The 72,089-nt window shown below is 30.1% G+C and overlaps 5 protein-coding genes across 17 annotated transcripts; 3 read left to right on the top strand and 2 right to left on the bottom strand.

The window, feature by feature from the left end:
* The first annotated feature begins 18,490 nt into the window (after positions 1-18,490).
* On the top strand, positions 18,491-23,624 carry LOC113868756 (probable transcription factor KAN2). 2 transcript variants are annotated; one of them, XM_027504626.1, is made up of 6 exons: positions 18,491-19,467; positions 19,731-19,807; positions 20,802-20,847; positions 20,983-21,142; positions 22,226-22,286; positions 23,061-23,624. In XM_027504626.1, the coding sequence occupies exons 1-6, from the start codon at positions 18,816-18,818 to the stop codon at positions 23,196-23,198; spliced, it is 1,134 nt and encodes a 377-aa protein (XP_027360427.1). In that variant the 5' UTR covers positions 18,491-18,815; the 3' UTR covers positions 23,199-23,624. The 2 variants fall into 2 exon arrangements, with proteins under 2 accessions (XP_027360427.1, XP_027360426.1); XM_027504625.1 differs by having other exon boundaries at positions 18,493-19,467; positions 23,058-23,624.
* A 16,253-nt stretch (positions 23,625-39,877) lies between these two features.
* LOC113869216 (probable inactive shikimate kinase like 2, chloroplastic) lies at positions 39,878-43,456 on the top strand. 2 transcript variants are annotated; one of them, XM_027505437.1, is made up of 8 exons: positions 39,878-40,137; positions 40,380-40,570; positions 40,830-41,024; positions 41,336-41,397; positions 41,921-41,987; positions 42,075-42,193; positions 42,709-42,885; positions 43,264-43,456. In XM_027505437.1, the coding sequence occupies exons 1-8, from the start codon at positions 39,943-39,945 to the stop codon at positions 43,371-43,373; spliced, it is 1,116 nt and encodes a 371-aa protein (XP_027361238.1). In that variant the 5' UTR covers positions 39,878-39,942; the 3' UTR covers positions 43,374-43,456. The 2 variants fall into 2 exon arrangements, with proteins under 2 accessions (XP_027361238.1, XP_027361239.1); XM_027505438.1 differs by lacking the exon at positions 43,264-43,456 and adding an exon at positions 43,027-43,143.
* A 2,889-nt stretch (positions 43,457-46,345) lies between these two features.
* On the bottom strand, positions 46,346-62,565 carry LOC113869887 (probable inactive poly [ADP-ribose] polymerase SRO1). Of its 11 annotated transcripts, XM_027506397.1 has the most exons (10): positions 62,326-62,542; positions 61,858-61,914; positions 60,849-60,927; positions 60,640-60,775; positions 57,518-58,785; positions 56,620-56,861; positions 56,205-56,308; positions 55,245-55,394; positions 55,066-55,161; positions 54,611-54,855 (listed from the first exon to the last, which is right to left on the bottom strand). In XM_027506397.1, exons 5-10 carry the CDS (start codon positions 58,636-58,638, stop codon positions 54,808-54,810), a joined length of 1,761 nt encoding a protein of 586 aa, XP_027362198.1. In that variant the 5' UTR covers positions 58,639-58,785; positions 60,640-60,775; positions 60,849-60,927; positions 61,858-61,914; positions 62,326-62,542; the 3' UTR covers positions 54,611-54,807. The 11 variants fall into 11 exon arrangements, 10 of the variants coding, with proteins under 10 accessions (XP_027362194.1, XP_027362195.1, XP_027362203.1 ...); XM_027506393.1 differs by lacking the exons at positions 60,640-60,775; positions 60,849-60,927 and adding an exon at positions 46,346-46,909 and having other exon boundaries at positions 54,821-54,855; positions 62,326-62,565; XM_027506403.1 differs by lacking the exons at positions 54,611-54,855; positions 55,066-55,161; positions 55,245-55,394; ... (5 more) ...; positions 61,858-61,914; positions 62,326-62,542 and adding exons at positions 46,579-46,905; positions 47,081-47,176; positions 47,257-47,400; ... (4 more) ...; positions 51,672-51,747; positions 52,140-52,372.
* A 1,668-nt stretch (positions 62,566-64,233) lies between these two features.
* Positions 64,234-67,455, top strand: LOC113868770 (plastoglobulin-1, chloroplastic). Its single transcript, XM_027504648.1, has 3 exons — positions 64,234-64,891; positions 65,483-65,678; positions 66,699-67,455. Exons 1-3 carry the CDS (start codon positions 64,353-64,355, stop codon positions 67,008-67,010), a joined length of 1,047 nt encoding a protein of 348 aa, XP_027360449.1. The 5' UTR covers positions 64,234-64,352; the 3' UTR covers positions 67,011-67,455.
* Positions 67,456-68,411: 956 nt separating this feature from the next.
* Positions 68,412-69,947, bottom strand: LOC113869758. Its single transcript, XM_027506222.1, has 2 exons — positions 69,676-69,947; positions 68,412-69,255 (listed from the first exon to the last, which is right to left on the bottom strand). Exons 1-2 carry the CDS (start codon positions 69,804-69,806, stop codon positions 68,799-68,801), a joined length of 588 nt encoding a protein of 195 aa, XP_027362023.1. The 5' UTR covers positions 69,807-69,947; the 3' UTR covers positions 68,412-68,798.
* Between the last annotated feature and the right edge of the window lie 2,142 nt (positions 69,948-72,089).

Below are 72,089 nucleotides of genomic sequence, written 5' to 3'. Positions count from 1 at the left end.
TTGATTGTATACTATACTCACAATCTTTTATTACGGTATTAATCATGTAGAATTTATTAAATTAAATTTTACGGATTGATAATATTTACTTTGCTTTACGCATTAGAAATAAATTATTTTTATTTGATTGAGCAAATTTAAAAATAAATCAAAGTATTAATACATCAAAGTTATTAAAAATTATAAATAAAATTAATTAGAGTGTAAAAATCATTGAATAATAAATATTAAAATAAAAGAAACTGTCAAATCTTCCCCTATAGCTTTTCGATCTTAACATAAATTTTGCTATCTTTCTTTTAAGTTAACGTTTGTTTAAAAGTTGAGTTTAAATAATTAATAATAATAATAATAATAATACAATTTTATTGAAAAATATTTAATCCACGTTTATATCTCAAATTTAATAATTTTTTAATAAAAATTAATTGCTTTTAAATATTTAAACTTAGTCATACGAATTAGATTAATAAATTTGTTGTGACAAGTATATTATATTATTAATTGCTTTAAAAATAATATATAAATATTCATTAAATTTTTATTTATGTATTTAGATTATAAAGTGAATATTTGTCTGCATATGTTATAAAAATTGCACAACGCTAAATGTTTACGTTGTTTTGTCTCATCTTTACGTGCATCACGTAACATAAATCCTCATGCACTCAACACCAAATAGCAATAACAAGCAAATTAAAGTTGACTTAGTTTAGTTTGTGTATCCCTCACTATAATACATCAGAGTCATCCTTCCATTTTATAAATGGCGGTTTTGATTGGGTCAACTCATGACTAACTTCTGATTGGCGGTTTTTATAAAATAAAAATAATAATTTTTTAATAAAATAAGTCAATTTTAATAATTTTTGAAATCTAACAAATTAATTAATTTTATTTAAATTTCCATTTGAAGATATTTGAATTTTATATTTCACTTTTTTATTTATAGTTTGATATATATTATTTTAAAATATCATGTAAAAAAACTACATTTCATATTTTGTTGTCTACTATACCAACTCCGACTTGATATATGACCAAAAAAGTTTAATTCTGTATTGGGTTTTGTTTTTGGGCTATGAATTTGGCATTTGTTTAATGTCAATTTTTTAGGGTCCACGAACTAGATGTGTTTCTGCTCAGCAACATGCAATTTGTTTGGGTCAGACCAAAAACAACCCAAAGAACTTCTTTGCTTTTTAATAAAAACAAACTGGGCTCTTCCTGAACAGGCTGTTAATTCCCATGGTATGTCTTAATATGAATATCGGCCCAAAACGAAATGACTCGTTAAAAACACTAACATTGTTTTTTGTTCAGTTGCTCCCCCTTTCTACTTTCTCTCTTTTACTGGGCGATTCAAATTGTTATTGTAAAGATTTTTGCATTTCTTCACTCATTTAATAAATTATAATCAGATTGAATGCTGTAACCAGCCAGGAAGCACATATTCATCACTAATGTTTATCAATTGAAAAAATATGACATTTATGTATTGTGTTTTGTTCGTATTATAAATTATTTTCATTTACGAATTGTTTTCAGAAAGTTGAAATTCTTAGTTGCTAATAATTTAACTAATTTACATAAAAAGTTGAGCCATTCAAATACTTTACTCCACTATTAGCTAGAACTAGAACCAAACTGAAGTTATTTGTGCAGTATGTATTAACATGAAAAAAGCGTAGCTGAAGATAATGTTCTTCTTTAGCATTTTCCTAAACACATTAATTAAAAGGGGAAGATATTGTAATGGAGAATCCTATGATCTTAATATATATATATACTCAATAAATTATCATCAGCTTATAATGCTCCTTGCTCTGTTTTGCTTTGAATATTCTGACTAGCACACGCCTATGGCATCTTATTGTAATGGATGCCACTAGCCATGTACATGTTTTAAATCAGATCGATTAATTGAATCATTGAAGGAAGAGGGTCAAAGATTTGAGATTCAATGTAGGTCAAACCAGCATTTTAGATATACATTATTTTTTACTTGAATGTAACGTATGCTTGAAATTTATATATATATATATATAAAAGAGCGTAACTTGTTAAATATCTCAAACACTGTGGAGTAGCTGTATATTTCCACAGCTTCAAAAATTAAATAAAAAGGAAAACAGTGCCATTTTTATTATAAAACTCTGCTGTAATCTTTGACATGAAATAAAATTGTGATATTGGGCCTTATAATAGTACGATTTATAAAATTCTTAGAAAAATTAGATCTACAGCTACCCACATAGGAAGACAGTTCCTGCATGGCAACTTACAAATTTCATACTTTAAATGGACACCAAAAAACAAAAACAGAAATATAAGGGCTGTTTAATTCTATTCTAATTTTTTATTTTTTTAAATTATATTTTAAAATAATTTTAAAATGCTAATTTGAAAAAACAAAAGTAAAACTTATGCTAACAAACCAATTTTATTTTATTTTACTTTAAAAAATTGTTTTAAAAACAGAAAACAAAAATTTTCTTTTTTAATTTCTTATATTTGTTATGTTTTGAAATTCAGGAATTCCAGCTTATTTTAAAAATATAAAGAAATATAATTTATTGGTTAAAATTTATTAAAAATTATAAAAATATAAAAAAGAAATATTAATTTAAGAAAGAAGGAAACTCACATAATTCTTAGTAATAATTAAAAGTGTGTTAAAACACACAAGAAAATGAAATTCATATGCATTTAGATATATGCATAATAATCATATCAGATCTGGTCTTCTACGTCCTGCGTTGATTAATTAGGTTTTGAGTGAAACTTCCAAATTGTGGACTATTAGACGATAAGGATGTTTAAGAATCAATTTAAACCATTCTAAATTATTAAACTGATAATAGAAAAAGTTAAATAAACTGTTAGTCGAAAAAATAAAACACTCAATAATCTTTGTTTTTACATGGTTTCGTTTGATTATTAGTTTTAGTATTCGTTACATATTTGATTTTGTTTTCATGTCTCTTATATATTTTAAGTTTTTATTTGTTAAGCGTTCTCTTTTAAATAAAAAATTAGTCACTCAAATATTTCATGTGCTAACTCGAGACTTTATTCATATTCTAATAAACAAATTAATTAATAAAAAATTAAAGATGTGTCAGCTTAATAAAAAAAAAAAAACTTAGATTGATTTGGAAAGAAATTGCAATAATGATAATAAAAAAACACTTGCCTTTATTCTTCCTTTGCTATGAAAGGGATGAAAAACTAAAAAAGAGAGAAGAAAAAGTAACTGTAAATCCACATAAAAACTAATCTCACGTCAGGCACCAAGAAAAAATAAGAGAAGTTTAAATTATTTTTCAATTTCATCAATTCACATTTAAAAAAATATATTTAACAAAATTAAAAAGTCTTATATCATAAAATTTATATTCTTTATCAAGAATATAAGTGCTTTCTTAAAGAAGTAGAGATGACAATAAGTAAGATATTAGTAGAGTACTATAGTACCCATCTTTATACCTACGTTTTAAAAAAATATTCGTACCTAGCCCATACCTGCATGAATATGAATATTAATCCCTGTATCCGTACCCTCTAGATATCCGCATACCCATCTTATACTCATTACTCGCGTTTATTTGAGAAAAAAATATTTATAAAGAAAAATATGTTTATATAACTTCACATAAGTAGCATAATAATACAAAAATTTAATATGTAGTTGCCGAACAAGGTACAAACATAGATAAAAAAACAAATATTCAAATATCATAAGTGCTAAATGTATCTTAATTTAATATTTTTCTAAATTCAAATTCATAGAAACAATAACCCTAAACTAAACACTATTTGTCAATGATAACTCTACTTTCGTGTGGATTATTTGGTGACTTCTTGTGATGGCATTGACAACTAACTCTAATGAATAACGTTTTATAGTTATTAGATTTTAATGAAACAGACATTGAGAATGAGAATAAAGTTAGAGTAGAGAAATTCAATACTAACAACAAAAAGTTGATACATAAAATATTTTTTTTAACTTTTAAATTTGAAATTGTAAGAAAAATAATAAATTTAATTAAAATAATATATATATATATATATATATATATATTAATACTAGTATTTTTAACTCATATACTATACGAAAGTATTTTATCAAAAATATAAATTTAAAAAAAAATTATTTTAATGAATTAAATATTTATAATGTATATAATTTTTTAAAAAATTTGAATAAAAGATAAATGGTCACAATAAAATTTTATAATAAAAAAATATATGTGTATATTAAAAAAATTATACTTTTCTATCTGAAGAAAAAATTAACAAATAAAAATTAACAATAATTTTTTATATTTTATATCTTTTTAAAAACTTCTTTGAACGTAAATAAATAGTAAGAATAATATTATTTAGATTCAATAGATTATAGTTGTGCTTGTAATACATATGTTGTATAGAAAATTATTATTTTAAATTAAAATATAAAAAATAAAATTTAAATATTATCAATAAATAATAAGTTTATGATAATAATAGATGATTGTAAAATTTATAAAGTATTTACAATATATTTATTATTTATCATTCACTTTGTCATTTAAATATCAATATGATTTTATTAACAAAAATATTTGTGTGAAAAATATTTTATGTGTCATATATAAATAATATTTTAAAAAAAAACCAATCTCATATTAACTATATAATAATTAAATTGTATTAGCATAATTAAATGATATAAAATAGTAAATAAATTTTTCTATTAAAAATATAAACTAAAATAAATTTTTTGATTTACTTTATTATTAAATATATTTTTATGTTAATCTTATATAATTTCACATAAGTAATATAATAATACAAAAATTTAATGTATAATTGTAAAACAAAGTTCAAGCATATATATATATATATATATATATATATATGCAGGTATGAGGCGGGATGAGTACTTAGATACCCATACCCGCATCCATTCCCATTAAAATTTGTGAATTTTTTTTCAAACTTAAACCCATACTTATATAGCGGGTAAATACCCTATCCATTGTGGATAAATTTTACGGGTGTGCATTAAGTACTTTACTCATTGTCATCCCTATAAAGAAGTTTTTATTTTCTTTTCTTTTACTTTCTTCCATATTTCTTTTATATTAATTTTCCTAAAAAATTTATTTTCTTCTTCCTATTCAAATTATTTCCCTCTTTGTTCTTTCTTTTTATTTTTTCTCAATCAAACAAAATGTAGTCATATATTTTATTGGATGTCATTGAAATTACTCAACTAATTCTGCTTCTGATCAACAATCATGCGTGTTTTTTTTTTCTCAGTAAAGTTTACTTCCTATTCCTAAACAAGCAATGGGCAACATATTTAAAGGATTTTTTTTAAAAATACAAATCATCTTCAATAATTTGTTGGTTACCTCTTTATCTGAATTATAGTTTCTTATTCGCTTTCCACATTACTCTGATAATCTGGTAATTTTATTCTGGACTTGGAATTCTCATTAAAAAAAAAAATCTTGACTTCGATCATACGAGTTGTCCAACCATTATTCGCAAACCAAATTCTTCATTTAAGATGGTGGCAAAATAGAAAATTTACTCCAAAATTTTTCTAGGTTTCTTTATCTAGCTTTAGTTTATCTTTCTTACAAGCAATGTTGTGAAGGACTTATTTCTTACAAATGGAACATATATAACAAGAAATGATTTCATCATTTTATTCTGGACCTGTTTTAGCTTGATCCATCTCAATCACACTTTCAGTTTGATTCATTTACACAATTCACCTTATATGAAAAAGGTGTCTCCCAACTCTCTTTATTCGTTTTCCCTCTTTATCCATTAACAACAAATGGTTTGTTCTATTCTTTCACTCCATTTTTGGGTTCCTCTTGTAATACAACAAAAAGAGTGAAAAATAAAAAAGACAATTTAATTATAATATACTGCTAATATAAAAAAAATGTATACTATCAATTAATTATGAATTATTATGTTATTAAACTTGTTTATTTTTATTATATTTACTTGAAAAATCATATTTTTGATGATGTATTGGAATTGGTTGATAATATTAAAAAATTTATATGTCAAAAATAAATTTGAAGTATAAAGGGTAAACTAATTGATTTGAGCTAATGTGTTTTTAGTGTATGGCATAATAGGAATTTTCAATTCAAATATGCGAAGCTTGGGAGTTCTAGGTATCTGACCTCCCCAAGTTACTAACTCAACATTAGCAGTATATATTATTGAGTCCATCAAAGCAAAAATATTTAGTCCAATCAAGACAGAACCTTCATGCTTGTGTTACTTGACTTCCATGACAAAGCCACCAATTTCCAGTTTGATTGAATACCTAAAATAACTATGTGGGGCCATCCATCTCGCTCCCACAATTATGTATACCTTTTCTTAAAGAGAATATATGTGAATTTATAGAAAGTGAAGCAAGAAAAATGTAAGATTGAGACAGGGAACAAAGCCAAAATTTATGTTAATGGGTTCTTGTCAAAATCTCGCATATTATCTTTCAGTCTGTAGTCTAACTAGATATGTGGGGAACCTTATCATCCATTGCTCCTCTTTGTCAGAAAACATGTATTCAAAATGTTCCATCTTTACTTTGTTAATTTTTCTTGTGGAGTATTAGGAAAGAAACGGGGATATATCCTATATGCCTACGTGCTTATAGCTAGGACTCAAATGGAAAAAGAACCATTTACTTCTTTTGATGTCTTCAATGTGTGGGGTACAACTGAAGAAAATTCTAATTGATGGGTTGTGGTATGTTTTCAAAGGCATATATCTATTTTTCATATTATGAAAAAGCCACACCCAAAATGATTTCATTACACTTGGGAAAGAATATTATTAGGTCATCCATTAGATGTATAATACAATATTATATCCTTTCAATTTATATAAAAGAAAAGGATATATATGATTCAGATTTTATCCCAAGTGTCTGAAAAGGTTGCCCGATTAGTATTCTCATATGCTACTTAAAAGAAATCCTCTAGCTGTGTTTGCTGCGTGGATAAAACACTTGAGCAATCTGAATGGTTGGTTGCAATATATTCTCAACAATATATACTACCTGCATGTAAAACCTTTTCTTTTCATACCCACCAATCACTAAATAACATGCATCTCCACTAATTAGTTGATAAGTAGGAAAATTCATAATTTCTATAATGAATGGTTGTCTTAATTTGTGACAAGTAATCCACTAATTGAGTGCAAGAATGAAAATAAAGAGGAAAAGTAGGCAAGTACTAGTAAAGGAGAGATATGGGTGAGACAATTTTTCTACCTCTGATATCCTAACTCTATAGCTTAAAGATTCCTTTATCACCTAAGTGAGAATCACAACTGTTACAATCGTGTCGACTAAAGAACGAGACATAAACCGCGTAGGGTCATCCTTCAACAAATCATTTCTTATCATTATATTCCTTTTGATTTCTATAATTTCACCCTTTAAGGCTTTAACACAACAAAAAGAAATTTTCATGATGCTCATTAATTAGGTGGTAGACAGGGAAAAGGAAAACCAAAGAAAAACAAACCTGCTTTAAGCAAGGGACGTTGTATCTTAACTCAAAAGCACTTTCCAAGTTTTCAATCCATCTAAAGCTTACTTTGTTGCATGCATCCAGATCAATGCTTTGGTTATTAGGGAAATTACGTGTGATCATACTCCAAAACCACCCCTTCAAATTAGCCACTGTTCATTTTCGTCCACAGAGAAATTACCATTTTTCCATTCAATTATAAAGTCAATATAGTGGAGAAAATAAAATAAAATTAACTTACGTAAAATTTTACTTTCCTCCCACCAGAAGAAACTGAGAGAAAAAGAGAAAATTATTTAAAAATAAATTTAACCACTTGCTTACTTATTATGATATTTAATAAGGTATACATATAATTGAATTTAAATGTATTTTTCTTCTTATTTTTAATCAAGCAAAAACAACAAATATTTCTATTTTTCTTCTATTTTATTATTTCTTTCTTTCTTTTTTCGTTTTTTGTTGTTTCATTTTCTTCTCACATCCAAGTAACTCACAAGACTGTATGGGCAGGGAGATTTGGAGTAAAATAATCACAGACTGCGCCCATGCCAATGTTATATTGATTGACATTGACATCGTCTCTTCAGTTTGTATGTTGCGAACTTTTGTGTGGTTCAAAGATTGCTACGCAACGGGTTTGACTTTTAAGACCTAATTTGTATTTATCAATGCAAAAAAGTTTCTCGTTTTTATAAAAATATCATATAACAAGTTTTTCTTTTTATTTATATAATATTTTTTTTATCTCATTTCAAAATTTCTTTTCACTATACTTATTATTCATTTTTATAGTATTGTAAAAATACAAATTATGATATATTTTTTACCATAAATAAAATAAAAAAAATTTAATTTTTTTGTATTTTATTGAATTTAAATATATTATTATTATTATTATTTTCTTTTCCCTCAGTTAACCAGACGATATATGTATTAAATATGATATAATAATAGTTTTCCATTTATAAAACATATAATTTCTGGTGTCGGTAAGAACAATATTGAAAACTCAAGGACCTCTAAATAATCAAACCACGTGCCCCAAATTTCAGTGTTTTGCCGTCATATTAGTAGATTTTCAGATTCTTCAGACTTGGTGAATCTTCAACAGTAATCGGAGAGGTGAATTCAATTATTACACGAAAGTTTCGTCGCAAGAAATTTTACATGACATACTTTTATTTTATTTTATTTATTTTCGAAGAACAATTATTGTAAGGTCTTTTATGAATTATATTCAAATCATGCAACTAATTCTGTATCTTTTTTTAAGCAAAGAAAATCAATTAGAAGCAACTTGACTGACCTCACAAACCAGATCACCCGTTTTTCTAAAGATTGGGTCAGCCCTTATTATAACCACGTTTTTGTTTTTCCTCTTAATTATGAGTGGATATAGACAAGTTTAATTAATAATTAAGTATATTATGTAAGAAAAGAAAGTGCTTTTACTAACTGCAGTTTTTGATTCATTTTACAAAGCCTCCACTTTTCTCAAACCTTGCACAAACACCGACATATTTTCTAAATATATTACAAATATTTTTTTTATTTTGATAAAAAAATTAAGTTATCAAATTCGCAGGCTAAAAATATTTAAAATAGCATTAGAGTAATAAAGAATAAAACAACACATTAAATAAGTTATAGATTTTCATTTACTTTTAAGATAAAAAAAAGTACTTTAAAGTCATTTTAATAAAAAAATTAACAAAAACCTAATAATATGAACTATTGTTACATTCCAATTAAGATGGACCAAAACTAATTGATTATGTTCAATTTTTTTATAATCCAATAATAAAAATAAGCTTTATAATTTCTCAATAATTAACTAAATAAACAATATTCTCTCTCTCTCTCTCTCTATCTATCTATCTATCTATCTATCTATATATATATATATATATATATATATATATATATAATCATAAATAAAAATAAAGAAACTAAGATAATAGACTAATCAAGAGCCAACATTAAATTTTGCCTTAGTTTTTTTTCTTTCCTTTTACTCGGAATGTTGTTTGCACGATCATGGTAACTTTGTGGAAATATTCATTTTTCTTTTAAGCAAACATCTAATATGGTTCCCCGACCAATTAGACCTTTATCAACGTTTATTTCCCACATGGGATAAGTGAGGTTATGGGGGTGTTAATTATGAGATTTTCATCGTCGAACAAAACGTGTTCCCATTATGTGGGAATACAACTTTCCAATCTCTTTCTCGTTAAAATTGAAACTGTCTCAATGAGAGAATAAAATTTCCTAAAAATAAAAATTATGAAAAAAAAATTATTTTACAACCTCCTACTAAATATGAAAATAGATTACAAATAAGTTTTCTTAAATCATAACGTGAAACAAATGCTTCTTTTAAGCCTAACTTTTGTTTTATTGTTATTTTTTCGTTGGGAGAGATATAATAATTATATCGACAAGAAGACACACATATAAAAGAGATATTAAGTTTAAGTATCACCTTAATTAGCTAGTACAATGTATTTGTCTACTGGTTATTCCTTTTAATTTTCTATACAAGTGTCATACATGTATGCATTGGTTATAGTTAGATATATGATCTTTAATTCATGGATTGGCTCATAAACATAAACTTAAATAAGTGACACATTGTAAGTTTACTTGGATTAACATGGGAATAATTTGTCAGTTGAATTTACGAGTTTACATGTCAACCCGCTAACCAAAAAATTATATTAAAAATTAATAAAAACATTTTATTTCATAAGTGTTTTTCATGGAAAATTTATATGTATGTGTTGTCATTGATAAAAGAAAATCCTCAAAATTAAAACAAAAAATCCATGCGAGTTGGCTTGCAAACATGTGTACTTACATGGACCTGTAAGTACTTACATTCTCAAAATTATATATTTTTTTAAAATTTAAAAAAATATATAATTGTTTTAGTTTTAAAAGATCTCTTCTTTTCCCTAATAAAAGTAATCACAAACAATCTCGAAGTGTTCACAATTAACAATTATCATGACAAACAAAATATAAGATTCCACCTAGAGCACGGGGAATTTCAAGAAATTAGTTTTTTGATGTAAAATATACACTTGAAAAGAGACAAAGTTTAGATGGTTCTAAGGCACACATCTCTAGCAGTTATAGTTAATGCATACTTTCAAGACATTTATGTTCCAAACTCAAGATTTGAAAAATAAATAAATAATCGTTACTATACAAAATATTTAATTTAACCAAATCTTCACTAACTCCAACAGTATTTTAATTTTCAAGGAATATAGTTGACATTGATATGATTAATGGGATATAATAATCCCATGTCCTTAATGAAACAGCAAATTTAATTGAAAACTTTAGAAAACCGAATAATGTCAGGGCTGTATTCCCGGACCATGCCCGTCGCCGTTACCATATCTGTATTACATGGCAATTTGAATTCAGACATCACCAGCTACAAATAATTATTACCATGTACATGTTACAGACCTTCCAATGCTGTCGGGAACCCTAGGGAGGACACAATAATTTTATCATATAATAATCACTACTAACTCGTCCATCACACTTATTTAATATCATTAATTATTTTAATATATTATATATTAAATATTTATTTTTATAGATGACAAGATGAGTACTTTGTTAGTATAAATTTTATAATAAATAAATATAAAGAATAGCTTAATAATTAATGTATGTAAAAAAAGTCTTTATTTTTATATTTAAGATAAAAAATATTAATAGTTACTTTTATAATTAAAATTTACTATTAATATATTTTGATTACAATTTGTAATATTTTTTGAAAAAATTATTTATTTATTTATTATTATTTATGGTCTAAACCAAATATATGGAAAACTGTGAGATTTTGGACTCACTTTGTTTGACTTGAAAAATTAAAGAATTGTACCCACAAAGGATTTCATAATTAGCACTGTCATTTGGTCCATTTTATCTTTGTTTGAAGAAAATATTTTATATGTCATTTTCGCACGGGGATTACTTTTGTTGGTCTCAATGTAGGATTGTTTAAGGGTTTTGGTGAAAATAATGAGGTGGGTATTTAAGTACTTGTCCTCCATGTTTAACGGGTCTTTAATGCTGTCCAAACTTACCAATAATTTAACATCAGAAACAGGGTGAAGTGAAGACTAGTCATGGTGTGTTTTCAGACTTTTTGGGACCTTATATTTGTTTGTATATAGTTCATTTTTATTTATCAGTTTTTTAAACATGTATATTACTTTTAATTATCTTATTTTTTATTGAAGCATTCGAATTTTTTATTATATTCATTTTAGAATTTATTTATACAATAAATAAATAGAAAGAAGATAAAAGAATGAGTTTTGAGATAATAATTATTTTAAAGATAAAATTGAAAAAAAATACTACTCTAAAATTGTAAAATTACTATTATTTTAAAAAAATAAAATTGACTAAAGAGATTATTTTTCATAAATGGAGAGTAATTTTTAAAATTACAATATTTAATGTTGTAAATATATTAAATCTTATGATATCATATAAATTTTAATTAAACGATTATTGTTTATCCTAAATATAGGTTAATTTTTTTATTTTTTTAAAAGTATAGAATAAAATATTTTTTCATAACTATGCTATAAAATTTCAATATATAAGGTATTGTTTTATAGGTATTGTTAAAAACCAGTGTTCTAACAAAGGTAATGAAAGGGCGCACTGATCAACATAGCGTCTGCTTTTTTGTTTTTCTCTATCTTTTTTTTTAAATACAAATTAGTATCTCAAAATACTTATATTAAAATCAACCTAAAAATTTATGTTGATATTTTTCTGACGTCCGAAAAATAATTTGTATTTTAAATATTTTGACGTTGCTGAAGAGATTAAATTATTTTAATGATTATTTCTTTTCAAGCACAAAACTAAAATTCGAAACCATAGAGTTAAGAGAAACTAATTTTTTTGTCACTTTTATTACGAAGCATTGACTGAATCAATTAATTATTGATTCATACCTTTTGTTATCTAGTTAATCAATTTTTTTATAAAAAATATCAACCAAATAATAAATGTCAATTAATAATTAAAATTGATCATTCATCAAGCGTAGATCAGATAAAAAAAATTGTGTACAAGTAAATAACAGAACCCTTAAAAGAAACAAGTACACTTTTTTGTGTAAATGATAACAACGGAATAAAAACAAAAATAAAGAACAAATAAAAAATTGACTTAAAGTGAAATATGCAGATGCTTCAGCGGCTTCACGTGTGGAGAAGTAGAAGGTTTTCTTCTTTATTTTTACCGTAATGCGTGTTAAATATGCACCTTCAAAAAACGTTTATAGCCCTACAAATGTAGCCCATGTCCCCGTTTGGGCTTGAACGGGGCTAGAAGATGCTTTTGACTGTAAATTTTATTATTGAAAATTGAAGCTAAGAACCTAACAAAAAATTATAGAAACATTATTTATTACTATGATACTTGCACAGAAAAACATATAAAAAAGAGGATGTTACAGGATAGACACAGACAAATTTTAAATTTGTTCATCGAGAGGAGGAAAAATAAAGAACTCCCAAATTATCGAATACATAAACATTTCCAACATAATATCAGGTTAAATTATTTACTTTTTTGAATGAATTCATAAACTAGGTTTTTTGGCTTTGCTTAATGACTATAATTTTTTTTATTAAAATAAAAAGGAACTCCTGATTTGATCCTCAAATGACCTTTTCTTTTTTTGGCTTAGCCTGAAAATTACTCTCGACTAACCAAATGCAACAATCAAATATCATTTTTAAAGAATAAATTAAGAAATAAATACACGCGCACACACATGTATTGTGTATTAATATGCGGATAAAAATAATATTTCTAACAATATATACGATTTACCCATAAGTATTGATGCTCAAAGAATAAACTATTAATAGTTGTATTTTCATATGGGGTTTGTAACCTCTGCATGCATTGTCATGTGAAGTTTAGTAAAATTCACATTTTTTTTTATAAAATGATCAAAATTTTATCAAAGTCTTCTCTATAAAAATAACTTAATTTTAAGTATATTTAATAGTTTAAGATTCTTTTATCAGCTTTGGTAATTTAAGATTATCAAATAATAAAGAAAGACAGTATACACAGACATGATATTTAGGCATATAAAACATATTAGGTAAAAGAGTTAGTATTAATTATATAATTATACATAAATGTTTAAAATTATTTTTATTCAAATATAATCTTAAGTTTTAATTTATTTATGGTTTGTATGGTAACACTGTTCCTATCATGTGATATATCACAAATGTTCCACTTAATCTTTTAGATATAGAACATCAATTTAGTTTACAAATTAATACTTATCATTATTTGAAAAATTAAATTAATTATTCAATGCACATATATTGCATATAGTAATTTAGAATTTATGAAATAAAAAACTTTAAAAAATGTAAAAGGTGGAAGGGGGGGGGGGGGGGGGGGGACCGATCAAGGCTTTATCCAAAAAAGAAGGTCGTGCATAGATATTAGTTGGGTGATGAGCAATGACTCAAGGAAGGGACATCAAAAGCAAAGTTACGTAACAAAGGGTAACGCATACCAATGCTCGTCGTCGTAGGCAGGGTTTAAAGGCATTATTAAAGCTTTTGCATCATCTTTCTATTTGCCCAACACAGTCGTAGTGATTCTACTTTTTTCATGAAAAGGGGATAGGAAAGAAGAAAAATGAACTTTGTTTTCTCACAAGCTATATATATATAACTAATACTACATCTTTGTCACCCTTTCATCACTTTTGTCCAAGGATGACTCTTGTGATTTGTAAGATAAATTCTTAAGAATAAATACCCTTCTCCTCGCATTGAAAAAAATAAAGAAAAGAAAAGAAACCTTGTGCAACTCTATCTCTACCTATTTCTCATGATTTTGTGGTTGTTGTGTTTACCAGATACTCTATGGTTTTCTTCAATTGAACTGTCTTTGAGCCTCATAGAGGATATGCTTTCGTTACCATGACCAAATCTCAGAAGGATATATAGGCTTAACTTGAACTTGAATCTTACCTTTTATGATGTAACTAAATTTGGAGGCTCATTACTCAAATGAAAATGATTTGCAAGGCACATAACCGATTAATTATATAATAAGTGTTATTTGTATTAAATTTAGGGTCAAAAAGTGAGTTTAACTTTAACTTAATTTGGAAAGCATGTTGGTCATTCAAGCATTAGGACAGAATGGTAGCAGACCAGAACATCATTTACCAATTATTTACCCAACAAAAAGTAGTCAAGCCTATATATAGTAGGAACTGCTATAGGTTCGCCCCTCGATCAAAATCAAATGATCAAACAACCAAAGTTATGTTAATTAATTGAAATTATTTCGCTATTGACCAACGATTGCATTGCTTCTCATGAAAGATCCAACATAACAATTGTTAGATCCAAAGTTGAGGAATCCACTTTCCACAAAATTTAAATTAACGATTCCTTTCCTTGCTCAATTAGCTCGTTAATTTCTTTAATGTCAATGAAAATCCCTCCAGACCAAAAATTTGAACGATTTAATGAAGTGATTGAAGTCGCACATAATTTATAATCAATTAGGAAACAGGAGTATGATATTTTAATATTAGTATAAGTTTAAAAAATCTTATACTTAATTTAAATTTTTTATTTAATTTATATTTAATAGTTAATGAAATAATAAACTATAATTCCTTAAATGTAAATTAAATAAAAAGTTCAGATTAAGTATAAAATTTTTTAAACTTACATTAATGTGAGAAAATTTTATCTTTTAATAAATATATTAATTGTATCATTTTGCTTAATTGTTTTGCATTTTAATGAAAGTGTTTTCTGTTGTAAGATATAATTGTTAACTAATACAAATGTAAAATTTTAGATATGATCTTTTTAAAATGGCACAACTATCATATCTCTATATTTAACTAATTTAAAAGGCAGAAAGAAATTTTTAGAGAGTAAAGTGGATTGAATTACTCATTATTGAAAAATAACTGTTCATACTACATGATGACAATGATATACATTTTAAATTAACACCTTTCATATTATGTTTTATCTTATAAAGTGAGGCAAATTCCGACGGTTTTTCTTGTTCGGATAATCTCGGATGCACACTATATCATCACTTCTAAATTCCTTTAAGCATATGGTGGGTCTATATATATATATATATATATATATATATAGGCATTGAGATTTATGAATTTTGTTTTATTCTACGAAAAATATGCAAGGAAAAATTACTGTTCTTGTACATAAACCCAGTTCTTTTCTTTTATTATTATTATTTTTTTGTTATAAACGAACTGCCAAAATTTACTCCTTTTAAAAGTGCGATGATTAACGAAATAGACATTGCCCCTTCAAATTACTGTTTTTGTTTTATAAACCAAAATTTCCTATGAAACTCCAACAAAATATTCCGACTGATGATACTAATGCAAAGTTTTTGTGCCAAACTAGAATTACTCGTGTGACAGAATACTATATGATCAACTTGAAATTGCATAGTGTAGAAATAAACAAACAGAAACATCAGAACGACTCGGTGTTCCTGACTTGGTCTGCCAAAATCATAGATACACTCATAAATGTTCTAATTAATATGTTGATGGAAGAGAGAACTTATATGGGTGTGTGTGTGTGTATATTATATACACACATTGATTTTTGTTTATTTTTAATTTTAAAATTCTATATAAAAATAGTGAAAAAAACCTTCAAGTAAACAGGCTTTTACTTTCTTTTCTTTCTTTCCTTTTATTTGCTTTTATCTTCATAAAAAGTAAATCTAAAATAAATATTCAAATTCAAGCTCAAGAAAAATATTGCCAAACAAAAATTAGCATAGACTTGAATGCACCTCCTTGACATTTTACCTGAGGTCTGGGGCAAAAAAATATTTTAAAAGTTCATGTGAAAATAAATATAACCTTGATTTTAAAATGTCAATTTTATGTTTATCTTATACTCATCAATTTTTTTTCTCTCTCTCTCTGTAATCTTATCACATATCACGTTTGTTATTATTTTTTTTTTCTTCTCCATATCAAGAATGTATACATCTTTAGAGCATTAAACAAACATTTCTCAATTAGATATAGGAAAATTTTGGAGAGATTGAGAAGGACAAGGAAAAGTAACTGATTGTGAAAATCTTTAGTTTTTGTATACAACATTACTCTTGTTATAATGAAAGTAAATGGTAAGTCGTAAAATCAATAATTTACAAAGTCGTACATTTTATGTTACAATAGCCGTACTAGTTTTAATAGAAAGCTAAATTAATTTATCTATATGGGGTGAGGACCTAATACTTTCCTTTAAGACAAAAATATAAAATGATTACTAAACTTAATTCCAATTAAAAGTGATTGGTCACTTTGACTAGTTGATTTTGCTATTTCTATGCTTGTAATTCATTGCAGTTTAATATAATCAGGATACACGCACACATATGATGTTGTGTGAACTTGACAATGACACACATTGATTGGTAGACAGAGATTATTCATACGTCGATTATCAATAGAGTGTATTATAGGACCATCCTTTTTTCTTATGGAATGTTATTAGGACCATCCATTTGAATTCTAAAACTTGTAACCATAAAATTTAATTTCGATAGAGTCTTAAGACCCACCGGTGGTTTTTTCTTTTTCCGTCAATGTTCTATCTATCTATAATTTGCCATTTTTCAGTAATTTGCTTTCGTATGCAAAATTTAAGTCAAACGAGACTAACATTTAATGGCTCAAAACTTCCGAAGGACTAAGAATAATTGATTACTCCATGAAATTAATTAATCTCAGCCTCACCTTTCACCTGATATAATTTTCATAATTATTACTTGTTTTTGTAGACAGAATTTAAAACATGATTTTTTTTTTCTTTTAAATTTTTGTATTGGTTCTTTTTGGTATGTTTGTGTGTCCGATTTTGAGTGGAATATATGTACATTCTTCACTAGTATGTTCCAATGTCTATTTGGTGACTTGAGTACCATATTGTTCAAAGACAAATTTACCCACTTAGAGACTGAACTTTTCAATCCATTACAGAGATAAAGTAGGGTAAATCTGACTTTCTATTTTGTCCTCATTTTGGTTAACCACACATATCTGTAACAACCCACAAATATACCTTTGATTTTCTTGGTTGATTATAAAAAGAATATGACAAGAATAGGATGGATGGGTCCAAATTTATGCTAAGAAGAATGCATGATGTGATTTGCGGAGAATTAGGGTTCATCATGACCTCAATGAGTGGTTTATAATTGGGCTGTTAACAAAACAAAACAAATCCCTAAGATGTTGAAATTTGTGTGCAATCATGTCACTGTAAATTTCAGATTTTTATTTTATTTTATTTTTTAGATTTGTGGAAAAGAACCAAGCCCTAGGTTTCAGTCCTGTGAAAGGGGGTTTCTGTGTACGTGTGTGCGGGTGTGTTAGAAAGTTTAAGTGTAGAGCTGGGACAATGCACACGTTAAAGGTTTATGGGAAATGTTCTACTTTTCCATTTTTAATCCAAAGAAAACTGAAGGGAAAAAAGAGTATATTTGTAAAAAGGAATAAAAGTTTACAACTTATTTACCTTTTTCTTTTCTTTTTTCCCTCCTTATCTTATTTTCCATTATTTCCTTTTGTCATTCTTTTTTATCCCTTTCTCACTCCAGTACCCTACCCCCCACGTCCACAAAAGAAACTCCTCTCTCTCTCTCTCTCTCTCTCTCTCTCTCTCTCTCTCTCTCTCTCTCTTCCCCACCACCCCCTACTAGAGCATAGTCCCTTAAGTGTCATTTTCTCACATATACTTCACACAAAAGAAACAGCCATTCACTTCACATACCTTGTCATTTCTTCCTTCTCTCTCTCTCTCTCTCTCTCTCTCTTTGCCGTCTCCTCTCAATCTCAAATCTCTGCTCTGCAACTACTCCATCAAATTGATTCAATGCTCCAAACTCCATCACACATCTTTACAAAAATCTAATTAATTGCCCTCACCCTGCAACCACACCCCAAGCTCAACACACTTTCTCCAATCCTTCAAATTTTCCATACTATATATATACATATTGCACAACAAAACCAAACTGAGCAGAGGGAAAAAAAAGAAAAAGATAAAAAAAGCTACATAACTCAACAGAAGAGAAGCCAAAGCAAGAGATAAATACCTGTTGGTGCGTGGCAAAGATTGTTTGCAACAAAGGATGGAGCTATTCCCAGCACAACCAGACTTGTCCTTACAAATCAGCCCTCCAAACACCAAACCCACATCAAGTTGGAGAAGAAGCACAGAAGAAGACATGGATTTGGGATTCTGGAAGAGAGCTTTGGACTCTAGAAACTCTCTATCATCAATGGCCAAAACAGACTCTTGCTTCGACCTCTCCCTCTCTAATCCAAAGGTTTCTTCAGACACCAACACCTCCAATCTCATTCACCACTTCCAAAACAGTGGTAATGCGAACAATAATCCCTTTCAATCCTTTCAGCAAAACCATTACTTTCACCACCAACTCTTCCAGCACCACCAGCCACAGCATCAAAGCCTAAGCCAAGAACTGGGGTTTCTCAGACCGATTAGAGGAATTCCAGTGTACCAAAACCCTCCTCCAATACCATTCTCTCAACATCATCATCATCATCCTCTAGAAGCTTCCACCCCCACCCCTTCTTCTATTATTTCCAACACAACCACAGGTTCAAGTTCAACCCCTTTTCACTCTCAAGCTCTGATGAGATCAAGGTTCTTGTCACGCTTCCCTGCTAAACGTAGCATGAGGGCTCCAAGGATGCGTTGGACTACCACCCTCCATGCTCGCTTTGTTCATGCCGTTGAGCTCTTGGGTGGTCACGAAAGTATGCTTCATTTTTCTTTTCCCTTTTTTTTAATATGAAAAAGGGTTTTTTTTTTCCTCTTCTTTTTGCTTAATTTTCTTCCTTCTTTCTCGTTTTCCTCTTACACCTTTCCTCTCACTTTCTTTAACATGAAAATTATTCAAGAAGACAACGAAGAAAAAATGAGAGAAAGTGAATTTATTTGCCTTCTTAATTATTCTAATACATAATTAAAATCAATTTTCAACCGATAATAATCTTTCTTTCCGCTGGTGGTTCATTAGGGGCTACACCCAAATCAGTTCTTGAGCTAATGGATGTGAAGGATCTCACTTTAGCACATGTTAAGTCTCATTTACAGGTAATCTTATTATACTCTTTAGTTGCACTAATTGGCACTTGTTTGCAATTAATCTCAACATGTATATAATTAATTATATTCGTTAAATAGTATTTAAGCTGTATGTTCTTAATTTTTCATTGCGAATTTCTTCAGTCAGATTGATGGTGGTACGGTTCTGATTGGGTTTTTAATGGTGCTTGTAAGATGTACTATACATATATGTGTGTTTAAATTCACGGCCTACATTTACATTACAGGAAGCAGTTAAGTCATCTATATATATTTCAAATTCCAATGGTTTCCTTACAAAGGGTCTCTCAAATCCTTAGCGCTTCTTTTTCTATTAGATCTGCTGCCTCTGCTTCTGCTTCTGCAACCTAATAAACAGCTTTTTGCTTTGGAAGAATGAACCAGCCAAGTTAAAGGAAAAGAAAATAAATAAATCAAGAGAGAGAAAGAGAGAGAGAGGTACTTATCGATTTCTGAAAACAAGTAGGACAAAGCCCCATGAATCCAAAATGAGCCGCAGCCAAGCCGAGATCAGACAAGCTCATTGTTCAGTCCATGCCATTAAAGAAATAATATGAATATAAATTACATTTAAAAAAGATTTTTAAAAAATGATAAGCAAGTACGTACATACCAAACACCATCATTTCTCAATGATCCGTTCCTCAGATATATGGGTTTCTTTACCATGCCAGCTTTAACCATGGTTAGTCACATGCTTCCATGCATATGCATATTGCCATATCCATAAATGCTTCTGTATTAGAGCTTGTACTATACTGCATATCAATTTAATACTTACAAGTTACAACTTAGTAGGTAGTTCTTATTCTTAAGGTAAAACTCTTGGATTTTTATTAATATTCCTCTTTGTTTGATGTGTTATACACAAAATAATAATTTTTTACTAATATTATATTTTTAGCTTCGGGGTTTTTTTGTCGTTTTCTTAACTTATTACAGAATATATTATCTGATGTTTTATGCATAAATTCTAATCCAGATGTACCGGACGGTGAAAACTACAGATAGAGCGGCGGCTTCATCAGGTTAGAATCTATGTTCATTTTGTCAAAGATTGTTGCAAGATTAAGCCAAGAAAGTTTAGCATTGTTGGCTACCTTGCTCGTCCTCTTTTCTTTAAGTTTTTATTTATTTATTTTTCCTCTTTGATCACAAATTAGGGCAATCGGATGTGTATGATAATGGATCATCTGGAGATACTTCTGACGACTTAATGTTTGACATCAACTCCTCAAGAAGGTCTGACCTATCCGTTAAGCAGGGAAGATCAAATGTTAATCAAGATAAAGAATATCATGGGCTTTGGAGCAACTCTTCCAGGTAATGCTTCTTGCAGTAGTTAAATATATGAAGACTCGTCCATTTATTATTATTATTATTATTATTATTATTATTATTATTATGTATAGCTAATCAATTTTAGTTAAATACATATTCCCTTTAGGGGATTAATTTTTTGTTTAATTTTATGCTTTAATATAATGTATCACGTACGTAGAGTTATCTTATTTGAAAGCTATTGAAGCATTTTTTCAGTTTTATTGATGCTAGTGCAACATGTTTGCATGATATTGGAAACACATTAATTTTCTTAGAAAATGGAATCTATTTCAAAATTATGGTCAAGTTGCAAGAAATATTTTTCTTGTTTCACTTTTATATATTTAAATCATTCTATGCTTCCCCGGTGATGTTGCAAAATTACTAATATAAATCAGAGCAATTCATGCATGTCATATTCACATAAGCATTTCTCTCTTTGTTCCTTGCTTTCTCCTCTCTTTTTTTCTCTCTCTCTCTCTCCTTAAACCTCACATGCAAACATGGTTGGGCGCAAAAAATCACAAAAAGAATAAATCATTTCAGTTTGCTTTGTTCTGTCTGTCCACAAACCATGAGCATCCAAACTCCATGATGGGGTAATAATTTACTTTCTTCTAGTGGGTGAAAAGGAAGTAAAAAAGGAACCCCCACACACTCCTACCATTCAAAGAGACAGGAGTTTGATATTTGCCAATCCACCTTAAAAATAGAGATATCTCTTTCTTTAGGATTTTGTGGGGCTCAGACATTAGGCTATTGTATGGGGCCCTACAAATGGGAAACTTAGTGTCAAAGATAAGCCCTTGGTAGACCCATAATTAGAAATCTCTCTTGGTGCCAAAGCGATATGCCCTTTGAAACTTCCTTGAATGGTCCTATATATACATATACATATATATAATATAGTCATGGGCAATGAGTTATCAATTGGAATGGCTTCAACTTTATTTCAATCAGCAGAATAAGTAAAAGGGGCTATAAATAAGATAGTAAAAGATGGCTTTCTTTTCTCATTTTGCTTTTTATCTACATGGCTTCCAGTAATGGGAAATATTCTCTCGATGTGTTTGGTTGTAACAGGGAAGCTTGGTTGCATGGGAAGCCAAAGGCTGATTCTGTTGGAAACGTGCCTTCTCTTGAGGTACGTAAATAATGTTAATTACTCAATACCCCTTTATTGTCCAATATTGGCCTTTTGTTCCAAAGTTATATTTATACACAAATACCAAGCTGCGTTTGGAATGCATGAAAGGGAGTTAAGAGGAAAAGGAAATACGTTTGATCTTTTTCATCTTGCCATGCACATTATAGAGATGAAAAAAGGAAGAGGCTTTCCATAAAGCTGCTTTGTCCTTCACAAATTCAAATGGGTAGACCAGTCCTTTTCGCATTTACACTAATTACGAAGGTTAAAAACAATTTTTGGTGTAAAAGACCTCCCTCTAGCTATGATTTATTAATGACCACTTTGAAAAGGACCATATAACCCGAAAAACCTACCCCGTTTGACTCAATGATCAATGATCTGAACTATGAAATTATAATATATATATATATATATATATAAGGCTATACAGAAAAATAATTGGAAGCTAGCACATGAACAAGCAAGTTCTAACACTTAGCAGGCTTTTAGGTGTACCCATCTGAAGTTTCTTTTTCCTCGAGCGATATAAATATTCTGTAATTATTCTCTGAGTCAAATGTCCTTTGATTCCCAAAACCTGTTCACACACTTCTCTTAATTATGCTAAATTGCTCTCTTTGATTTTTTTCCCCCCTCGCTTTTCCCTTTATCATATTCTCAGCATTACATGCTGATCACAGAAAAAAAAAATTCTCATCATTACACTAGAATTATATATTCTGTGATGATTTTATTTTTCTTAATTATTTATATTTGATTATTCAGAAGGAAATGGATCCAAAGTGCCTAAGCTACGAGAGAATATCAGATGGAAGCTCATCCTCAAACCTTTCAGGATCAAGCCCGAAGAAACCTAATTTGGATTTGGATTTGGATTTGGATTTCAGCTTGGGCCAGCCACTTTAATTTTAGATCTTGATCCCTTCTGAACAAATATTATTCGTTAAGTATTATGAAACTGAAAGAGGTAGAGGGCTGGAATGAGAATCAGGAACCCGCTGAGAAAATCAGAGAAAGAGAAAGCTAAAAGAAAACAAAAGAGAAAAAAAGAAAAGTAAAAGGAGCTAAAGAAACACAAGGAGACAAGAAAGACTGAAAGCAACAAAAGGAGGGGGTGGGGGAAAAAAGTATGGCCTTCCTATCAGAGCTCTTCTGAGATCCAAATTAACATATTATATTTTCTTGGTAAATATATGAAATCTAATTGATTTGTATGTTTTTGCAATCTGAGAGAGAAAGAAAGAGACATGAGAGAGAGAGAGAGAGAGAGAGAGAGAGAGAGAGAGAGAGGGAGAGAGATGTTAAAGTATGAAGTGATCCTTGGTAATTGTAGTGGAGCACTTTACATTTATGAAATATTTAGATATTTCCACCAGAGAAGTTGGGTTCCTAATCCTATATTCAATCCTACGCCTAGGCACATGCTTTACACTTTAGCAACAAAAGAAAGAATTGAGAATATGGACTTAGGTAAAAGACTGAAATATTTGAATAAAGTGTCAAAAAAGAATGCGAACATAGTCAAGATACAAATAAAGGGGCAATGATAACGTATGATATTTTTAAAAAAGGAAAACTAAAAAGAAAAAATATATATTCCTTATGCCATTTGAAAATCATGTTAAACTTTCCTTCTGATATTGGGACTTAAAATCAATTCCTCTCAAATGATTTTTCTTCTTTTTAATAACCAAAATTTACGTCAATCTTATATTTTTGTCATTAATCATATCCCCTAACGGTGACGTGTAATTTTCCTTTTTAATTTTGTAACACGTATTTAAAGAATGTTGTTTAATATAGGAAAAAAGCACGTCATTATTTCATTAAAAAATTTAATGAAAAAGATATAAAATTTTTAAATCAGGTTTTTTTATAAGTAAAGAAATTTAGTGCTATAAAAATAATATATTAAATCAGTATATGTACTGTTCAAACCTTTTAAAGTTGATTAACTTGCTATATTACACTGATACACATGTTCACAGTAATTACCTTTCCCCAATAACTCACTCTTTTATTTGAAAAATGTTTTGCGCCATTACAAACTTTTGAAAAATAAGGTTGCAGGATTCATATTCGAGTCAGAAACACATATATAATAAAAGGGGATTTATTCATATACAAAATTGGAATATGAAATCATACGTAAGAAAATTAAACATATATTACTTACATAATTCTGTTAGTACACTAAAAATTTAGTTATGAAAAGGTAAGCCTAAAATGTTTTTTTTAACAGTTTTCTTAAATTTTGTAGGAAGGTATTTTTCAAAAGGTGTATATAGGCATTCTAAATTTTAGAAAATTTATTTTTATAATAAGATTGTTCAAATTTCCTTACAACTATTAAAAAAAAAAGATAAAATGTACAACAAAATTAGTGATGAGATGAAATCAAATAATATATATATATATATATATATATATATATTCTTAAAAAATTGTACAAATAATATTATTACAAACATTATTCTTTTATAAATAAATATTATTAAATTTCAATTCATCTTATTGGTTTTTAAACTTCAGTTATTATTTCAACAACTTTTTCTGTTAACCTAGAGTTAACCTATTAACATCTCTTTTCTCTTTTTTTGAAAAAATAATTTATTTTTATTTGGTAAATGGATTATTATTTTTAAAATAAAATATTTTTTATTTTTTAAATAATAATATCTTTTAAAAAATTATTATATCACGTGACTTCTCTTTCATTTAGTATTTTATTTTTTATTCAGTATTTCTGTGACTTTTAAAACATAAATTTCTTCTCTTTAACTTTGTCCTATTTAATATGATATTATGTTTATTATTAATAATAAAAATGTTTGTATCCTTAAATATACTAAATTTAAAAATAATTTACAATATGTCCTTTAATTTTTTATTTTAAAGATATTTTAATTTAGTAATACTTTTATGACATATAGAAAATTTACTAATGATTAAAAAAAAGATTTAATTACATTTTTTATCTTTTCAATTTAGGATATGTATGATTTTTATCTTCCTAGTTTTTGGGCTAATTATGTCTATTTAATTTTAAAATTACACAACTTTAAATCTTATGAAATTTCACTAAATAACTTTCTGATATTTACACTTTAAATAATTACACAAGTTTAAATCTTATCAAAATTCAGGATATGTGTGATTTTTATCTTCCTAATCACACTTTAAATAATTTTTCAAATCTTATCAAAATTTCACTAATTTTTTAAAAAATTTAAATTATTTTACATAATAAATTCATCATTAAACCTTCAATTATTTGAATAGAAATTAATAATTTGGTAATTTAAAGTATAATAAAATTAACAAAAAATTAATTTTTTATCATTTTAAAAGTAAGAAAATAATTAACTTTAAAAATAATAAAGAAATAAAAAGTATACATAAACTAAATTTAAATGGAAAAAAATCCTATTAAAACTAAAAAAATAATGATAAATGTTATGTTCTCTGCTAACAAACTCAGAAGGGCAGATAAGACAAAGGAATGTTTCAATCGTTGATGGTGTTCATAGGTGTAAATTTACAAAACTTGGTTTAATTGGAGATTCAACTATTTGAAGGATTTGGCATGAGCCGTCGTATGGTTATTGATTCAAGCGATTGTGAGAGTTTAATGGATATTGGATTAGTTGATTTACAATTTCATAGCACTTTGCAATTTAGTTTGGATACACACCCTTCTTTACATTTTCTTTTTAAATATTTTCAATTTCTAGTTTTACAAGTGTTTTCTTTTCATATTCACTGTCCCAAACCCAACCTCCAACGTTTGTTGGGAAAATATTCTTTAAGAATTAGTTCTCATCTTCGTATTTGCAAGAAATAAATAATTAATCTTATTAAAATCAATAAAAAATAATTAATACTATTTTATATTATATTTCAAAAATATATATAATTTAAATATTAAATTAGTGGCTAATATATTAATATATTAATGATGAGTAAATATTTTATTAACGTAAAATTTTAAAATAAATAAAAATATTAATCTCAACTTTTGAAACTTAGTTTAAGCATTTAATAATAATAAAATTTTATTAAAAAATAAGTATTTATTATATTTTTTCAATTTTAATATTTTAACAATATTCTCTTTCAATAAAAAATTATTTTTATGTAGTTAAATTTAATTCTAATGATTAAAGTTAACAAAATTTTAAATAAAGATATAAAAAATTAATTGTTAACATATTTAAAAATAAATGTTTATTTGTTACAATTAAGACAAATAATAATTATAGTCATTTATTATAAACAAACTTGTAAGTAATATTTGATTTCAGAAGAAATTTATTTATAAAAATGTTACCTTACTTTTATGTGATTTTATATTCTTAAATATTCAAACAAAAATAATTAAAAAATATTTATATTATTTGATACACAAATCTTAAAAATAAAAAAATAAAATAATGATAATAAAGTGATACTTGTGTAATTGAGAATAAAAAATTATTCTTTCAAATTAAATGATTCCTTAACTTTATTATTTTTCTCATAATATCCTTTAGTAGGAAGTATGAATTTATTTTAGTTTTTAGACCACAGACATTTTTTATAAAGAGCAATGTTATTCAAGTTTACTTAAGATTGAAATGATTTTACGCCAATATTATTATTAAAAAAAAGTTGGATTAACAATGTTCACTTATTTTTTAAAATTAAATTGTATCAATATTATTGAAATAATTAAAGTAGGGACAAAAATAAATACATTTTAATCATACTTTAATTTTGATTAAAAAAATCAGTAAATTAAATATATTATTTTTAAAAAGTCTTAAAAGAATCTAAAACTACAAATTTGTCGAATTAACATTTTTCGATAAGCAAAGAAATGTTATTAAGGGAAAACACGGGATGCTCAATCCCTTATACAAATCAAAATTAATAGGACAAATAATTAAAAAAATGTATTAAAAAATTAAATTTATTCAAATAAAAATATTATTTTCCTATTACACTTGGAAATTAAAATAATTAAAATAACTTGTTAATTAATAGATTTGGTAACCAATTTTTATAATAGTACTGTAATATCAATTACGTTCAATATATAATATGACCCGGCATGTCCCAACCGATTCTTCACCTAAAATAAATAAATTGGCCAAAAATGAAAAAGAAAAAAAATGGTTGGGTTGTGTATTATAAAACTTTAAATGACATTTATTGTCCAATAAAAAGGAGGAAAAGCCCAAAGCCTAAAAGAAAAGGAAAAAGCTTTCTATTTAAAAAAAAATGCTCCACTTAGACCAAAACTATGTGTAATCATATTTTGTTTTGTAAATTTATAGTTATAATTGTGATATTGCAACATGCATCTAATTGATTATTTGAGTTTTAAGTTTTAAACTTGTTAGAGTAGGTTAAATTGTCACCATCTTTACTCACCAAAAAACAAAAATCACTATATTTTCCTTGTTAAACTAAGTTATTGTATCAACTAATGAGTTATTTTTATTTTCAAAGATTCAGTGTAATTTATTTTAGATTGTCGGGCGCCCCACTCAAATATCACATTGAAAGCACGCATTATACCCGTCTATAGCTTACTTCTTTATTTTAATAAAAAAATTTAAAATAATTATATTATACTTTTCAATCTTACATAGAATATAAAGATGTCAAAAATGAATTGTTCGATTTAATTCGAATCAATCTAATTAAAGTTTTAAATTTTATTTTGTCAAGTCAAAAATTTATTTCATATTCAAGTACATCTAAATTTAGTTTAAATTTGTATTTTATACTTAAAAAAATTGTACTAGTCTAAGCTCAATTAAAGAAAAATTTAGATGAATGAGTCTAAAATTTAAAGTTTATATTTTAGTAGAATTAATTAAATTAACCATTTTACCTACTTTTTAATAAATCATTCCACCAAGTGATGAACTAATCATTAGCATATATATATATATATATATGACATTTTCTCATAGTTAATTTGCCCGGTGAAACTTGTGATTGTAATTACTCTTATGGATAACTCGCAAATCTCAGCCAATTTCCTTTTAGGAGGCAATTAAGAATCCTCCCCAGCCAAAAAGAAGGCATGGATGTATTAAATTGAAGCACAAAAGGAGGGCATGTAAGGAAGAAAAAGAAAATAGTGATTGGTGGGTGTTAGCTGAGGCTTTGAGCATGTTGGTGTAAAAGGAGGAGTTGATGAAAAGAAACAAAAGTAGATGGTGTTAAAATTTAGGAGGAGAGAAAAGAAAAGAAAAAGAGAGTGCTTTAGCTTTTGTTTTTCTTTCAGCTTTAATTGCTTTCTTTTTGGTTTTGCACGAATGCATGGAGTCATCAGGATTCAGATAACCCAGTGGGACACAATAATTTTCCCTGCAATAGAAAACAAAAAGAGATCACATAGTACCAATATAATCAAACTATAATTGAACCACATTGCTACCGAACAACTAGCTGAGTCATAATATTTTTAGTTTTTATATACATGTTATACTTTTCTTCACCAGTAAAGTAAGACACTTGACAATTATTGAATGTATAATAGAATTGAAATAAAGTATAAAACATGTTTTACTTACTCGACTCTGCTTTGTTCTGCATTTTATGATTTTATCTATTATTATTTTCTCCAAATCAATAATGGTATTTTCAAGCAGAGAAATTGGTTGTCTCGGTTCAAGTTCCAAGCTTGGCTAACTAACTAGCACTATCACATATTGACAATTTTTAATTTGATTAAGAAATTCACGTAAAATTGAAAATTGCAAATATATTATGTAAATATGTTGCCGAAACAATCATAGAGCTGTTTTTTTTTTTTAATGAACACAGAGGTATTAGTATTAATGCATGTACGTAAATGCATAAATTTAGACAATCTATCCTCTAACAGCCCTGCAATTTTTTTATGCCATAAATCACTTTCGCAGTTGCAGAAACAATTGCTCTAATAAATTATTCCTTTATAAGTATAAACATGTAAGCACGTGGTTTTGTCACTATAATGCTTCTTTCCATCATAAAGTTTACTGTATATGCACATGCATGTGACGATATATAGTATTGTTGCTTAATTGCTGAATGCCATCGATGTCCTTTCTTTGGCAATCATCTCCCCAATATTGAAAAGTGGGAACAATTCACAACACTGATTTAATTTTTGGAATTGGAATTGTGGATGTTCTAAAATGACATGCAAGTACGTCCTTTAACTTTTGGAGCTTTTGCATTATTTGTTTTGGCTTATTAATTAATTTCTCAAACATCTCTCATTAGAATAAAGGATTAGTCGTCTTCTTATGTATGGATGGTAAAAGTTTTAAAGCGTGTTTATTCTTGCTTCTACTCGTTAATTTCTCCTCTAGTTATTGTTCCAATTGGTTCTATTCAGAATAAAGAATTATTCGTACACCTACTTCTTATAAATAGATGGTAAAATTGTGTCCTTGAATGAACTTTTCTTCTTGCTCAGGGAACAAGGGCCAATTTTAAGGACACCTTTCGTAATAAATTAGACAAAGCCAGCTAAAAATTTCCTACCTAATTAAGCTTTGGTACTTTTGGATATAAAGATCAGAATTTGAAGTACCAATGAAGCCGTAACATATTAAATCAGATCGTTTTAGCAACTTAATTATTAGATTCCAAACTTTAAATTTCTACACGCAAGTCCCACAGCTCATGATTTAAGGACTCTATCATTAGACATATGAATTTTTTAGGTAAAACTTCATACATTTATTTACTTTAAAAAAGAAAGTAAAAATCTAAATGTTCATGGTCAGAGATGGACTCACATTCATAATAATCAACATGTACATTCTTTTCTTGTTTCCCCACCTTCTTTACAACAAAGCTATCTCATCATTTGATTTTGGTACACTAGTACTTTAAAAAATTGTTAAATTATTATTATTATGTTGAAGTTTCCCTATCTGGTCCACATTTATTTGGAATTAAAAAGTTAGCCTCAGTAATAATGAGCTAAAATTAATTAAGAAATTAAGCTAATCATTAAGCAGTACATATAAAAAACTAAACCTATATACAGTGCAAAGCAATACACTTCATCCTAAACCAAAAGAAAAAGAAGAAAAAGAAAAGTGAGCAAGTAGAAAAAATAAAGTTGGGAACATTTTGTTTCATTTCTCTTTTTGACGTTGTCTCATTTTCATCAGCCTCGCTTTTTTACTTTTGAAAAACTTGCCATGCAAGTGTTACAATTGGCAGCGTCACCTCTGTACTAGGACCCTCCCCTTTGGACCTGTACCTTCAACTTATATTAAATCATTTATAAAAAGTTGAAACCCAGCTTGAAGTTCAAGCTGAAAACACATTCATTGATCAATAAACTGGGTTTGAAAAAAATAGGTACAGAAAGCAGTAACCTGTACATGGTCAATAGCATAGGTATAGTAGGAGTACGTATTTTAGCAGATCGCAGAGAAGCCAAAATAACAGTAGTAATAACTGAAGCACGCAGAGAACAACCCTCTAAAAGCCTTGAGCTACTCAACAGTCAACCTTAGAAGTATTTCTTTTCTTTTCTTTTCAATTTGACAAATACTAATCCGGCTCGCATTAAAATATAAGAAAATAATTTTTATATAAAATTAAAATCATTTGATATTTGTTTCATAAATAATATAAACACGTAATATTTAATGTCCCTAATAAATGTCATCCTTAAAACATTGTTAACAAGACTCTTTTAATTTATACTTTTAAGAGTGTTTTAAAAATATTGATTAAGGAATTAGCATGTATTTTTTATTTATTCTTTTAATTAAAAGCACGCAAATAACATTGGCTCTTTTTTTGTATGAAAAAAAAAGAAATTACCAATATATAGTATTTTTAGCAAAATTACAAAAATATGAAAACATTTTAAATTTTTTTAATATTATTTTAAAAATTGTTTTTTTATAATTTATCCCTTTCAATTTTTAATTTTTAAATTTATGTCTACACCAAAAATTACCATATTTAAATTTTATATTTTTATAAATTTTTTTAAAATACTGTATTTTAGTATATATTATTTCTATATAGCATATATAAAAAATAATCTAATAACACTCAGTATTACTTTTTTAGTTATGTGCTCGTCTATTCTCAATTCTTAAATATTTTACATATCGATCATAAATAAGAGATAAATAATATTAAAAGTCATATTAAAAATTTAAAATGCTTTGAAATAATAATAATTATATTATTATTATTATATATGTGTATGTAGATGCATATATTTCAAAATAAACAAAGATAAAATTAAAATAGAACATTTTGATTAAAAATTAATAAATGTTATAACTTTTTATAAAAATTATTTTTAAGCGATATTTTTAGAGATTATTAATTAATATTTGAAATTATTTGGTATTAAATGAATTTATTTGCAGTGATAAATAGGAGTAACAAGGAACAGAGTAGTACGTATTCAGACTACTGCGTTTTACAGACATAGGTATACTACACACGCATAGTGCATAAATCACAGACTTCAAATTATTTATTCATCATTACGCTATGATTCAATCCTCGGTACACGATCTGCACCCACGTGTCACGTCAGTGTCGTGGACGACAATTGAATGAATGAAGGCTTTCTCTGTCAGCCCTCAGATCTGCATGCTCTGCCTCTGCCCCTACTATGCCGTATGGACAACGTCGAAAACGACCGCTGAGGTGACGCCCGTTTTGACGCCCTTGTTTTCACCCATATATTATCCCATGCGTCGTCGTTTCCTCCACACACCCCACTTTTAGTAGCTCGAGACATTGTTGCATGAAAAAGTTGCAGTGTGAGGGTCCATTTCACAGTGGGTGGCATCGAATTTTCATGCAATCAATTTAATGTTGAGTATTCGTGTCAGAAAGCGTCTGAAAAATTAAATTAGAAAAAAAAGAACTTTTTTTAAATTTTTATTTTTTGCTTTTTAGCAGAATGATCAGAGATGCAGTTGATTCACTTGGTCATTTTACTGGTATGGTGCCCAGTGCCTAGCTATGTGTGAGAAAAAGGCCAAAGACTTAGCAGATTAATGGAAAGGGGCTAATTGGAAAGGAGATTTTTTAGGTTTAGGTATATTCTAGCAAGTGATTCTGGGATGGGTTAATTGGTGTCTAACATATGTGTATGTGACATGGATCTTTTTTATTGATATATATTTGATGGTCCCAAATTAATGACATGGATATGTGATGGAGGCATGGAGCTGCACCTCCGAATAGATTTTCCTGACGTTAAGTAACATCTCAGTTTGATGTGAGACATCACTGATTTCGCATGCGACGATTTTATATTTACATACCCAAATTATCTAAATTAAGCAAGTCATTCGTTCATTTAAGGAATGACTTGAATTTGGCCAAAACATATAATAATCAACCTCCGTGTCCGCCAAACTGTAAGAGAATTAAAGATTAATCAACTCGTGTATTTTTCTTCACTAACTTAAATAAATCCCTCTCGATTTCTTAATTACCTGCTCCAACCATTTACAAAAATATATGATTCTTTATCCGTTTAATATCATGAATTAATCATATGACGCCAAATGTTTTGAGAAAACTACCTATAATTGTACGAAGGTTTTAAAGTGTAGTACAGTTGTAATTATGATTGCTGTCTGATTAGTGACAGCCGAAATTGTAGGCAAATGTATAAAATGCAGTAATAAAATGTAAAACAGTAGTATATATAAAAGATATTTAACGTTGAGTTAGGAAAACTGATGATATATATGGTGGATGATGTGTTATAAATGTTTGGGCAGGAGGGAGAATTTTTGACAGGAGTATAAAAATGTGAATATGGTAAGAGAATAAAGAGAGAGAGATGCGTTGATGAATGGAAGTTGAAAAATAGAAAAGACAAAAGAGAGAAATTAACAAAAATTGACGCTAGCGACGTGTTAGAATACAAGACGACGCATAATAAGGCGAGATTCTCGCGGGAGCCAAAGGCATGATTCTGTTTCTTTTGGAGAGAGGGAATTTGGAAACATAACATAGTGATAGGTAGAGAACAAAGGGGATAATATGAGAGAAGAGAGTGAGTGTGGGCACGTGACAAAGGAAGTGACATGTGAAAGAGTAAAAAGGAGAATAAGTTATAGAAATAAAAAGAAAGAGTCAAAGAGAAGAGGGTGAATGGGTGAGTAATAAAACAGTTTATGAAGTGAGTGTGTGTGCATTGAAATGAAAAAAGAGGACACAGGGAACGAGGCTAAATCATTTTGCAATCCATTGCTTTATGATTGACGCCTCTCTGACCACATGCCATTGCACCGCACTGTCGTTTTAGCATCGGAGAGAGAGAGAGAGAGCTTTGTTATTTCACATCTTCGGGCAGTTCGGGTAAGAGAGAGAGAATCTCAAATACGATGGTGACCATTCTTTCTTTCGGTAGTCCCCTCCCCTTTCTATTCAACCCTAAGTTCAGTCTTTGTCTGCCCAGCATTCAAGCCGGGCTACTTTATTCACTTTTTTTTTTCTTTTCACTGGAAAATAAAAAAAAAATAAAATATATATATATATAAAATATGTTGTCAAGAGTTGCAGCTTCCAGTACATCTTCCGGTCAATGGACCTTTCAATTTCTTTGGACTTGCCATGATCATATAGTGGGTTGTCTTAACTTCAAACACAAATTTTAATTGTTGAGTTGAGTTTCATAATCAAATGTTTGAGCTGTTACTTTTAATAAATATTAAATATGTTTTATTAAGTATTTTTAATTAATTCAAATACACAATAATTTTAAAATACAACATTTCATTTTGTTTTTGGTATCATTTTTATGCAAATGATGTCACTCAATGACAAGAACAAAATATTTGCTTACAAATTAAAGTAATTTTTTTTTGTATATGGAGTATTTTATATATGAATTTAATATTATTTAAAAAATGATTAAATATACATTTAATATTATTTAAAAAGGTGAATATAAAAAAATTGGATTTTAAACACAATAATATTTCAAATTTTAACTTATAATGTGCTGATAAATACAACATATAAAAATATTTTTTAGATTATTCATAATTAAGTCAGCAACATCGAATTAGGTTCATGGTCATCCCTATAATTGGAACATAGTATTGGAAGAAAAATAAGGAATAGAGGATTTTTTTAACTTTAAGCAAATATTTTCTAATTTAATAATTTGAAATACAATTAAACGTGCTAATTATCATTAAATGTTTCAATCAGCCAATTTTTTGAAAAATAAATTTTATATAATTATCTTAAATAAAAAATAAATTTATCTTGTTTGTTTTGTTTTTCATTCAAATTACTCTATTGAAACATATTCCAATAAACAAAATTGTTTAACTAACTAAATTAACTCCATCTGTGCAACTATATATACATGTAATGTATTAAGAACAAACAAAAATTTGACCTTTGGCAAGTATACAACCCAAGTCATCTCCATAGAAATTGGGCCGGGCTACGTACCAAGGTATTTAGCTTTTTTTAATTATTCAGTTTTCATGTTAAAAAAAATTCAAATTTAGGTTAGCCATAAAATACTGACAACGCATTTAAAAACCCGAATGAAAAAGACGAACACATATTTTGCCAGTCCATTTTATGGCCCATTTTAAAGTCTGGTTCATTTGAACCCTTTTTTCCAGAGGTTCATTATCATCAATTTGATTATTAACATGAGATTTGACAAGAAAAAAAAATTATTTATACGAGAGTATTTGTAACATATTTTTTACAATTTTTAAATATTTATTAAAATATTAAAAATTATAAAAGAATTATGAGAACTACGAGACTTATTAAATTAAAAATAAGATTTATATAATTTTTTATTTTTAATAAATCTTAACTCACAGTAAAATGTCCCTGTAAATTCGAGACATCAAAACAGTGAAAAATTAGGAATAATTCATCTCAAATTTTTTCATAATTAGCCTAATCTTCTATTTTGCAGTTTAAATTAGGTCGAAGAAGAATTTTAAAAACACATTTTTTTAAGGCACTCGTTGTTATCAATAACATTTTAAAAATATATAAAAATGAGTGAAATTCATTAATTGAAGATGTTTAATAGATTTTAATTGATAACAAATATTGCATTTAAAGAATATGTCAAAAGATATTATTAACATCTTTTTAAGTAAAAAAAATAGTCTGCTGTAACAATTCTAGGAACAGTTACATGATTTAATTTAATTAAAGTTATACATGCTATTAAAAAAATGTATCTTAACGAATCTTACATGACAAATTGTCCAAGAGAATTAACCATCTCACGTAGGACTAAGAATACGAAGTGATGATGTTTACTTTTTCTTAAACAACGAAGGGTGTGGGTTTGTTTGGGATTTGAAGGAAACGATGGTGGGCACTGTGATATTCCCGAAAGTTGAGGGGTAGGTTGTGACGAAAGTTGTCAGGAGACAGCATCAGTATGACTTTATCTTTATCCGAAAGAGTCTGAACTGTGAATCATTCATTCATAATTACTTCCTTTTAATGCTTTTGGCCATAGTAAGATGTGACGTTTGCTGAAACATTTTATCTCTGTTGTGCGACAACAGTGACAAGAATGCTTTGCCCATGTAATATATAGCAATCTACTTTCCCTCTATATTTATATTTTTATATACCCTTACATGCACACATGTGGACCACTATTCTTAATTCTTATATAGTGTTCATAACAGACTCGCCAAAGAGAACCCCAACTTCATCAGAAGAAGATTTCAGACTTGCATGCCAGTGCCTATGCTGAGTGTGGACCATCAAATAAAGGATTATTTTTTTATTTCAACATTCTATTTAACAATTAATTAATAAAAATACAATGAATGTGTGATATGTTATTATTAACAAAGATAATAATGTATAAGATTTCTAAATAAAAGAAAAACAGAATATAAAGGTTTATAATTAAGCCTTTTTGTTTTTATTAACGTATAAATATTTTATATGTTGTTATTTGTGAATTTATATAAATGCATGTTTGTCTCTTAGGTAACTTACAGGCTCTTCTTTTTAAATGTGTTTTTTTTTCCTTCTAAACATCTGTTTTGGGTTCATCAAGTTTTGGCAGTCTGCACTCTGTTGTTTGTGTGGTTATTGATTTAAATATAATTGAGTGTGGTTGCTTCGCATGCCCAAAATTTATTAAAATTGGTCAGTATTGCAGTGCCACCGTAGACGTAGAATTGGTCCAGTATGCCAATAATGTAACACGCCATCAATTAAAAACAGACGTATGTGTACGTGACAACTATTTATTTTAGAACAAATAAAATATAATTGACCCATCCATTACCAATATGCATAATGGAAAATGTATCCACTGAAGATAATGTTGGCTTGTCTGCAAGTATATACCACATATGGCACACATATATGTTCCTCTCTTCAGCAGATAAAGTTGTTAGATAATTAGAGGCCTTCTTTGTTTTTTTGGGTTTAGGGCATTCCGAATTCCAATTGATGAGGTAATCTCTTATAATGTGACATTTTTTTATTGGAGTGGAAGAATGTTATTCAAACTAAAGTAAGATGACATGAAGTATCAAGCGGAAAATTAAAAAGGAAGAATAACTAATGAATGTTCGCAGCACCTTATTTTTTATATATCATATAATTTCCTGTGCTTGTGTCACGATTCACAAATCATATTTGTATTTATAATTCATTATATTCATGCATCCCTATCAAGAATTTCCTTCAGAAAATCGAAAGACTTCAGTGTTAAATTGTAGAGTAATGATCGTTTGACATCACTTTCAAGTGCACATCCCAAATGGAAATAGAGAAATGAGGAAAAATAAATAAATATGATTAGCAATATAATGGACCAGAAAGAGAGATAATCAAAATTTGAGGTAAGTTTAGGGTGTGCATAAAAATTCATGGTTGTGCACATAACATCACATTATCTGCCTTGCTCAAGATATGTATGAGCCCTATATAACAATATATTAATATATGGGAATAAATTAACGATAATAAATTATCCTTATACAGTGGACACTGAATGAATTCTCAGCCTACGAAACACAATTGTGGGCCAGATAGATACACCCAATAAGCCCAACAATCATGGCCCAAATCTGAGCAGATGTTTTATAGGGCCTGAATGTAACAAGACAATTGTGTACTGTTTGGGCCTATCATCTGGATAAAGGCAAGTGTATGTTTTATCCAAAAACTAAAGGACGTTATAGTTCTTGAAAAATTTATGATTATGAGTACGACAAAAAAGAATATATCATGGGCAAGGAAAAGAAAAAAAAATTTGATATACATATAAAAGACTATAAAAAATGGAATTAAAATTTTTGAAATGCATAGTTAATATAATGGTTTAGGAGGTATATTTCTTATCTTAAGTACTCAATTTCAGTTTTGAGTTAAAAGTTATAAATTAATCTTATTCTAATAAATAAAGTTTACAACCAACATATGTATTGTAAATATGAATTCCTTTTTTTTTTTTTAATGAGAAAACATATTCTAATCTATTACACTATTTTTTTCCTATGACATGTATTTCAACCATTATTTAACAATTACTTTTATACTTTTCAAAATTCTTATAATATTAATCATTTTTATATTTTTCTATTTTATGTCAAGATTTGTTTCAAATATCATAGTTAATTTTTTATTAAATTTTTACATTTTATTTTAAATATCAAATACTTTTACTTTTAAATTAATTTTTTTACTAGTTTATTTAAAATAATTATGTAAATTTATATTATAAATTCAAAATTTTTAATTCATATTTATAAATTTTACTTAAATTTAAAAGAGTTTCAATGTAATGTATTATTAATATAAACAATTACACTCTCAACTAATTAAATAACATCTCAAACATGACTTTTAAAGTAATATTTATAAAAATTAATACTTTGTAATGATGTGACAATTTGTTGTTGATTGATATTAGAAAGTTATATTATTATTACATTCCAATTAGATATAATTAAAAAATATTTATACAACATAAGAGAAATATTTTTATATTCTCTAGTCAAAATTTACCATGTACATTGTATGACTTACGTCCGTTCATGTTTGCAAAAACATAAGACAAATCAACATATTTAAACGTTGATCATCTTTGATCTTATGAATTGATTTAGAAATTAGTCTTTAGTTGGTCATTGATTTATCTAGCATCTAAATATATTATTCAATAACAAGTTTATTTGATTATAGATTTTAAATTATTATATAGATTATATTGATATGGTGTTGATCAATAATTAAGATCATCAAACTCTTAGACACAAATTTTTTTAAACAATTAGATATGTTAGAGATTAAATATACAATATATATATATATATATATATTTTAAAATTAAGATTTTTTTAACAGAGAAAGATCTTCTTACATCAGTATAAGTCTAAAAATTCTTACACTTAATTTATACTTTTTATTTAACTTAAATTTAATTATCAGTAGTGTAATAAATTATAACCCGTTAGATTTAAGTTAAATAAAAAACTCAAATTAAGCGTAAGAATTTTTAAATTTATACAATGTGTAAGAAAATCTTGTCTCTTCTTTAACTTATATTTGGTATGCACTCTTGGAGTGAGAGGGAAAAAAAAAAAAGAGAAAAAAAAATTATTAGACAGAAGCTTGGGGTAATATGGAGATGGATTTCGTATGAGCTCCAATGTTTGGCATCTCTCTTATCTGAAATGAACGTGTTAAAGATGGCTTTTGTGGGTCACATGTCCTACTTTACATTTTCATTCCTTTATGTCGTGTTTGATTCACCTTTTTTTTTTTAACAGTTTAATTAATATATAAATAACTAAAATATATAATAAATATAAATTAAATATTACAAAAATTTATAAAAATCATTTTTAGTTGTTTATTAGAATTTCAACACAATGAATGATAAATTATTATTTTTTGCAATTTTTTATACACGTGTAATTGTGTGTGTTTATATATATTATTTTAATTTAAATTTTTTCATATATAAATACGTTTATTATTATATAATTATAAAATTTAATATTATTTTTAAAAACTATTTAAAAAAATGATACTAAAGTGATAAGAGACATATACCCAAACAAAACATACGAATACCTAGAGCCTAGCACAAGAACAAAAGAGTACAGAAGCGGAGGAGTTCCACTGTTTAAGCTATTAAAAAATAATATCATATGTGACATCATATATTATTATTTTTTACTTTTTTTAAATAATTATATACACGTTATAAAAATATACCCAACAATATAAAAGACACCTAAACATATATTTTTACTAGTATATCAAAAAATTTCAGACAAAAATCTTGAAAGCAAAGACATTTTGTCAAATTCAAATGGATCTCTTAAATATTATTTTAATTGAAATAAAATCATAACATGCAATCAATTGGAAACATATTTAGTTTGATTTAATTTAAAATATAAAATTTTGATGATTATAACTAATTATAGAAATAAAATTTAAATTTATTCATAAATTAAATTTTACGTCTAGAACTAGAACACATTAAAGTCATTTAATTGTTTTTTGGTCAAAATGAGTAAAGAAGTAAAAACATTGGGGTGTTTTACGTGAAATGACCAAGTTCAAGCTGGAAAGAAAAATCAAACCACATTAGAAAAATCAAATTGTGTTATCTGAAATGGCAGGTGCTGCTCCTGCTGGTCTCTTCTTTTTCTCCCCAAACACCACAACCAGAACCCTCAACTTCTCAGTCCTGAAACCCAATGTACTGTCACTACGTTCATTCTCTCATTCTCTTTCTCAAAAACACAATCTCGGTCTCCATTCTTGCAAGTGTTCCTCCACCACCCCCTTATCCACTACAACCTACGAGGTAATATCAGTATCCTACTTCTCTCTGCTTGTTTCAAAGCAAGCAAAACTAAATCATAAAAAAAAATAAAAAATCTTTTTAACAAAATAAGAAAATGGGTAATTTAGTTAATTTAGTTTTAGCCGTTTTCGCCCATTTGGTATATGCAAATTGCAAAACACGTGTTGTGTTGAAGTCCTTCTATTTCATCAGTTGCGTTTGGTTATATCTGATACTAGCTTGGTGTCGAATTCAAAATGCAGTTTTCTGATGGTTCTTCGGAGGTGGAGTTAAGGTTACATATCGGAGGTTTGGATATTCGAAGCTCAAGAGATATATTGGTTGATACAAACGATACCTCTTTAGCTATCAGAGTTTTGGGGCCAGGATCTCCCATCACACTCATAGAAACTAATCCTCTTTTTGATAGGATTAAACCCTCTGAAACAATATGGTTGGTTGTGCAATTAAAAGTACTTTTTTTATAATGGTTTTTTGAATCCGTGAAATATTGCATGGAATAAGAATCTATATGTAGTAATATTTTGTTGAAAATTATAGAATTCAATGCATTGATGCTGTTAAGTGCTGTTATTTCTAATAAAAACTTACTATTTATTGATTTCTTATTATGTGCAATGTTGTTTGTCTATTATATATATAAATAAGGTTTTAGTCTTTGCCTTCTTAGTTGAATTGTGTGATTTGGACAGGTATATAGATGATGATCAACTTGTTGTGAACTTCAAGAAACAGGACCCTGATTTGAAATGGCCAGACATCATGGAGTCCTGGGAATCACTTGCTGCAGGATCTTCACAACTTTTGCAGGGAACATCAATTTTTCTTGTTGGTGATTCTAATGAAATCAACCAGAAAGTGGCTCAAGAGCTAGCAACTGGTCTCGGGTACTATAAGTCCATTTATGATTCTAATTGTCAATATTCCTACTGCCCCAATAACATATGAAGTATGAACCTCATTTATAGTGTTACATACAGCAGTTATCACTTATGGGTTGGGTTTCTGGTTTCCACAAAAGAAAGGTCTTTCCCTTTTGAATGCCCAGTTATATGTTTATTTAAAATGCTAACAACTTAAATCATCTTTTATGGAGCCATAATAATATCATGGGATCCACTTTTACATTAGATGCCTATGATCAATGTGCAACTTTCATCAATGGCTTATAAAATTTAGTGCTTGGTATTCTTCTCAGGTACACACCACTTAGCACAAAAGAGTTATTGGAAACATATACCAAGCAAATTGTGGATTCATGTGAGTGTCAATGCTATGACTTGCTTCTTATTCTCTAGGATCAAATCGTAGGAGTGCCTCCATTGGCGTCTTACAAGACAGTTGTACATTAATTTTAGATGTATCTGATTTTAATGGATGAGACTGAAGGAATGTGTTTATTTTTTGTTTTAGTGTATGGACAACAAGCATTGCATGAAAGCTGCTGAGTTCTGATAATGCCAGTTTGTAGTCATTTTGTTTGTTACTTTCATTGACAAAGATATGTTACAAAGGGAGAAAACAGAGTATATATTTTATAATCTTGTCCTGTGAAAATGCTGCATTTGTTTAAAGCTTGGATTGTCCTAAACACATATTCCATGTATTTATGTGTTTTATTGTCAACTGTCAGTTTTCTTTAGTCAAATTGTCCACTCTATTAATATGGTGAGATATCTTATTTTAATATCAGACGATATGGATGCAACAAGTGCATGCTTCTGAGTAGACATGACTTGAATATTATATTTTGCAGTGTATTAACTAGTGTAATTGATTCTAGGGCTGCTCGCTGAAGGCTCTGACTCAGTAGCAGAAGCAGAAAGTGCTGTACTTGAAAGCATAAGTAGGTAAGTCAAGCTTCATTTCATTTTCTTGACCACTTTTTTATATGGGGAACTAACCAATTTATTTGCTACTTCTGAGTGGTTTGCCAGTCATGCTAGGGCAGTAATTGCAACATTAGGAGGGCAACAAGGAGCTGCTGGAAAAGCTGATAAATGGCGACATCTTTATGCAGGATTTACTGTCTGGTTGTCACAGACTGAAGCACTAGGTGATTTTTGTTGATAAATCTTGGTTACTTTTTACTGGATATATGTCTTCAGTCCAACCTTGTTTTAAACCTTCAAATTTATTATTGATTTAGAACTAAAAAAGAGATGAGTATGTTTTACTACAAGTTGTGAAGAATTTTTTACTACAAGTCTTGTGCTAAGGGTATGTTTGGATGGGGGATTTAGGAGGGGAAATGGAAGAGAGGTTTCAAGTAAATCTCACCCTTGTTTGGGGGTTTCGTGAAAATGAGGAGGGAAGAACTCTCAATAAAATCACCCCTTATTAATTTTTATAAACATCTTATTCCACCAATTTGAAGAAGATTGGAGGATTTTAAAAATACAAACAAGGGTAAGGAAACTGATTACTTTTCCTTTCATACTCATTCCTCTGCCCCCCCAGTCCCTTCATTTTCTTTTGATTCCTTCCCCACCTTTTCTCTACAAATTCGTTAGCATGATTGCTTCAGTCTGTTGTTTCCAATAAAAATGATTTTAATAACTTGAAATACAGATGAAGATTCTGCAAGACAGGAGACCCATAAAAATGTCAAAGATGGCATAATTTCATACACAAATGCAGATGTGGTTGTTAAGCTACAGGGATGGTATCCTGCTTATGCCAAAAGTGTAGCGCAAGCATGTTTGAGTGCCTTAAAACAGTTAATTCTATCAGACAAGAAACTTCCAGGTACTTGTTCAATATTGTTTTGTGGGAACAATACAATGCTCTCAAGTTGATCCAATGACTTCCATTAATTTATCATTTCATTTCAATTAGTTAAAATTTTGAGTTCAACACATAATTTGTGGAATTTTTCATTGATATTAGGATGTGATTTTATGGGATAAAACTGAAAGACTGAAAATAAGGTGTTTTGAAATAAGGAGTGCAGCAAAGCAATGAGCATCCTTACTAATAGATAAGAGCGAGGGAATAAAAATAGAGTTGCAAATGACTCACAGGGCATTTTTCAAGTGAAAGTAGGAGGGGTTTTAGATTGAAAGTGGGAAACTTGAACATTATTTTTACTTGACAATGGTTGAATTCATTTGTGTCATCTTGTAGGTAAAAAAAGCCTATACATAAGATTGGGATGTCGCGGTGATTGGCCAAATATCAAACCCCCTGGTTGGGATCCATCAAGTGAAGGTGATGCAACTCTTGGCACACAATGATGATGCTTGTAATGAGTAACATGAAAATTTTTCGTACCATTTTATCTACTACAAAGGTAATATAAGAGACTGCTTCAGTGGTTCATGTTGTTATTCTAGTCAACAAAACCAACGCTCTTTACTTTGGACAACTTTGTGACGGATGGTGCAACGTAATTAAGAGCTTGCTGGTTGTAAAACTGATCATACAACGTTTAAACTGCTTTGGAAAACGGTAAGTGGTTGATGGGTAGATAGATATATTTTTTCCCTTGTTGGAAGGAGACAAAGGGATGCTTTGGTGGCTGATATATAGAATGTGATTCACTATAAATCTATTATGATGACAAAATTCAACCTCCCAAATGCAGTCCAAGTGTTTCTTATACTGGTATTTCATCCCCATCTGACGCAAATCTACCAATTCCAACGGTTTGACCAACAAAAAAAAAAAAATGATCCCAATTGAATGAAAATACAATGAGAATGAGTTTTAAATAAAAAAAAATTGTAAAAGCATTAATTTGTAATAATATTTAGAAATTTGAGGGATTGATACAAATAAAAAATTATTGAACGATTAAAATTGTACAATTGTTACAGATTGAATATGCAATCAAGTCAATTTTTGTCAACCGTAAGAATCACATTCTTAAAAGATCTTTTTCTTTGCCGAATTCTTAAATAATCCTTAAAAAGACCGAACTGCAAGAAGCATTGGATTTACCCTATCCAATAAACGGGCTTTAATTTCCTGCTCCTGCAAGACCATAATCCATACACACGCTAAATTTGATGATCCAGGCTCCAAAATACGGCCATCCAAAGCAAACCATCACAATTTTCACCCTTAAGAGGATGATCAAACTAAAGTTTGTTCAGCAACTGATTTTTCAAGTCAAAAACATTCCTTTGGATTATCTTGAAGGAAAAGGACTTCTCAAGGTGTAGAGTTCTCTCACACCCCATCCAACCAAAGAATGTTCCTAATCAGTTATTACTACTACCATGGACAAACGCTCACTACATGTACGACCCAGCTGTTAAGCTACTAGCTATAAAATGCTAGTGACTCAACCTACGAGTCAGCAACTAATAAAATAAAAAGATACAATCAATCCCTACTATTTAAAAAATCTTGAAATGCAACTCCTTGTGATATTATTCCACTTCCCACTGTAATCAAGAGTATATGAAATATTCATGAAAATCAAGACTTGAATCAGCTGTAAAGCTGTCCAAGAGTAAAATCAGGGAGACGGACAATTTTGGGTCCAATACTTGACTTGCTGCTGATGTATTACTGATTAGGTCCTTAAAATTTTTTGAATCAGCATTCGCAACTGTTGGTGTAAAAGCCAATTTTAGCTTCGTTCAACTTATTTCTTTATCTTTCCTTAACATGTTATATGGCTGGATAGTAACCTTTTGGGAGCACAATCAAAGTAAGTCATGAATCTTCTCCCAACAGAAGCTTAAAGAAACAAGTAGATACATTAGCAAATATAAAAATGCGTAACATATATATACCTAAAAAGAAATGCTCAAGATCCAGTTTATTGAACTTATTCTACAAACACGGAGAAATAGATCCAGTACGAAGTCTTCGACAGTAGGTTTTCAACAAAAATCGAAGTTTTTTATTTCTTGACACCTCTGACGAGTTACCTGAACGGTAATTCCTGGCTCCACTAATGCCGAAAGTTTCACCAGCAGTGCAAAGAGTTTTGATGGGAGACATTCAGTTCATCATATTTTTAATTCTAGGATTTGGATATATCAGTCTCAACAATCGAAAGAGTGTTCTCACACGTCCTGTACATGATAGACAGTTATTATATTTTTATTTAGCCCAATAAAAATGTAACAGTCTAATGAAACATAGTATTCGCATAAATGCAAGGCCCCAAATACTAAATTTCCATGGTAGCACAAGCAGTAAGCACTGTTTTTAGTGCTAAAGGACCTTAACATGACTATTTCAGAAAGAGACACTATTAGAGGGAACTATCCTATATTAAGAGGGTCTATAACAGGAAGAAGGGGTCGCGGGAATCACTCACCCTCAACCGCTATAACAGAATTAGTTAGGAGTAGAGTGTATTTTAAATAAGAAAGGAGACATCCAATTTAAGTATGGAGGAAGATCACATTGTTGTCGAAGAGACTTGACCTCTCGAAGAGCGAAAGTGTTCTATTAATACAATTTGCATTGTTTCTGTATTACTTTTCCCTTTCTTGATACTAGATTCTATCACTAGTATCCAAGCTCCAACCTAGGAGCTCTGTAGGGGGTGACGCTGAGTTGCGAGGAAAATGGTAAGAAAAACTTGGAGTGCGACGCCTAGAATAGAAAAACGAATAGAGTCATTAGAGAGTGTGGTTGCTGCATAACGTGAAAGGCAGAGGAAGCACCTGAAATACCGACGAGTTCAAGGCGCATATGAAAAAGATAGAAAAATTATTGGAGCAAATTATGACCATGAATCAGAATGGTTTAGAGCGAGAATCAATAAACAACATGAGAGATGATTATGAGACACCAATTAAGAGCAATGAGGAGGACCGTTAAAGATGACTTGAATTCTCAATCTTTGTGGAAAAAGACGTATATGGATGGTTGTCCTAGGTAAAAAGATATTTCGACAGACGAAACAAGAAAAGATGAGCACAGTAATGGTGGCCTTGGAAGAAAAAGCTCTTTAGGAAGAAAGGGTCACAGTAGGAAATCATTCACCATCAACCACTGTAACAAAATTAGTTAGAAGTAGAGTATGTTTTAAATAAGAAAGGAGACACCTAACATAGACATGGAGGAAGATCAAGATTTGGCCTCTCTAAGAGCCATTAATACAATGCTCTTCCGATAATGTTCTGTTAATACAATTTGCATTGTTTCTGTATTACTTTTCCCTTTCTTGATACTAGATTCTATCAGACACAAAGCAATATAATCTCAAGAAAGCAACCAAGGTCAGGTGGGTCTTCCAATAAAATGACCTCAACGAGTTATGAAAAAAAAAATTCGACGACAATTGTGTCGTCAAAAAATCCAGTATTACAATTCCCAGGCCAAATCAGAAGCAACTTAAATTGTTAGTATTCCAATCAGATCAACCAGCCCAAAAGCTAGGTAACTTAATGCGAGAATAAAATGAGCAGCAGTTAACACGAGTGCATCACTGCCGCAAGAATTCATTTTGAAGTGAAAAAAGAGGGGAAAGGGAATACCCAATTAACGACCTTTATTATAAAAACCAAACATAAGGTACAAAATAAGAGGATTGACAGAGCATCTGATCACAGACGGTTCAAAATAAACTCTAATGGAGTTCCAGTTGCATTTCTCAGGCCCAAATGACAATGACAAAAGGAAATGAAAAAGAAAAGATAATTTGCCTACGAGCTAACAATATCACAACTACATTTTGACTTATCCAGCAAAAAGGTTGACAATATTTGACCCCAAGTGCAAAGATCTCCACCTTCTCAACAAAATACAGCCTTAGCATTCCTTCTTGATTGAATCTTTAGTTTCACCGTTGGATGGTATCTGCAAGCAGTTAAACATCAATTAGGACATATTAGCATAGCAAAAGGTAGTTACCTAAGATTTCAAATTTCACTTGAAAAAGAAAAATGAAAATTATTGCCTAATATACTCGATAGCAAGTAATTCCTACAGGAGGTATTTCAATGCCAAAATAATTAAAAAGAAAAATCAGTACCTTGAATTGAAGATTTGTTATTGTAGCTCTCAATAGAGTATCACCAACTATTAACCTCAGCATCTTCACAAAATCATCCCGGCATATCTGCTTTGACTGAATTACAAGAGCATGATGCATTAGAGATATTGTGTGAGTCGAGGCAGACAAGCATCAAAAGGAGCTACTTTACATACCCTAAATTGTTCATAATGTGTTTTGATAAGATTCATATCCTTGGGAGGAACCTGGTTTCTGATAGCTGCAAAAAGCAGAGGAAAAGGCATCCAAGGGGATTTTGGAACTTTTGCACTGCTAGCAACCATACTAGGAGCTTTTCCCTGTGGAGGTACCCCACAATCCAAAATTATTTAAACGATGCTCTTTATTATATAAGCAATAGAACTAAACACTATAGGATTTAAAACCAGGAAACAAATTTAAAAAACTTAAAGCCCCTAAAATTGGTGCATCACCACACCAAAACTTCCAGACTAACTTACACAGCTAAACTTTCATCAAACTTTTAATTCCTCAATATTCTTGGTTTTACTCCCCTTAAAATTGAGAGTCTACTTCCAGTTCCAGCCAGAACATCGACAATTAGAAGGGATAACTGCTTTTGTTATTTTGGAATAGATCAACAGCATCGTTTCTCTCCATATCAATAGAAAAATTTAAAACAAAAAGATTTTGGAAAAAACCAACAGTTAAAAAATAGGCATTAACATTGAAAACCTGAGAAAGCATATGATGCAAAACTCAAATATCAAGTAACTTACGCTATCTACTGTAGAAGATTCTGAATGTAACAGGCCACAAGGACCATGACAAGCTGTATTAACCACAGAAACATTATTCTTACTCCCACTTCCACAAGGATGACCTGTAAATTTGTATCAAGTATAAATGATCAAAAGAATGGCATCACATAGCTAAGCAGCAAAAAACCACTGCTGTTTCATAGAACCAGAGTGAAGTGATTAATCAATTGAATATAAAAGCGCCAAACCACAAGGATGTACCAACAATCTTCAGATGAAATGCTGTCTCCTGATACTAAAATCTTCTAGAACTTTTCCATCCAAATGGAAAGAAGAGCCATAGATATTAATTAATTTGAGTTTTGATCAATTCATTGAGTACAAATTATATAACACTATAATCTACAATTTATTTTTTCTTAGAAGAACACAAATCAATAGTAAGCAGAAAAAATATTAGAGTGACAATATATCACCTTCAGCATCAAACAAGACCTTGAAGCTAACAACGAATTCTGGATAGATGTGTGTGTTCATGTTCATATTCCACACTACATAGTATCTCGGGCATTGAATGTCATCCACCCCATTATCATATTCACAACTACTGGGATGAGACTGATCAGTGCCTGGGCGGAGAATCTCCATGTTCCCCATTATTACACGACAAAGGACCAAGTGTTGAACACCATTTTCGTCAACATCACAATACCGCGCACTGTACATATGGAAAAATTGAATTTTTTTCTAAGCATTCCCACATAATAATCTAAAATATAAATATCCAATAGTAACACAGTAGTAGGCAATAGAGATAACATTATGATAAAAGTAAACATTGAAAAATAAAAGTACTATATGTAAACAATACATAAAAAACAATGACAGTAATTCTAATTAGAAAAGAATAAGAATAAGAAGATAAATAGTCCATAACTCCAGCCAGTAAAAGGCGTGCAGCAAAAACTAATTAAAGATTATTCCAGCAGTTAAGAATAACCAGTACAGGACAAGGAACTATTAAACCAAACAAGTGTTAAAGACAACTAAACAATATTTGACAGGAAAATAATCAAGTTAATACAAATAAAAATCTTTACCACTTGAACACACAATATATTCATCTTTTATTAACTTTTGGAGAATAATGTTTATCTTTATCTTGATAAAATATATAAATACAAATACTTCTTTATATCAGATAGACTATAAAGAAAGAACAATGCAGAAGATGACATACACCGAGAATGTAGTAAAAATGTGACAGTGGGAAAATGCTATCACAGAAATTTCTAACCAAATTGATTAAGAACAGACTAGAAGACCAAGTATAATTAATTTGGTATATAAATAAAGATTTTAGTCACCGATTGGATTAGAACATGAAGGATCAACTTGCTCATCAACCTCGCAGCTTAATCTAGAAATTAGAAGAAGGCCAATAGAAATCTATTCAACTTGCTTTTATCCAGACAAAATTATGCCGCTGACTATTTAACAATTATGATTATTGTTCATGGTTGATGATATGAAAACTAACCTGGTGTCAGGACAGGTAAAAGCTGCAAGATGAACACCATTGCCATATGTGCATTTTGATGCAGATAGTCCACAATGACCAAGCCCATACTCCATCATTGTAGATAATTCTCCTTTAGAAGAAGCAAGCCAAGCATATCGTATATTAGCATCACCATGAAACTTTTTGGTAATTTCAGCTTGCTTCTGGAATAGCTCCAATCGTGCTTGCGAAGATGCACCAGAGCAGCAGTAAACCTCAACTATGTCCGAATCAGTACTGCCAAAACTACTCATTCCCTTAAGAAATATCTTCTGTACAGAATCCAAATTCAATCTTCCATATACAGGTTCAGTATAAGCATCTAAATCTATGCCTTGATTTGGCTGAATGGCTTCACCAATGTTTCCATAGTCCTTTTTGTTAATGCTATCTTCAACGTCTAAATCATATGGACAGCAATTTTGTTTAGTATCAATTTGAATACCATTTAATAAAGCATTGGACTCCCCACTGCACTCCCTTAACTTGGATTGATCCACTCCATTTATTTCAATTTCTAAATGTAATTTTATTCCATCAGATTCATGTGAGTCAGAAATTTTTCCACTCTCCTGTTTGAAAAAATTACAAGGTTCTTCATCAGAAGAAGCATAGACTTCAGGGAAAAAGCAGCATCCTGCCTCATCAATCCAAGCTATAGGTTGTTGCAAACCAGTTTTTAAATCCACCTGATACATATGTAAAAAATCTAACACAAGATGATACCCATTTAACTCTATCTCCACAGCTGCCTTCTTAACTTCAAGATCTTTCTTGACCAAATCAACAACATCCTTAGGAAAGTCCAACCATTCACCATTCTTATAGAACATCAAACGTTCTGGCCTCCCACTCTTTTTGTAACTAAAAAAACGCCTAATCAAGGACCGTCCAATATGAGGACCAGCATTGGTAAGCTTGTTTCTATATTTACCCAATCTCATCTGCTTCACAACCCTACTTGTTGGTGACATAAAAGAAGGCCAATTACGTAGCATTGGTTGTGAAGCCCCACCAAGATGCACAGCATATCGGGCAGCTCGTTTTCGCTTCAGATTGAGTGCAACCCTATCCAATGCCTTTGCGGTTTCGGCTTCCATTTCTATCTGCTAGACCAATATCTATACAAACACTTAAATAAAAAAGCTCAGGTGCAGCAGTTAAATAGAACCCTAGACCTTGAGAACTTTCAAACAAACTGTGGCAGTAATGAGGAAGACCTTGACATGAATGTTTCGTATTCCCTGGATATTTAAAACATTTCAGAATAATGAACTTATACATCTAGGATTATGTGCTCATCATCATTAAGTTAACAAAATAAAGAATAAGGAGCTAATCAATAAAGGCATTCCTGCATAACTAAACAAGCAATATGATGTACTTGCACAAGTAAAATATTGCAAAATTACTAACTCCAACAAGATTTCAAAAGACAGAGTATTGAACTAATAAAATATGACTAAAGCGTAATCAACAACATACAGAAGACAGTCTGTTAACTTAAACTTGAAAGGCTTTAAAAATAAACATATCTAATGATATTATGATAATGATAATGGGAATTCATTCTACATAACATTTATTCAATTTTACATAAAATATTTCTTAAGAATTTAATGTCCAAGTTCACAGAACATGAGTGCAGCTTCCCTTCAACCTGACTCCTACCTTCACCAGTGTGGCTGTGGGTGATTACTGCTTTTAGGTGAGTTATATGTTTTATTTCCTCTGACTGACAGAAGGGAATGCTGCATAGCTCTTTTGGTAGACATGGGTGTTGGGCCACTGCAGCATTCAGCTCTATTTTTCCATATTTCATTACATTAAATATCCACCCACCCCCTAACTCTGTATGTATATCCATACCTGTGTCATAGGTTTGAAAATAAACTTACATATCTCCTACCCATATCCATACCAGTTATCATACTCTTTGAGCTTTGTTCTTCATATTTTACTATATCAAATTTCCCCTCAACTCTTACCAGTTTCCATACCCATTGTGAGATTTGTTTTTCATATGTTACTATATTAAATTTCTCCCTCTATCTTTCCATGGTTTAGATTTTAAAAGAAGTCATACCTGATTCCCATAACTATACTGGAAAGGTTTAGAGTTTAAAATAAGTCATATCTGATTCCCATAACTATACTGGAAATCATACCCACATCAGTGCAGCATGCATAAACAGCCAAACTTATACATCATGAAATTCACAAATCAGATAAACTTAAGAAATATTATAAAATTGACAGAGGTGTATATAAACGAATCTATGCATACCCAGAACTGCAGTTAGTGTTCATACTGTACATGCTTTTCCCTGAAACAGCTCTGCTCCTCATGATGGAATTTAATACTATAAAAATTCATAAAAATTAAAAAACAATAACACTCTTTGCATAATTAAAAGAACAAAGCCGTAGCAAACCACAGCCAAAGACATCGATCCAATCAACAAATCAACGCAAGCTCTCCCCCCCCCCCCCCCAACACACACACACACACAAAAAGCACCATAAAAACATCATTTTCAATAGCAAAATAACCTAAAAATTTTATGGAAAAACATCAAAATCAGTTCAAACACCGAAAACAGCCAACCTCAACCATGATCTACTAAATCCTTGCCCCAAATCGTAAAGTCAACCAGACACGAAAAAAGCTCAAAACCCTCGCAATAATCAAACTCTCAATCGAAAATCACGCAGCAGAAAAACTGAAGGAATGTAGAGAAGGTTTAGAAATTACCTGAGAGCGGAAACACAAAACAACAGTTACCAATTTACCAAAGATAAATTCGTTCACCTCTTTTTTCCTTTTTCTTTTTCTTTTCTTTTTTTGTATTTTAATTCTCCTGGTGTAGCAAATTGGTGGAGAGATAGGGTTCTAAGTTATGGTTTTATTCCGCTGAAAGCAAAATACCCTAACTGGAGGGGTCGGCGAATGGGAGGATTGCCAGAAAACAAAGATAATGATGGAGGCGTTTACCCTCTTTTGATTCTGCAATTCCCACTACCCCTTTTCCAAGTAAACCCAGCGTGATTCATACCAGGGCTTTGATACAATCACTTGCCTGTGTCTAACTTTCATCACAGCCTCATTCTCATTGGACTGCGTTGCACAGACTTGTCATTTATTGTGTCACTGTTACTTTTTTTTTTTTATAGTTATTATGATATTTGTTGATTATAATTAAAGTACATGTAATCACTGTAATAAAGGTAAATATTAAATTCACTATATATTATAAAGATAAAATTTTAATTTTTCAAAAATAAATAAATAAAAGCATCTATATTTATATATAAATTGTTATATTATATATATTTATAATTAAATATATGATTAATAAGATTTAAAATTCATAAGAGTCATGTATAAATAAATTATATTGTTTAAAATAAATTTAATTTAATTATTATATTTATTTTTAATATATATATATATATAATTTACTTTAAAATTAATTAAATTGTTTTGCTTTTTTAATATTTTTCACATTGAAAGTAATTATTTGATAGTTATTTAATAAATAATTATTTTTATATTTAAATTATAATTTATTATTATTTTTAAATTAAATTAATAAATAAAAAAATATAAATATATTTATACGAACTTGTGTAATGCAAAAATATATTTACTAGTTATTAACGAGTTTATATTTTATGTATTTATTTATTCCTTTTAAATGAAATATTAGTTACATCTTTTGTTCTTTTTGTTATGTTGAATTTTAACTAAATATTTATTTATTTATCAATATTAAAAGTTTTAAAATATTAGTTTTTTATTTATATTACATTTTTTATTTTTTATTAAGTTTTAAACTGAATTAATTAATAAAAATATATATATATATATTTGTACAAATGCACATGTATATTTATTATTTAATAATATTATAATTAATGACATAATTAATTTTGATTACAAATTAGGTTAGCTGACATTTGAAAATTGTTAATTATAGATTGACAATATGATAAAGAAGAAGAAAAGTCAAGTCAAATTACTTGGTTCAATAAAAATAACTTGTGAATTAATTATTTAGTGAATATTTAGTTTAGTTATTTAAAAATATAATTTTTTATAAATTTATGAGACATTTTAAAAAATATATCTTTTTAAGTAAATCCTTTGTTAATTTATTGCACTCATCTATAATATATATATATACCTACTAGGAAATTTTAAATATATAATTTTATTTTATTTTTAATTTAACTACTTCCTATTTTTAGAGATCTATGTGTTTTGTGTCAATATAATTTAATAAAATGTCATAATTATGGTAATTTTGAAATAGCATTTAATTATTATAATTATAATCATAATACAAAAAATGGTCCAAGAAAACATACTACAAATGCTAGTGGTACTGGGACTGAGGTTGCTAGCGCAAGTAGGAGCGTGGTTCCAGGAGTTTCAATTTAAAATAATTCAATAATGTAATTTAAAAAATATTTTCATTCGATATGTTATTTTGTACGTACATGCATTTGTTAAAGTAAATTTTTTTCACTTTTCGTAAATCTTACAATCCATATTACTACCCTATCATTTATAATCTTCTCCCCTCCTAATCCTAAATAAGATTTTGACAACATTGGTGCATGAGACTGATAGTAGGGAGTTCTTTTGGTGGAGATTTGGTGTTGAAATGTGCCATTAGATGTTTTGTTATATTAATCTGTCTCCTTTGTGTATAGTACCTTAAGATTTTTTAGTCTAATCTAATACTCATCCTTAACTGGTTCCTTATCCGTTGAACTTGGTTGTTATTTTATTATAAATATCTCTCTCCACAAATATGCATAGACCATTGTTTTAAAACCGGAATTTAGATCACCTGTTCAAAAATAACCTAGAAAGGTTAAAAAAAAAATTTCAGTAAAGAACGGGGCAAAACCAGTCAATCACTAGCCTAAAAACTAGTCTAAAACAATTTTAATATTTTATCTCTAAAATATTATTTAAAATAAATAAGGCTCATGTAAAATCTATTTATGGATTACTATTAGTTAAATAGTTATTTTTTTTAATCTTATCAGATATATAATATGATTATTTTATGTTAATTTAAATTATATAATTTTATTTTTTTCATAATTTTATATCATTTTATAATTAAATATATTATGTAATATTTAAAATATATATTTAGTTATTATTAATTCATCCACGGTTTAGTTTTTGTAAAATCCAAGATAATGTAGAAATCGAAAGGACTGGCAGTGCAACTGATCACTATTGGTTCAACATAAACTCTATTAAAGTTCCAGGAGCAAACATTCAGTTCCAAAAGAAAAAGAGAAGATAGTTTGCCTAGGAGCTAACAATATTACAACTTCATTCTGGCTTATCCAGCAAAAAGTTGACAATAGTCGACCCCGATTGCAGAATCTCCATTGCCTTAGCCTTCCTTCTTGTTTGAGTCTTTCGCTTCACCATTGGATGGTATCTGCAAGCGGCCAGTTAAACATCAATTAGGATGTATGGCCAAATAGCAGGAGGCAATCACTAAGATTTCAAAATTTATAAGAAGAAATATGAAAACTATAGCCTAATATACGTAACAGCAAGTAATTCCTATAGGAGGTATAAGTGGATAACCACAATTGATCAATCACATGATTTCAAAACCAAATTAAGTAACAAGAAAACTATGTACCTTAAATTGAAGATTTGTTATTGTAGCTCTCAATAGAGCATCTCCAACTATTAACCTCAGCATCTTCACAAAATCATCCCGGGATATCTGCTTTGACTGAATTGCAAAAGCATGATATATTAGAGATATTCCAACAATCAAGGCAGACAAGCATCAAATTGAGCTAATACTTTACATACCATGAATTGTTCATAATGTGTTTTGATAAGATTCATATCCCTGGGAGGAACCTTGTTTCTGATAGCAGCAAAAAGCACAGGAAAAGGCATCCAAGGGGATTTTGGAACTTTTGTTGTGCTAGCAACGGCGACCATACTGGCAGCTTTTCCCTGAAGAGGTATCCCACAATCCAAAATTGTTTGGACAAAGCTCTTTATATGGGCAATAAATCTAAAACAATATAAGAATTTAAAACCAGAAGATAAATCTCAAAAGCCTAGAGTGTGTTTGGTTTACCATTCACACAAATTCCCAAACAAATGTTAGCTCTTTCCCAACCAAAAACCAAACACAATTAAATCTCCAAAATGTGACACGTATATTGACAAATGAATATACATGGTTTTTCAAGCAGAAAACCTCACATCCCATAAACAGACTACCATTCAGACAACCTTTTCACTGGAATATGAAGGTATCATATTTCATATCCTGATCACCATAATCCAATCTACCAATATGATTTAGGAAATCAAACCTTACTCCAATCTGTTTCTCATCTAAATATTGTTTTTCCTCCAAAAACTCTAATTTGACCACGAAGCCATAGAAAAGACCATTCTATACTATCAGACTACCTTACACATCCAAACCTCCATGATACTTTCAATGCCTCTACATTCTTGGTCTTAATCCCCTTAAATTGACAGTCTACCTCCAGTTCAGGCCAGAAATTCTGCCACAAAATAGTTATATCAAATGCTGCTAACTTCTTATTTTCATTAGAATAAATAGATCCACCACATCATTTTTCTCCGTAATCAAGCAAAAAATTAAAGCAAAAAGATTTTGGAAACAAGGTAAAAAGATAATCAGAAACAAAGAAAGCACTCTTAGATAAAAACAACAGTTAAAAAGTAGGTATAAGCAATGAAAACGTAGGAAGGCATAAGGTGCAGAACTCATATGAAGTAACTTACATTATCTACTGTAGAAGAGTCGGAATGTAACAGGCCACGAGGATCTTGACAGGCCAGATCAACCACAGAAACATTATTCTTACTCTCACTTCCACAAAAAAGACCTGTAAAAATGCATCATGTATAAAATTATCAAGAAGAAATTTTTCAAGGAAAGGAACAGTGGCTGTTTTATTGAACCAGAATGAAGTGATTAAAATATTGAATGTAAGTGTGCTGTGTGCACAACCAAATACTAAAATCTTCTAGGATTTATCCATCCGAATGGAAGGAGAGAATCATAGATATCAATTCATTTCTCTTTCGATCAATTCATCAAGTACTAATTATATAGTATTAAAATGTAAAAGTTATTTTTGCAAAGAAAACACAAATGAATATCAAACAGAAAAACACTTAAGGAACAACATATCACCTTCAGCATCAAAAGAGACCTTGAAGCTAACAATGAATTCTGGATAGATGTGAGTGTTCATGTTCATATTCCATACTACATAGTATCTTGGACACTGAATGTCATTCACACCATTATCATATTCACAACTGCTGGGATGAGACTGACCAGTGCCAGGACAGAGAATCTCCATGTTTCCCATTATTACACGACAAAGGATCAAGTGTCGAACCCCATTTTCGTCAACATCACAATCACGTGCACTGTACATATGGCAAAATTTAATCCTTCTCTAAGCACTAGAGCAGAATAAGCTTCACAAATAACAGAGTAACACAATAAATTGGGAATAAAGTTAATATGATATAAGTAAACATGAAGAAAAAAATGCATTTTGTATGTGACAATACATCAAAATTATAATAAAACATTCTTATGGGAAAAAAATGACAGTAATAAATGATAATAATAGTAATAATAATAATATTATTATTATTATTTAGAAAAAAGATAGAGACCAAAAAGAAAATATACTCATAACTCCCCATTCAAAGTAAAAAGAGTGCAGTAAAAACTAGTTGGTGATAATTTCAAGCATTAAAAGACAGAACTATAGTAATATTTCACAGCAAATTGATCAAGTTTATACTTTATACAAATGAGAATCGCTACCACATAAATTCTGAATGTACTCATCTTTGATCAGAGTCTAGACAATAATGTTTACAAATAACCAACAACCAAGCCTTATCCCTCTAGTTCATCAACCTTTAAGCTTAAAATAGAAATCAGAAGAAAGTCCATGCAAGTATTCATTTCACTCTTGCCCAGCCAAACTTAAGTCACAGATAAGTTTATAATTGCTATTAATAGTATTTAAACTATTTTACCAATCAACGTTGATGATATGAAAACTAACCTGGCATCAGGGCAGGTAACGGCTGCAAGATGAACACCAACACCATATGTGCATCTCAATGTAGATAGTCCACAATGACCAAGCCCATACTCCATCATTGCAGATAATTCTTTTTTCGATGAAGCAAGCCAAGCATATCTAACATTAGCATCCCCATGAAATTTTTTTGTAATTTCAGCTTGCTTCTGGAATAGCTCCAATCGTGCTTGCATTGACACACCTGAGCAGTGGTAAATCTCAACTATGTCAGAATCAGTAATGCCATTATTATTCATTCCATTAAGAAACATCCTTTGTACAGAATCCAAATCCAACTTTCCATATACAGATTCAGTATAAGCTTCTAAACCTATGTCTTGATTTTGCTGAATGGCTTCATCACCATTTCCACAGTCCTTTCTGTTAATGCTATCTTCAACTTCTACATCATATTGACGGCAGTTTTGTTTAGTATCAATTTGAATACCCTTCCCTAAAATGTTGGACTCCCCACTACACTCCCTTAACTTGGATTGGTCCACTCCATTGATTTCAATATCTAACTGTAATTTTATTTCATTAGATTCACATGAGTCGGGACTTTTTCCACCCTCCTGTTTGCAAAATATATAAGGTTCTTCATCAGAAGCAGCGTAGACTTCAGGGAAAAAGCAGCACCCTGCCTCATCAATCCAAGCTATAGGTTGTTGCAAACCAGTTTTCAAGTCCACCTGATACATATGTAAAAAATCTAACACAAGATGATACCCATTTAACTCTATCTCCACAGCTGCCTTCTTAACTTCAAGATCTTTCTTGACCAAGTCAACAACATCCTTAGGAAAGTCCAACCATTCACCATTCTTATAGAACATCAAACGTTCTGGCCTCCCACTCTTTTTGTAACTAAAAAAACGCCTAATCAAGGACCGTCCAATATGAGGACCAGCATTTGTATGCTTGTTCCTATATTCGCCTGATCTCATCTGTTTCACAACCCTGCTTGTTGGTGACATAAAAGAAGGCCAATTACGTAGCACTGGTTGTGAAGCTCCCCCAAGATGCATAGCATATCGGGCAGCTCGTTTTCGCTTCAGATAGAGTGCAACCCTATCCAATGCCTTTGCGGTTTTTGCTTCCATTTCTATCTACTAGACCAATATCTGTACACACGCTTAAACATAAAAGCTCAGGTGCAGCAGTTAAATAGAACCCTAGACATTGAGCACTTTCAAACAAACTGCAGCAGCAATGGGGAAGATCCTGACATGAAGAATGTTTGGTACTTCCTGGATATTTAAAACATTTTAGAATAATGACAGAATACATAAAGGATCACGTGCTCATCAGTATAAAGTTAAGAAAACAAAGTATAAGGAGTTAATCAATAAAAGCATTTCTTGCATAACAAAACAAGTAATCTGATATACTTGCATAAGTACTATCTCCAACAAGATTATAAAAAACAGACTATTGAACTAATAAAATATGATCAAAGAGTAACCAGCATCATACAAAAGACAGTCCACTAACTTAAAAGGCCTTAAATATAAACGAAGTTAATGATAATGGCAATTCATTCCAAGTGAAAATGTGAAATTTATTCAATTGTACATCAAACATTTATTAACGGTGTAATGTCACTACTAGATTTTCATGAGAACAAAAGACCCCCCCCCCCCAACACCCCACCACCACCCACCCAATAAAATACAAGTTCAAAAGATATATAAAATTCAAGGATAGAGATGAAAAATAGTGCTTAATCGTTTATATTAGGTTTATTAACATATAAATATCATGCAGCCTAGACCTCATCAAAAGGTCACATGCTAGTCAAGCGACTACATAATAGACAACACATTCTAAAATCAAAGCAGAACAGACTGGAACCGATAAAATAAACACTGTTGACTGTTCTAAATTTACAAATCTGCTGGCGGTGGAGATTCATCTTATACAGTTGTAGCCAAGACACAGATGTGCAACTCAACATTAACAGATTTTCAAATATAGTCCGTGCTTCCATTCCAAGCCCCAATTAACAGGAGTTTACATCTCAACAGTCCAATGAAGTCAAATAGGAACGGACATATAATAGTCCAAAAGATCTATTATTTGTAATTGCAAGTTTGCAATGCTACAATTTCTCCAGAAAAGCAGGCATCAATCCCTTGTTTTATGCTACAACAAATATGAATGAAGGATAGGGGGAAAAAGAAACTAACAAATTACAAAATTCAATAACACCAAGAAATCTAAGAATAATCCCATTGTATAAAATGAATGATAAATGGACAAGCAAAGGAATAGAAAATAATAATCTCAATTCAACAAGAATACTGGATCTATTATTTTAAACTATCACCAAAAAAGCCCAAATAAAAGTTGACTGAAATTTCCTTCTATAGCAGCAGCATTCTATGAAACCCAGCCCTGGCTTTAACTCTACCTATGCTCCCTAAAAGAGCTATGAAATAAACACCTATTGACTGAGGTGTCTTTGTTAAAATTGCAAGAGGAACTTGGCTCATTTCCTGTCATCCTGTGGACTCATAATTTATGCACTAAACACAAGTTTCAACCTGTCCTAGATATGGTAGAATCTCAGGATTTTGAGGAAACCTAGTCTCTATTCATGACTCAAGATGTTGTTCAAATTTTCACTATACAAGAACGGGCTACACATAGTACTACGGTCATTAAATGGAATTCATATTCGAAGGCCTATTTTCAAATCATAAATCATAAGATTCATGATAAACTTAGAAGTATTGTAACATACAAAAAAATCTAGACATTGTTACTTTACTATCAAATAATTAACTTTATAACTAACGAAGAGAAAAAGTAAACTTCAAAATAATGACAAAAAACCACTAATTTTTCAAATTCAGCTCTATAGGCCCTAAAAAATTAAAAATGACAGAAAATATAATTTAATTATTATTTCAAAATTTCAAAATACCTAAACAACTACATTGCTTTCATCTTCAAGCTTCAGCACCATATTTCTCTCTCTCTCTCTCCCCCCCCCCCCCCCCAATTCTGATTCAGTTCCAAGTTCCCAACCTTTGGGAGCAATGAGAATAATAAAAAGATTTTTAAGGGGTTTCTGAACCAGGACACACACACACACCAACCTGATTTCAAGCATGATCCAATTGGTACAGAATTGTGTGATACACAACTATTTATGTTTCATGTGATTTGTGTGCAATACATGAGATTTACAGTGTGATTCAGCGCCGAGAATAATTTGGTGTGCAATATAAATCCCTGCATCTCAGCATCATGTCAAATTGTATGAATCTGATAAGAATCTTGGGAGGACCTCAATACAAAAACTAACCATTGTAGTTGGAGGCCCAGTGCCTTATAAACTCTACAGTAAAATCCCATATTTTGAATGTAGGACTCAGCTCTCGTATCTTGCAATTGGATCCAAACAAAATCACATCAGGTTTAGTATGATTCTGACTACAATGCATAACATGGCAGCTAAACTAGTACAATCAGAGCTTGAAAGTTGAAACTAAATAATAAAGCAAAAACAGCTCTGAAAGCATTGGTACGGCAACGTCCCACACATATAGTATGTTTAGGGAGCAAGATACACATCAGCTACAGGTATGTGCTGGATATGTCCCAACACATACTAGTTAAGTCTGATTTTTGTTTTTTCAATAAAAAGGGTATGCAGCTGGATGCAGCTCAGTTTGGTGAGATGACAGTGGAGTTGAGACTTCAGGTCAGGTTGAGACCACGTTGGAGAGCCAGAACCAACAGTGGTTGAGGTAGGTCCGTGTGACTGTTTCACAGTGAGTTGAGGTCAGTAGTGATAGGGTTCTATGTCACACTGAAGTCCTCTGTCCAAGTTCACAGCACACGAGTGCAGCTCCCCTTCAACCGAATCTTTCCTTCACCTGTGAGCCATTACCTCTTTTAGGTGAGCTAAATGTTTTATCTCCTCTGACTAACAGAAGGGGATGCTGCAGAGCTGTTTCGGTAGACATGGGTGTTGGGGAACAACAGCATTGGGCTCCATTTTTCCATTTTTCATTACATTAAATCCCCCCCCTCACCACATCTCTCTTTCTATATCCACACCCGTGTCTTAGATTTGGAAAAAGAGTGATATGTCTTACGTATCTCCTGCTCACATCCATACCAGTTACCATACTGGAAATCAAATCCATATTAAATTTCATACCCATAGCCATACTGGAAATCATACCCATTTCTGTGCAAGGTAGATAAACAGCTAAACATATACATAAAAAAAATTCACAAATCAGACAAATTTAAGAAAAACAATAAAATTGACAAAAAGGCACATATATAAACGAATTTACGCATACCCAGCACTGCAGTTAGTGTTCATACTGTACATGCTTTTCCCCGAAACACCTCTGCTCCTGATGATGGAATTTAATACTATAAAAATCATGAAAATTAAAATACAAAAAACACTTTGCATGACTAAAAGAGCAAAGCCTTGGCAGTCAACAACCACAGCCAAAGACATCAATCGTATCAACAAATCAACACATGTTCCCTCGTCCCCCACCAAACAAAAAAACACACTATCAATATATAATTTCCAATAGCAAAATAACCTTTAAAAAAATGACGGAAAAAACATCAAAATCAGTTCAAAAACCAAAAGCAACCAAAACCAACCCTGATCTACTAATCCTTGACCCAAACCCCAAAGTCAACCAGACACGAAAAATTTTCAAAACCCTCAGCACTTACAAAATTCTGAATCAAAAAACACATAATAGAAAAACTAAAGGAATGGAATGAAGAGAAGGTTTAGAAATTACCTTAGTGGGCAAACACAAAACAACGGAGTTACCTATTTACCAAAGATAAATCGTTCACCTCTTTTTTTTTTCTTTTTTTAATTTAAAATTCTCCTGGTGTACCGAATTGGAGGAGAGATAGGGTGGTATGAGCAAAATACCCAAACCGGAAAGGTCGGCGAATGGGAGGGAGAGTTGCCAGAAAACGAAGATGAGAACCGAGGCGTTTCCCCTCTTTAGATTCTGCAATTCCCACTACCCCTTTTCTAAGTAAACCAATTTGATACACTCACCGGCCGTCTCTTACTATCATCACAGCCACTCATTGGACCCTGTTGCGCTGACTTGTCATTGCTAGTATCACTGTTACTTTTTCTTTTTTTTCAACCAACTTATAATGTGATTAGTATTTTTAATGATATTTTTAACGATTTATCTAATGTTTATTTAAGAATACATGCTAAAAAACTATAAATTAAAATTTTATTAAAATTATAAACATAGTTATGTAAGATTATAAAAAAAAATACAATAATTTTTATGATAATTCAAAATATTTAATAAAAATATGTTTAATATTTTTTAATTTATACTTTTAAATGTATATTAATTATAATTAAAGTGTATGTAATTACCATATAAAGATTAATATTAAAAAAAAATTCGTAATATTTAGATAAATTTTAATTTTCACTAAAAAAGTCAAAAACATTAATAGTATTATAATTAATGACATATTTAATTGTTATTATAAATTGTTAAGTCGCATTTAAAATTTTTACAGTTTAGAAAGTCATGCTTATAATTATAATTATTAAATGTAAAAGTTGACAATATGAACTAACAATAAAAAAACAATAAAAGTTAAGTCATTTTAATTGGTTCAATATATATGTATGTTTGTTTTAGCTTGTTTAAAATATTTTTTTTTATACTATTGTGAGGCTTTAAAAAAATTATTTTTTAAATAAAATATCTATCACATTTTTTTACATTCCTTTATATATTTTATTACTTTTAGGAAAATTTTAAAATATAATTCTGAAGTTGTTTTCGAAATTGTAATTACTGTTTCTTTTAGAGATGCATGTGTCTTGTGTCACTATAATTATTAAATAAAAATCATAATTGTGGTAATTTTGAAATAGCATTTAATTGTTATAATTACAATTTGAAAATGGTTCAAAATACTTATTTTATTTTTGTTTAATACCATATTTGAGTTAATTTTTATTTTTTATATCTAAACTTAATTACAATAAGTATTTTTGTTCATTATATTTAAAATGAATTCAAGTTATCCTATTTGATTTTTAGTCTTTGGCTAAGGAACAAAGCAAATCGCAGGTCATTGTTAGAAATCTTTAAATATTTCTTTATATACTTTTGAATTGTGAGATAAAAGAGCTACACTAAAATAAAACTTCTAAATATAAATTGACACATTAGGTAATTATTAAAAAGTTTAATCATATAAATTCACTCATTTACATTAAATTAACAAAATATAACTTACATAACTCATAACCAATCAACAGATTAAAAACCATTATTATTGTAAATAATATATCATGGTGTCTGAAAAATTATTTTTCTTACTGCAAAATACACTTTAGAAATTTCCATCCATCTATAATCTGTTCAATTACTTGTTAGAATAATTAATTATTAAATTAATAGAAATATCGTTTTATTATCAAATTTCATCCTAAATAATCTTTAATTCCTTGCTTGTTATATAATTTTGTACCCTTTTATTGAAAATATAATTTGAATTATCAAACACATTTAAATAACAACACAAAGAATTTTGAATGATCAAATTATAGTTTTTAAAGGCAATTCAACCACCATATAATTTAAAAAGAAATAGTATAATTCAAACCCATTCTAGTGTTTTTTGAACAATTTTGTATTTAGAATCTGGGTGGTTCATTTTGGACAGTTTCTCTAGTTAGTTATATTTGTGTTCACAGAAATATTGTAAAAACTAGTGACACAAACGAAAAGTTCAGATTTTGGTTTCAGAGTATCAGCACCTAACTCCGATGGCTCTTCTCTGCTCCACTTTCCGCACCCCTTTCCTATTCTTACAAAACCCTAAACCCCTTTCTCTCTCCTCTCTTCACTTTCGTCTTTCTCTCTCTCCTCGGTCTCCCAGATTCCCCTCTCTTCGTTCCAGCCCCTCCGCCGCCGGCGACTCCGACCAGCCCTCCGCCAAGATCTCCGACGAGTGGGGTGAGGACTACGATCCCGAGCCTGAATCTTCGTCCTCCAAGTTTCCCGATTCGGACCCTCCCAAGAATGACGACGAATGGCAGGAAGGAGATGCCGGCGGCTATGTCAACGGCGGAAATGGAACACCGGCCACCTCCGCCGATGCTCCGGCGGAGGAGGGAGTGGGTGACAAGCTCGAAGGGCTGAAGCGTGCTCTGGTGGATACTGTGTATGGGACCGAGCTCGGGATTCGGGCCGGGTCGGAGGTTCGTGCTGAGGTGTCCGAGTTGGTGACTCAGTTGGAAGCGGCGAACCCTACCCTCGCCCCGGTGGAGGAACCCGCGCTTCTCAATGGAAATTGGGTGTTGCTGTAAGTCTGAATAATTTATAATATCATGTTATGTAATGCACGAATGCCTCTCGTGATGTTTATACTCATCACTTCATTTTCAAATGAATTGTTTTACAATCGTAGCGTCATGGGGGAGAATATTTTGCTCTGCTTTTTTCTTCTTTTTTTTTTTTTTACCATTTTTAAGAATCTTAAAAAGTAGATTAGATTGCCTTGGGCTTCTTTTACTTTCTCAGGTATTTATTGGATTCATGTTTAGTTTAACGTGCTTATATTACAGTACTGGCTGATTGAAACTTGAAAGTTATGGATAAAAATGAGTAACAAGTAACCACTGTTTACATATATAATACATATAATTTCAAATCTCTGAAGTATCTTTATAATTCGATGACTTAATGGTCAAACTTTACACTGAAAAGAGAAGAGGGTTTTGGGTCAAATCTATATATCGTGACTGAAAAAAGTGTTTGTTTATGTGCTTATCTTGGTGTCCTCTATCAGAAACAAAAGTATTGTTGGTATTGATGAAACAAACTCAAAATGTCTCGGGTTAGTAATTCTTAATTGAAGCCCTTACTGTTTCTTTGCTTGTCAAACTCATGTCAGGTACACCGCATCTTCGGAACTATTGCCTCTTCTAGCAGCAGGAAGATTACCATTGTTGAAGGTGGACAAGATTTCGCAAACAATTGATACCAGTAGTTTCACCATTATTAACTCCACGACGTTGTCTAGCCCTTTTGCTTCTCTGACTTTCAGTGCATCTGCCTCATTTGAAGTTCGAAGCCCTACAAGAATACAGGTATTCCTATGAAAACCTTAGTATTTTACAAAAGCAAAATTTTGAAGAGGTAAAATGTATTTGGCTCAGCCACTAAAGGTGAAAGGCACCAAAATTTTAGGAGTTAACATCTTAAGGTGAAAGGCACCAAAATGTGCATTCCTCATTCATGAAAGATGTTAACATTAAAAAAAGAAAAAGAAGAGTAAAATGTTTCATTATGTTGCACTAATTTACCGTATAAATTAACTATTTTACCTGCAATGGCAATGTTTTATGCAAAAATAAAAGATTAAGATGTTTTACAAAACCGAGTTGGTTGCTCCTTTCAGCGCCAAAGTGTCAGACTCAAGTTAGATGGCTGGGTTTTATGATTTTATTTTTTTTTGGCAATTATTAACAACTCATTAAGGGCATGCCTCACCCAAGGCATGCCTAAGGCACTAGAGGCATGCATCTTGCAAAAGGGGTAAAGACTTGATCAGCAAGAGGTGCCGACATTTCTGACACTTCCCCTTAATTCCTCAGCTGTGCCTTTTGGCACCTTTGACTATATTGGTATGGCCAAAAGAAATATAAAGGAGAAGATAAAGGATAATTTGTACGGTTGTAAATTACCTAATTAATGGATGTTGAATTAGGAATTTAAGCTCTTCTAACTTAAATTTTTCTTTAATAAGCTCTTTTGTTATGTTCTTGTGTTGTAAAAGTTGACAATTGAGTTTTCTTACTACGGGGCAATAATATAAGTATGTTAAATGAAAATACTTATTATTCTTGCCATATTATATGCATTGTATTGTGGTGGTACTTCACAAGTTCATCTTATTATATTTGTACTTTAACTAGGTTAATAAATAGTTGCTGCAATTCTTTAATGCAAATATGATTTTTACTGATTTTTACGTTGCTTAATGTTAGTCATGTTGCAATTTGTATGCCACTGTATGTTGTATGTTAGTCGTTAGTTTTCCGCGTCCATATGAACCTCTTAAATTGTCGATGACTTGAAAACTTGCTAACATTTCTAAATGGAAGCAGGTCACATTTAAAGAAGGTACAATACAACCTCCGGAGATAAAGTCTAAAATTGAACTACCAGAAAATGTAGACATTTTTGGCCAAAAGATTAGCCTGCCACCTGTGCAACAATCCCTCGGTCCTCTGCAGGATTTGGTGGAAAACATATCGCGCATCATTTCTGGTCAGCCACCTCTTAAGATTCCCATTCCTGGTGAGAGGACAAGCTCTTGGCTTCTTACCACATATCTTGATAAGGACTTGAGAATATCAAGGGGGGATGGTGGTCTTTTTGTCCTTGCCAGAGAAGGGAGCCCCCTTCTTGATCAGTAGGAAAGCAATTATACTCTTCTCCCATCCCATCCTCCTACTCTTCCCCGAGAATAATGTGCAAGGTTTATTCAAAATCTCTCAATTTTTTTATGTCTTCTCAAGCTGTTGTATATTTAAAGGAGGGATGGCTTATGTTAGGCTACAATTCTCTAGTCTATATATTGTCGGAACGATGTTGTCAACCCCTTATTAGCTTCGGTGAAATATTGATTTGGGAAAGGAATATGAAATCAACTTTATGAAGCTACTTTAAAGATTATGTGCCTCAGCATGGGAGCTAGATTAAAAGATGCGCAAAAAGGGGTTCTATTGTTTGTACATGCCGCTTGCTATTCTACATATTTGAAATTTCGTAGTTCACTCAAAACGTACATAGCTAATTAGCTAGTTCGGTTGATTGTTATTGGTTGCTCATCTTTCTTCGAAAGATATATTTCTTTTGGGTGTGTGCTAAGGGTCGAGAGAATTCTCTAACTTATAATTGACAACTAATATCTTTCAAATGAAAAAGAAAATCACTGAAGTGAGTAGTTTTCCCAATAAAGTCTGTTCTGTCAAATTGGAACAGTGGTGAACATATATAAGGGATTTATTTATCACCTAAATATTTACCTTGAGAATTATATATTTTTTTAATATCTTTATATACACGATTCCATGGAATGCGTTGCCATTGACAATAATTTAATCAATTTACTTTAAATCGGCTGGTCAATGTAACGAAACGTAGTCGTAGATGATGCTTGGTTAATTAGTCGCTTTGTTATCTTGTCTCTGCGTGTACCGTGATAAGCTTGAATTGCTGGAAGTCAATGCAGTAACAGATGCTGGATAGCGACACGTAGCACTTCGAGAGAAACACTTGTAAAGGTCTCATCAACTTTCTGCTAAAAGAAAAATGTCTTTATTTTACAATTTAATTAAGAAAGTCTTGTTATTTTTATTTTATTTTTTTGGTTTGGTAAAAGAAGGGGACAAGAGGCCAACAAGAAAATTACAAATTAATGAAACGGGGATTAGAGACGTCTACGGCATCAGCCAATAGAACAAAGGACATCTCTGCTGGAGGAGAGTCATAGTCTCATAGATAAATACGGTATAACAAAATTATATATAATGTCAAATAAGCGTGAAATAATGGAAATGGTGTTAAAATTACTTTCATTCATAAATTGAGAACACAATATCGTGATTTTGAATACGAATTCTATATGTTCAGGCTTTGTCAGATTCAGCTTTAAACAATATATGGCAACATCACCCTGTATTTCAAGTTAAGATATTACTTTGCTACGATTCCACTCGCATCTATATTTAAGCCTGATACCCGTTATGAATTGAAGGGTAACGTGCACCTGAAGAATACCGCTCAACATGGATTACCGCTCAACATGGATGTATCAAGAGTATATATTATACATATAATACATAAAATGAACTTGTAGGCAAAAATTAGACAAGTTGTACAAACAAAATTTGCTGGGAACAACATAATTATAACAGAAATGCGCGATCTCCACAATTATTAATCAACAGAGAGATCACTTGTGATATTAACAGCTAGTTCTTTTAACCAAAACTGAAAACCAATGCATAACCGCTCGTTATGCAAAATGACAGTCTAGTATAGTCTACAAAAAGGCCTTAACAAAAATCAGAAATTTGGGGATTCTATCACCGTCAGTTTACAACATGTACCATACCAACATTATTATTCACTCACTTTTCCCCCCACCGAGATCAAAAACTGTTTCCACGAAGCCAACAGAAAAGAATCTAAAGGGACAGTTAGTTATGCAGCATCCACTGCAAAATGTCCTTCCTGATAACACCACCTGACCAATTTACTCTGTAGTTTGATCTAACAGCTTCAGGACTATAGAAGCTGAGGTGCCTGCCATGGATGGTAGTAGTCCCAACAGGATTTGGCGGTGGCATCGTCCTTGCAGCGGTACGAAAAGGACCTGTCCTTGATGAGATAAAAAAATGCCTACCAGAGTCCCTTTTGAACATTCCAGAATTACCGGAACTCTTGTTATTGTTGTTGGAAGTGCCAGGTGCTGCATTCTTTGCCACACTTTCTCCTCTTGACCCACCATTGGAAGGTGGCCGAATCTGAGCCGATGGTTTCATTCGATCCAGCCATCGCAAGATGAAGTTTCCAAAATTCCGTCCCACTTCTATGTCTCTTTCTTGAATGCTCCGATGAACTCTGATGGCTACATCAAATACAGCACGGGTTCGTCTGCGAGACAAAAGTGAAAGGTGAGTCTCTAAACATAACAATTATGCATCACAAAGATTTTCATCTAAGATTAAGAAGGAATCCAAACTTAGTAATCAGCATCATTTCATGAAATCCACAAAAACTAACACTACTACAATAATTGACCTTATAATGCATTTTATCATTCTCAGAGGAATATCACTGAATTATTGGCTCCAAAATTGGATCTGGAGGCTACAATGCATTCGATAAATGTAATTATTTAAACTTAGAAATATCACAATGAAATAATTACTTCTTGCTGTTGCTATTCTATAAATGTCGGTGAGGGATTTGAAATATCGAAATTGCGAGAGAAGCAGATTATTCCGAATCTGATTTTCCCGTCTTCGATTATCCATTTCCGCATTGAGACATTGAATGGAAAAAGGAACGAACCTGTGAAGAAATTGGCGAATCTTAGGGTACTTAGGGCTTACGATCCTGCGCTGAATCCTGAGAGCGAGCCTGTAAGTTCGCTTCAGACCCAAGAAATAGGCGGTTCCTAGTGTTATCTCCCACAGCACCATTGCACCTAACTCTATAACTATCTCTCTCTGTTTCAATCTTCTAATTCTCCTGTTTTAACTTCTAATCTTGACGATTCTTTTTCCTGTCGCGCAAGTTTCTGTTTGAATTCTCATTCGCACTCCAGAATTTTAATTCTCGGTGACCTTATTTTTGTGTCTTTCTCTCTACTTCCCTCACCTGCCACTGGCATGCTTCTTGACTATGGGCTTCTTATATGGGCCTCACAACCTTCTTGCCTAGCCCAATGTCGATGCCGCCAGAAGTTTATACAACTTTGTGCCTTTCATGTACCAACTATATTATGGCATTTTGACCAAGTACAGGTATATGTCAGACTCTCTCAACCATGAATCGAAGACATTCTCGTCAATTTTTTTGTTGAATGGAGAAAGTTCAACAAAATAGGGCGCAGTGATGGTATAAAATATCAAGTTTTTAACGTTCAAAGGAGTTATCAACCGAAGGCAAACAATAAATAAGTCATCCACATCATATACAAGTAGAGAAATTAAAAAAAAAAAAAGATACATGGATAAAACATCAAACAACTTGAGACTACAATTCATAGAGTGATCATGCTTAGCCAATGCATCCATGATTGAGTTTCTTTGTCAAGTGAAGAGATGTGCTTCCACGGTTACACTTTATTTGCGGCATTTAATGTCGCTCATGCACTATAAATCCCTGTTTACTTCAATGCTCTTGTTGTAACTTTTGTATTTGATCCACTTTTGCTAACTTATTAATGTGAAATCATTCGGTACAAGGGCTAGGATGAAACAACGAAACTGTAAGAGTTACTATCTGTAACATTATTTCTTATGCATTAACAAGTCCTCTATCCTCATGTATTTTTGTGCAATTACTATTATTATGTAAAAGCTCTCTAAAGATAACAATTTGTTTCGTTTAGATTCCGTAACAGTAAAAATTTATGGGGGTTGAAAAGTTTTTTTCTTTTGCTTTTGCATTAACTGAAAGTGTTTAGAGAATAAATTTTTCTCCTTAGTGATATAGTCTTACACAAAAATTTTCCCTATCGTTAGCAATATGTCTTGACTAATTTATGTGCATTTAAAATAAATCACCTTTTGATTTAATTAAAAACAAAACATTGGGCACAATAGTATATGATTTTAAGTATTATTTTTAATTAAAATTTTTGTTTTACCTTAATAATACACACAATCAAAAAATAAAGATCATCATAGTTAAAATTTACAGTATCTTTATAATTGAAAAGATTTAGTACTCTCATACGTGAAACAATCTTGATTATTAATTTTATACTAATAAATAATAGAAATAGTGTTTTAATTAAAAATAAATATTAATATTCTCTTATTTTTAATATATTAGAAAAATCATAACTATTAATCTAAAAGAAGTTATAGAATACTTTTTAAAATTTATGGTATCACACTAAGTACTTATTATCAAATAAAAGCTCTAATATTAATTAAAGAATAACACATCTAAGAGCCCGATTATTTTACTTCTTAAAAATAGTTTTTTATTTTTAAAAATAAAATTAGTATAAATTGATACTATAATTTACTTCTAAAAATAAAAAATAAACATTAAGTTATTGCTTTTAAGTTTTATCTTTTAATTAATTTACATTATACTATAAAATTTAATCTTAAATTTTTATATTTTCTTTTAAATATGTTGTTTAAAATAACATTGAAAAAAAGAGAAAGCAAATTTAACATTAACTAAAAAAGAATTGTATAATATTTAAAAAAATTAGCAAAACTTTACAGCATAAAAAATTTGCCAACTTGTCATTTTATTTAATTTATTTTTAAAGTATTAAATTATAGAATTTTTATTAAAAGTAAAATTTTACTTTTTTTTTCTCCAAAAATTCATTTCTAAACACAGCCCTTCTAATATAAATACCCTTCTAAAATACAATTTTGATTTTGTCCCTCAAATATTATATTTTAGTTCCCCATGTCCATTTATAATCATATAGAGGGGTATATGAGAGGAAAATATGCATGAGAATTTATTTATTTACTTTTTCAGTCAACATGAGAATTTTATTTCAATTAGTCATTATTAGTTTTTTGGGTCAACAATTGGTCATGAATTGTTGGGGCGATTTTTTTGGGTGCAGGATCTGTTCATGAGACTTGCATCGAGGTAACTCATATTTGGGCTTGGTTGGGATAAGTCTATTTGGGCCTTGATCGTTGCTCCGATGCCATTGGGTCTTCCTTTAATTCTGGTATTATATGGGCTTGATTCGAACAATCCTGATTATAGACCAAAAT

The sequence above is a fragment of the Abrus precatorius genome, unplaced genomic scaffold (assembly GCF_003935025.1).
Source record: "Abrus precatorius isolate BTA unplaced genomic scaffold, Abrus_2018 Scaffold6, whole genome shotgun sequence".
NCBI lineage: Eukaryota > Viridiplantae > Streptophyta > Magnoliopsida > Fabales > Fabaceae > Abrus > Abrus precatorius.
This window is presented reverse-complemented; position numbering and strand designations above follow the sequence as displayed.

Excerpts from the sequence above, each read along its gene's own strand:
- LOC113868756 (XM_027504625.1), top strand. The coding sequence starts at position 18,816 with ATGGAGCTATTCCCAGCACAACCAGACTTGTCCTTACAAATCAGCCCT. Across the intron at positions 21,143-22,225 it reads CTTTGGAGCAACTCTTCCAG|GGAAGCTTGGTTGCATGGGA; the intron begins GTAATGCTTCTT and ends TGGTTGTAACAG. Across the intron at positions 22,287-23,057 it reads GAAACGTGCCTTCTCTTGAG|AAGGAAATGGATCCAAAGTG; the intron begins GTACGTAAATAA and ends TTGATTATTCAG.
- LOC113869216 (XM_027505437.1), top strand. The coding sequence starts at position 39,943 with ATGGCAGGTGCTGCTCCTGCTGGTCTCTTCTTTTTCTCCCCAAACACC. Across the intron at positions 40,138-40,379 it reads TATCCACTACAACCTACGAG|TTTTCTGATGGTTCTTCGGA; the intron begins GTAATATCAGTA and ends TTCAAAATGCAG. Across the intron at positions 41,398-41,920 it reads CAAGCAAATTGTGGATTCAT|GGCTGCTCGCTGAAGGCTCT; the intron begins GTGAGTGTCAAT and ends AATTGATTCTAG.
- LOC113869887 (XM_027506393.1), bottom strand. The coding sequence starts at position 58,638 with ATGGAAGCAAAAACCGCAAAGGCATTGGATAGGGTTGCACTCTATCTG. Across the intron at positions 56,862-57,517 it reads GTTACCTGCCCTGATGCCAG|TGCACGTGATTGTGATGTTG; the intron begins GTTAGTTTTCAT and ends CCATATGTACAG. Across the intron at positions 55,162-55,244 it reads CACATTATGAACAATTCATG|TCAAAGCAGATATCCCGGGA; the intron begins GTATGTAAAGTA and ends TTTGCAATTCAG.
- LOC113868770 (XM_027504648.1), top strand. The coding sequence starts at position 64,353 with ATGGCTCTTCTCTGCTCCACTTTCCGCACCCCTTTCCTATTCTTACAA. Across the intron at positions 64,892-65,482 it reads AATGGAAATTGGGTGTTGCT|GTACACCGCATCTTCGGAAC; the intron begins GTAAGTCTGAAT and ends AACTCATGTCAG. Across the intron at positions 65,679-66,698 it reads GAAGCCCTACAAGAATACAG|GTCACATTTAAAGAAGGTAC; the intron begins GTATTCCTATGA and ends AAATGGAAGCAG.
- LOC113869758 (XM_027506222.1), bottom strand. The coding sequence starts at position 69,806 with ATGGTGCTGTGGGAGATAACACTAGGAACCGCCTATTTCTTGGGTCTG. Across the intron at positions 69,256-69,675 it reads ATTCGCCAATTTCTTCACAG|ACGAACCCGTGCTGTATTTG; the intron begins GTTCGTTCCTTT and ends TTTGTCTCGCAG.